This window comes from Oreochromis niloticus, linkage group LG11, assembly GCF_001858045.2.
Source record: "Oreochromis niloticus isolate F11D_XX linkage group LG11, O_niloticus_UMD_NMBU, whole genome shotgun sequence".
NCBI lineage: Eukaryota > Metazoa > Chordata > Actinopteri > Cichliformes > Cichlidae > Oreochromis > Oreochromis niloticus.
The window spans coordinates 29228969-29301057 of NC_031976.2; the positions used below are offsets into that span (position 1 = coordinate 29228969).

At 38.8% G+C, this 72089-nt stretch overlaps 2 protein-coding genes and 1 long non-coding RNA gene across 6 annotated transcripts; 1 reads left to right on the forward strand and 2 right to left on the reverse strand.

Moving 5' to 3' along the window:
* Positions 1-1145: 1145 nt before the first annotated feature.
* Positions 1146-13487, reverse strand: lsr (lipolysis stimulated lipoprotein receptor). 2 transcript variants are annotated; one of them, XM_005472795.4, is made up of 11 exons: positions 13054-13487; positions 11593-11922; positions 10113-10232; positions 9764-9820; positions 8624-8770; positions 7222-7410; positions 6954-7007; positions 5869-5985; positions 4542-4842; positions 2001-2451; positions 1146-1800 (listed from the first exon to the last, which is right to left on the reverse strand). In XM_005472795.4, the coding sequence occupies exons 1-11, from the start codon at positions 13091-13093 to the stop codon at positions 1765-1767; spliced, it is 1842 nt and encodes a 613-aa protein (XP_005472852.1). In that variant the 5' UTR covers positions 13094-13487; the 3' UTR covers positions 1146-1764. The 2 variants fall into 2 exon arrangements, with proteins under 2 accessions (XP_005472852.1, XP_003456473.2); XM_003456425.5 differs by lacking the exon at positions 9764-9820 and having other exon boundaries at positions 13054-13476.
* Positions 13488-14542: 1055 nt separating this feature from the next.
* LOC102078602 (uncharacterized) lies at positions 14543-18665 on the reverse strand. The gene is made up of 4 exons (XR_003222311.1): positions 18280-18665; positions 15155-15184; positions 14948-14987; positions 14543-14557 (listed from the first exon to the last, which is right to left on the reverse strand). It is a non-coding gene; the product is annotated as an uncharacterized LOC102078602 (long non-coding RNA).
* zmp:0000000881 (probable serine/threonine-protein kinase DDB_G0268078) lies at positions 17232-41211 on the forward strand. Of its 3 annotated transcripts, none has more exons than XM_019364603.2 (7): positions 17232-17353; positions 20880-21026; positions 34741-34876; positions 36378-36543; positions 38179-38317; positions 38713-38820; positions 39432-41211. In XM_019364603.2, exons 4-7 carry the CDS (start codon positions 36398-36400, stop codon positions 40359-40361), a joined length of 1323 nt encoding a protein of 440 aa, XP_019220148.1. In that variant the 5' UTR covers positions 17232-17353; positions 20880-21026; positions 34741-34876; positions 36378-36397; the 3' UTR covers positions 40362-41211. The 3 variants fall into 3 exon arrangements, with proteins under 3 accessions (XP_019220148.1, XP_019220149.1, XP_025767636.1); XM_019364604.2 differs by having other exon boundaries at positions 36388-36543; XM_025911851.1 differs by lacking the exon at positions 17232-17353 and adding an exon at positions 18804-18934 and having other exon boundaries at positions 36388-36543; positions 39432-41210.
* The last annotated feature ends 30878 nt before the right edge of the window (positions 41212-72089 follow it).

Sequence of the window (72089 nt, forward strand, 5' to 3'; positions counted from 1 at the left end):
AAACTTGCATCAAAACACTTCTCATTCAGAGTGACGGATTGTTTACTTGTCAGAATTAGATTTTCTCATTAAGTGATAAGAGACCAAATATGGCAACAAAGATTTCAACATGAATTCTTGCCGCAAGCACATAACCACTCTGACATCTGACACTGCGTGATCAAAGGAGGATCATTTGCACAAACCTTGGCCACTGTAAACACCCTTAAGGAACCTCAGTGTGTTGCTGAACAGCTAGGAGGACGTAGTGTGAGGAGGATACATCACCCATGAAGCAGGGACAAACACAAAGTGGCAGAAATCCAGAAACCTGTAGAACAGGGAGATTATTTTATAGAATCTATTCAGGTGATCTGACATAAAAGTTGGTTCGGTCTTCTTACCTTTTACTCGTAGTGAAATTTTTTTTTTTAGGTGAAGGAGACAAAGACTGCGGAGTGGCTTATACAAAAAACTCAGGTTGCGTCACTTTAAGAGCTGACCACTGAAACTTGACACTTTTATTATGTTAAACCTATGCCCCTACAAGTCAGACATTCTTACTTATATTTAGCAACCGTCAGAGGAGCCGCTGGCAACTGAAATAATACCATATCTGAAAGATGACGCAACACCTCTGAAATAAATCCTATCTTTATTAAGTCTACATTTCAATTATGTTGAGACAGTCAAGCAGGCAGTGACTAAACTGAATTATTATTCAACACTGATTTGTGATCTTTGAATAGAATGGTCCCTCACACCGGTATGATCTTAAATCACGTTTTCTATATATCAGAGATTTTTCCTTAAAAAAAGAAAATGATGGTTTGGTTTTCACTGTACCTTTGCTTCTGTTTGTAGCAATATATTGTAACAAATACAATGACAAAGAAGATATTTTTTAACATTTCTTCTTTTAAAAGAGGAAGAAACAAAAATACTTATCCAGTACTTAGTTCACAATGGTACAAATAAATAATAATCTGGATTTGATCATATCTTATTGAACAACAAGCAAGGTTGATCAAAGTCTTAACATTTCTAAATCTAATAGGAACTAATAATTGCTGGACAGAAAATGCTGCATTAAAACAGCACCACTGCTGCAGCATACTAACAAGATGGTGGCATCTAGTGGTGAAACACTTTCAGCTCAAACAATGTGGCCTGGCAAGAAGATCTTTATTGTAAAATTAGATTTCAGCACATCAAAATGAATATTTGCAGTTTCAGGATGTTTTTCCGGATGGCTATGTACAACATACTGAAGGTTACAATTGCAATTTAGTGTTAGAAAGTCTCTGGAGTATTTTGTTCCAAGAGGAATCCAAAACGAGTGAACACAATAATACGACAAATAACAAAAAAGCTAGACAAATTCCTTTAAATGTACATAGATTCATATAAAAAAAGTCATTTTACTTTTCACAAATGCAAAAACAACAGACATCCATAAAACTGCATTAATACCTGCATCAGCTAAATGAAACTATATAAAACTTCTGAATATGTTTAATTGTTGAGATGAGATATTTTTAACTATCTAAAAATAAAATTATGTACACTGTAAGGCACTTGTGGCAGCCAAAATATTTTGTACATGAAAAGGCAAACCTCTTCCATGTTAGAAAAGCATACAATCACATTTAGGAATAATTATGACATTTTTAAATCAACATAACAAATTTGCAGTGTGTTGAATATTTACAGTCGCTCTCGTGTTTTTTTAAAGATCAATGCTGCATCCTTGTTGTACTTGGTTGTTCTCTTTAGGTTTTGATTTCACACAACCAAACTCTCTCGACTTACAGCTCCATTCTGCAAAACAAGAAAACTCATTAACTCACCCGATAAACTAAAACAGACTCTCCTGATCAAAAACAAGCAATGTGTCATTGGCACTGAAGATTTATTAATAGAGTAATTTCAGTATTGGCTTTGGCCTTTTCATAAGAAGTAAGAACACAGATTATCATCAAACCATTACACTTACAGCAACCTCAACTTCTCTGACTCACCTTGCGGAGGTTGCTTTTCTTTTCATCTTCACTGTAAGGCGGTGGTGGTGGAGGCAGGTAGTCATCATGCCGGCCAGGGTTTCCAGAGGGTGGGTTCAAAGGTAGTGGAGGTGGCCCGCGTGCCCCCCTCCCCCGATCTGAGCGGTCGCTCTCGCTGTCCAATCGCTCCCGGCTCCGCGCCCTCTGCTGCTCGCCCATCCTCTTCCTCTCCATGGCTTCTCGTAGAAAACCGTCATCGTAATCCTCGCGCCCGCCCCTTGCACCACCACCATAGCGTCGATCCCTCTCCAGATCCATTATATCATCACGACTGTGGCTGCGCCGTCCTGGAAGATCCCCGTAGGCTCCACCCTCTCCTCTCCGGCGATCGGGGGAGTAGTCACGACGTCTGCGGTCATCATAGTCACGATCGTACCCACTCCGGGCGCTGCTGCTCCACCCATCATCAGAGCTAAAGAAACACAAAACAGCACATTGAATTTGCTGAACTGTTTTCAGCTACTTCGTGTTCCCAGTCTCACTTTAAAGTTCAGGTGGTGTTTACAACCAAACATTGCATCTGTAATTGGTAACAGGTTAACTACTCACGATACTGAGACTCCACATGGGATGGAGGTTATGGTTCCCAAATGTCCGTATGTCTTATCAACATTACATATAAATATCTTCTTTGCTCAAAAAAAAAACTAAAGGAACACTTTAGATCTGTATATGGAACTGGGTATACATACTAGACTGGATAATGTGCTAGGAGTGAAACGATACCAACCACATCGCTTGATTGAAATGACGATTATCAACCCACAGAGGGTTGAATTCAAAGACACCCCAAAAAAGTTTTGTTTGTCCATTTTGTTGAAATTTCATTGCAGCAACATAAAATGGTACTCAGTAGTTTGTATGGTCCCCATGTGCTTGTATGTATGCCTGAGAATTTCAGGGCATACTTCTAGTGAGACTGATCGTGTCCTGGGGGATCTCCTCCCAGATCTGGACCAGGGCATCACTGAGCTCCTGGACAGTCTGGCGTGCAAAATGGTGGCGTCAAATGGATTGAAACATAATGTCACTGAGATGTTGAGGACGATGATGTTTGATTTTAGTCAGGCAAGTGTGGAGCCAGGCAATGGTATCAATTACTTCATTGTAATTGATACCATTGCCTGGCTGGACAATGAAGTAATTGATACCATTGCCTGGCTCCACACTTGCCTGACCTACAGACGTTCACCACATGAGGCCGGTATTGTTATACACCAGGAGGAACCCTGACCAACTGCACAAGTGTAGGGTCTGCCAGTGGGTCCAAGGATTTCATCCCGATACCTAATGGGAGTTGCCTTGCCTGTAAAGCTCTGTGCATTCCTCCATGAATATGCCTCCCCTGACCATCACTGAGCCACCACCATCATACCAAATCATGTTACAGACAGCATAATGTCCTCCATGCCTTCTCCAGACCCCTTCACATCTCTCATATATGAAATGAATTTAGGTGTTTATTTAAATATCAGCTTCAATATGAAATATATGCATTACATCTCAAAGAACAAAGAAGGATGAAGGTACAAGGGCGCAGACCACAGAGCTGTCGGAGTGCTACTACACAATCCCAGCAGAAGAGGTTACATGAAGAAGATGTGGGAATTATGGACTCTTTGATACCCGACATTTAGACTAACTGTGAAACAACTGGAAGCTCAGTGCTGCAACATCTGGAAGAGGCAACTGATATCACAACTAGAGATCGATGAGGTACAACACAAATGCTGGGGGGGGGCAGGACATCAAGTTCGAGATTGGGTACCAAGGCCCAAGAACAATTAGTGCGTTGAAGGTGTTGAGAAAACGACAAAGAAATAAATTTTGAGCTTATGACTAACAGTGATGTCTGAAATCTCTGTGAAACTTTACTAAATGACTTGCTGCACACATCTTCAAACATCAAGCCGATGACGAAAAGTAAATGGTGTGATATGCTAATATGGATCCTTTCTTTAGTGAGCTTGTGTGGAAAGTACATGCATCACCGAAGATGTAAACCGCAAAAAAAAAAAAACTAGGGCAAATTTGTCAGCTGCACTTTGTCATCAGGCTAAATTAGTTTACAATTCCCTTCACTCTGATCAAACACATGTGGAAATTACCTTGAGCCAAGGCTTAACTAGGAAGACATAGTTGGTTGTTTGAACAAAAATGACATAAGACCTGCTAGAATTTCTGTGCCAAGATATCTAATTTATTCTTATATATATGTTTGATAAATTGATAACATTGTGATACTGAAAGGTTGCGGTTGAACTGATACTATGTGTGGGTGAACATTTCAGTTAAACAATTTCCACATGTCTCTCTTTACTTTAAAACGGTAAATAAATGATCCTGTAATGAGAGCTGTATGTACATGGTTCATCTTTGTACTAAGATAATTACTGTGAAACTTCAATGATGCTGCACATGGTACAGATTATGCTGAAACAAAACTCTGCTAAATGATGCGATGATGGTAACAAGGAGGTTACTCGAGAAACTAACACTCACCCTCTTCCACCTCTGGAATCTGGGCGGCGTTGTGGTGGGTAGTCGTCTCTGGGGTATCGCCGTCCAATATCGTCAAGATTGTCCATCGAGCGGGAACGTACGCGGTTCTCCATGTAACCTCCTCTTTGCTCCGGGTAGTCATCACGGCGGCGGCCTTGCTGGGAAACGCTGCTGATGGTGCTCATAGCTTCATCACGGTCATACACTGTGGGGAGATGCGGCGGCTGGGAACGACCTCCACGGCTTCGAGGCTCAGATCCACTACTGTCATGCAAGGAACTGACTTCAGTCATGTTGTCCACTGAGACAGGAAAATTGAAAAAGAAATGCAGGTCAGAGGAAATAAAATTGAGTTTAGTAGAAGGGTCAGAAAAGTAACAACATGAAAGCTCTGCAGCTATCAATGGGCCACAATCAGTAACAATTGTTGTAATTTATGTAATTTTATTTTGTATTACTAAATGCAGTAAATGTTGAAATTTGTTCCTGTAACAGATTTTTGTTCTGGGTAACATTTAACAGCTACAAACCACAAGTGCAGAAAGTGGTAATGACAAATGAAACGTGAAACACATGACATCACATACTGGTTTTTCCCCATCACAACCACAATTCCAGAGTAAGACGATAAGTCTCTCTCTGTCAGTTCTAACGAAGCAAAAATCTTGATGAGTGTTGATGACATATTTTACATACCTATATATATTCCTATATCTTTCTTTGTCTTTGTAACAGGAAGAGAGACAATGGTCTTCTTAAATTATACAACCATTATATATTATCGGTCCACAAAAACCCCCAAAAACTATTAGATAGGCAGCTATGTCAGTTTAGAGCAGAACTATTAGTGTTTTAATTAATTAAAAAACCAAAAAACAAAGAATATTTACCATTTGGCTTAATTCTGTCAGACTCATGTCAGACAGAAAATCTTGGAGTTAATTTAGCGTTTACATTTATCTGACTTTCAGTTGAATCATGTTATCGATTACTGGCTTTAATGATCATCATCTATTGTATTATTTAACAAAATTGTGAGGACGAAAACCAAAGTTAAGAATTTTATCTGCAGCTACTTTTATTTTTATGATTCATGTATTAATATATATCATCCCTGTTATATAAAGATTACTGTACTTAAACCAATCAATGTATATAGGACTTCCAGCCACAGAATCCAATATAGAATCTGATATACAACTTTGAGGAAATGCAAAATAGACACAAGCAGCACTTAAATAATTTTACACCCGTGACGATAAGTTAATTTATTTCTACAAACATTGGTCTGCCACACAGGAATAGCAGGAAGCAATCAGTTACTCACAGCGCTGATAGTTGCCAGGTCTGGATGGATCCATATTGGCAAGCTCCCTCTCCATATAGTAAATGGCACGCGTTGCGTTCCCGTCAGGGTCCACCTGGATTCGAAAACCACTGCGAGCTGAAGTGAGGAGAAGTTCAAATATAGTGAATGACTTCAGCTTCTTTCAATATTTGCGTACTCTTATGAAAACCATCAAAGAAGGCTTTCTTATTTGTGATAAGTTAAAATCCCTTTATTGCACAGGCTTGTCATACATTGCTTTTTTTTCCATATGCGCTGCTTTGTTTATAAGAAGCTGTAAATTATTGAGATTTGATTAAGAGCATAATCAACAAAGATGTTTTGTTTACAAAACTTTTTTTTTTTAAAGTGTAAATAGTTTTTTGATTTTTTTTTTCTGGGTGAAGAAACAACCAGAGTCAGCACGATGCTATTAGGGGAACTAAAAGAACTATAAAATCTTTATAATTTTGTCAGTATTGCAACATTAGAGTAAATCTCAGATTTGACAGCACAATTCTGCTCTTAGCGCATGGGAAAAAAAAAAAATTATTTGCATTAGATAAAATTCACTAATGCAAAAATATCCACCTCTATCAAAAAAAATTTGAATAGACTAAGCAGCTGTATCATAAAATAAGTCACACAAATACAGTTTAATTTCAAATACACACATACATTGTGGGTTGAATCCGACTAGTTATGTAAACATACCACACAAAACCACATCAAAGTAAGATGAGAGTAAGAATGCAAAAAATCGGTTTTAGGTGAGGTGAGGTTAGGTGAGGTTTTAAATGTATCTTCTCATTTTAAATTTGGTTTATATTCATAATTTACCATGTCAAGTGAAGGAATTCCTCAAATCTGAGAGATAATACTGATAAGAAAAAAATACCCCACCCACATAAACAAAAAAACATTCACACCGCAGTGTACTATAGACCTGTTTGGGTGTGGGTGGGTTAATTCCTCCCCTCCAAAACACACACACACACACACACACGCACACACACGCACACACACGCACACACACGCACACACACGCACACACACGCACACACACACACTCTCTCTCTACTCACTGTTGTCCCCTCGGTCTTGCTCACGTAGCAAAGGTACCTGGGAGCCGTGTCCCACTACATAGAGAACAAAAACAAAGCAAATTTGAACAAGGACTCCACAAAGCTCATCTCTGCACTAAGTAAAAACCTCTGCGTTGTTATTATGAAACTCATATTCAACAGTTAACTGACTTTTCCTGCTTATGGCTGCAGAAGTACAACACATTATGAAAACTGCAACAGAAAGTAATCATTGTGAACTTTCAGATTTGTAATTTCTATCACCTACCTGAGCTAGCACCATCATATTCATGACCGTAACCACTCTGAGGCTGCTGGGATCCAACCCCATTAGGTACAGGAAGTAGAGGCATACCAGGCTGGATGTATGGTGGCTGAGCATACATACTCGGAGCATAGAGGGTGGGAGCATATTGATTCCCCATACCCTTCTTTACTGCTTTTCCTGCCTCATACACTGCAAGACAATGGAACAGAGTTGGTTTTAAACATGACGGTGAAAGATGATGTAAATGTATAAACATCAAGTGCTAGAGACTATAAAGTGTAAAATTATTAACAGTTTGAAATTTGTGATTTTTCTGTCACAGTTAAAACAGAACAGATTATAGTTTACTGTCTTTCCATTAAATAAATAGAGGTATTCTGTTAACCCTTTTAGGAAATACCCCAACTTCCCATTGAGTCAGTGTACTCAGTGCTTTAAAAACCATGCCCACTGGAGGGGAAAACAGTCTGTCTTACACACATGCAAATGAGGGCTGAAACAGTAATGCATTGCCTTAAGCTGAAGGAGAAACAGTAAGATGTAACACTGCCCCCTAAAAGGAGGCTCCAAGCATGACTCTTGTCAAAGTTTAAAAAAAAAAATAGAAAAGAAAATGACTTTTCCAGTTGAGTATTTCAGTACCTGAAGTCCAGTTAGCTTTTAGAAAGCTTTTAAAATATGTTAACAAGATGATGCTGTAGTTGGCTGAGCATTACACGCACTCAACTAAAAGAGAAGTTGCCCAATGTCAAAATGCTTCCTCTGTTCGATTTATTAGTATAGCCTCCCACAACAAAACAAGCTCACAGTCATTTTCTTTTCTTCTCTCTTTTTTAATTTTTTTTTCTTTTGCTAACAGGCAAAATTGACAAGGAGGCACCCTCAAAATTTTTCCCCTCCAGTTTGTTCAGGGTTGTCTCCATGGCAAACCAAACTAAAGTTAACTGATTCCTGGCTTTAGGCTCATATTTAAATTTTAAACATTGTTATGGAAATTTAATTAATAAAGCCTCTGGGGGTCAGGCTTCCTGCAATAAAGTTAAAGCTGAATGCTCATCCACCTCCCACCATCTAACTGTGTGTAATAAAGTGTGAAACAGGTGTGCTGAAACCAAGTGACATAAAATCACTGTTGCTAAAACAATGTGACCAATACGTCAATGAAGGAAATTCCAATACCCCCCCCCCAAAAAAGACCCACACACAAATTTGTGCAAGCTGGCATACAAGAACTCTCCCTATATTGAGTGGTACACTGTACAATTAAAATTATGATCTCAAAATGTACTGATACTCAATGGAACAGACACATTTCAGTCTAAAATGAGATTAAACAGTAATAATTAAATGTGGTTAAAGAAAGTTATGCACAATTTTATTGACTTTTCTGTTTGATACTTACATGCTCGTGGACAGCAGCAGCGATCCGGGCAGCAGGGGCAACTGACATAACAGCAGCAGGTGTGTGGACAACACTGGCACCAGCAAATCCCAATCAAGAGGACCAGCAGAAAGAAGCCAAGGACCACCAAAACAACCAGGAGCCAGTCTGCAAAAGACCAACAATTAAATGCATTTATTTCAAGATTTAAGATTTGATATTTCTTCTTCAATTGCTGACATAGTCCAGAAGAAAAAAAAAAAAAAACACATGAAACTCATGTGAGCCCTGAACTACAGCTACAGTGGTCCACATTTCCTGTATTCGTGTATTACATCAAAAACAGAAAACACCTATACTGTATATGTAAATGCATCTTAACAATAACAGTCAAAAAGAAAGCAGTTTATGTGCGTGACTTGAAGCGACAGTTCCACAAGATAAGACTTACATGCCATTTTTGTCATTTACATAAACAACACATGTTGGCTACCATGGTGACTTTTAAAAGGTTTAAACCGGTAAAGCCGGTTCACAAGTCTATGCATGCAGCTCATTAAAAAAAAAACAACAGAGAAGGAAGACACTGTATATTGAAATGAATCAACTAACATGGAAACTGTGTTAGCAGTGTGAAAAACATAGGGCTGTGTACACAGAAAAGGGAATGAGGTTCTGAATGTCCTTTGGTAACAGGCTGCCTGTACTCACACTGAAAGTTAAATATGCAAACATGCAAATTGAGTCACACTAAAGAAAGAAACAAAGGCAGATAACAGCATAATTAAGGATGCCAGTAAAGAGCAAGTAAAGCAGAGCAGTGCATAAACCTATATTTCCACCCACAAAATGGTGCTTGACCCTTACATATACCAGCCTGTTTTCAAACTGAGTCACAGTTCCTTCCTATATGTAATGGTACTTCTGGAGTGTGACCTTAAAAGGAATTTATCAAGTGTCAGATAATTTTTTCTAGCAAAATGAGTCAAGAGTGGTTATGTTTTTAGAAAAGCACACAAGCCAATTGTACTCTTGTAAGGAATTACTCATTACTCCAACCTCACTGTTACCCTCCTGTTCTTTAAGGTTAAACCTGATACTTCATACGCCTCTACTGTGGGACTGAAACGTGACTGAGCTATATCAAGAGGCTTGTACTACCTTCCATAACCAGTAAGTCAATGCCAGGCAGGAGGTCAGTAGAATTTGACTTTCTCTCTGTGAAAGAAAGATAAAGCCACAATTATTTTTATGTGGTCTGCTTTTGTTACCTGCAACCTGTGACTCTAAAAACCCTTTAAGAACTCAGCCTGTGACAAATACCCTCCTATCCTTTCAGCCACTTGAACAATCTGTCATGCCAATGGTTTTATGCATTTGTTCTCAAATATTCTAATGTGTAAGCACAAGATTGTGGATGGGGAAAAAGAAATTTAAAGCAAAAGGAAGAAGTGTCTGCATAGAGTATACCTGTACCTGAATGCGGTGGCTATGAATGGAAGAAACTTACCGAGTACAAGGAGCTCTGTGTAGTCTTCAGTATTTCCTGTAACATCTTGAGAAGAGACGACAGAACAGACGTAGACACCACTGTCTCCCCATGCAGTCTGTGCGATATTCAGATCTGCATCTGTGGGTAACAATTTTTACATTTACTACAAGAGCATAAAATGGAATTGTACTGACAACTCTAATCAAGTTATATTTTCACTTATTCTAGATTTGTATTCATTGCACTGGGTGTCTATGACATATGACTTTATTTTCCAATAAACTGAACAATACTGAAGGTCCTTCAAGTGTTGAGAAACTGACTTTAAAAACAAACAAACAAACAAAAACAGAAAATGTTGTAGAAAACGTAGTACATTTTTAGTATTTTTTTTTCGATAGTTGTTATTCAAAAACTGTGGGTCTCCTAGATGACCCTCAAGTACATGAACTATGCACTACCAATATTCAAGCTGTCCCTCAAGAGGTATGTGGGCTGACTCAGTCAAATCAATTAAAACCATAGAAAAAACATTTCGTCTTGCATTTTTTTAAACCAATGAATAGTTTTAAGACAGACTCCAATGCTCATTTTGAAGGTCCCAGCAAGTCAGGCATCCAGTTATAAGATAAGATAAGATAACCTTTATTAGTCCCACACGTGGGAATCACTAAGTACCTAATTGGTTTTGGCACAGGACTGCCTGCTGGCCAGCTGGTTTGGTTCTGCTCGTGGGCAATATAAATAAACCTGAACTGAACTGAATTCAGTTCTTGTTAATATCCATCACCTTACTGTGAATTTTCACCTAATCATTGCCCATCATCCTTCAGCACACTCTGATCAACGTACAGCAAATAAACAGTATAGCTATGGTTCTATTGTTATTAGAAATTCACTGTCCTGAGATTTATCCAAAAAAAGATCAGCAACCCAGCAGCACTGTTCAACTAATGAAAAAAAATTAGTGAGCCCATCAAAAATACCCATGTTTCAAATCGGTTTAAACAAAAACAAAAAAAACAATACGGCTGAAATATGCCATCCCTTCTTGTACTGAAAATAACAGTGAAATAGATCTTTGAATAGTAAGACTTAAGACTACAGAACAGTAAGATTCTTTACATTAGTATTCTTTCTTTGCTCATACAAATTCAGTTTGAAAAGTACATCTGAACAGAACATATAATAGAAACAAGTCATATATAGCTCTCATGTAATGTGAAACTACTGCAGGGACAGGCAATTTATTTTCCTAAGTGTCTAAATGAGAAACTGGGACTGTTGTGAAGGGCCCCCACCATTAAACTGAACTCAATTCTGCTCAATATTAATTCAGTCTTTTTAAATCTTATCGGTATGGCCTTCCACAACAGACCCAATTTCTCTTGTGGCCCCTTAGGAAAATTAAATGTACACCCTCGCAGTGTACTAACATGTCGTGCCAAGGCTGTTACATATCTTAATAGGATTTCAGTGTATTAATTATCCAACTTACTGCCGATTATGCTGATCTTGCGCCCCTGGTACTCAGGGCCGAGGGTAACTGCAGTGCCTTGCTTGGAGGCCACTATTCGCACTGTCCTCTGGTTGTCTGCACACTCAATGATGGGGTTATAGTTGGGGTTGTTTTGAGACAGAATGTTGTCTGCACTGCTGGGATTGAGTGCAGCCTGAACCGGGTCCCGACAGAAAGACTTATACTTCCACGTTACAATAGGGAGCTGAGTGGCCGTTGTCTGATACTGACAAGTAAGGGTGACAGGCTGGAAGAGAATGACGACATACCTCTTGGTAGGACATTGAACTGATACGCCCATAGTGGATTCTAGAAAGAAAAAAAAAATATAAGTTGAAAGTGAAGATTGACACAGATTATGCATTATTACTGTGATTATCATCATTATGTTTCTGATATTTAAAATTTAAAAAAGGCATCCTACATCCTCTAAGGCGTGGCACAAGCTAAACACCATTTCTTCACTTCTAGTATCACCGAGAGTACATGTAATGAGTCACCTCATCTGTAATGAGTCTGGCTGCATGAGCTCCAACCACTACACTAAGTTCTGATAACACAGAACTACAATTAAAGGAAGTTTTGAACTCTATGTTACAGTTAGTTAAAAAAAAACAAGTACTTTTTTATCCAAGTATTTGACACTTGAAGATGTTGACTAGTTAGTGATACTGACATTATAATTCAACACACACTTAATCAGCAGCTTTACTATATACAGCCCTGGTAAAGCCCGGATGCAGCCCTAAACAAGCCTTAAATCACCACACATGAGTTACAGTGGAAGTTTTTGTTTATAAGTATGCAACAGCATACAAAAACTACTCAATTTCCTCTGCTTTCGTCTGCATTTCTACTGCACTAAATTATGAGTTATGCTTATGCTCTAGCATGTGGCGGCAACATAGAGCATCTCAGTAAAACATTTTATCCAAAGGCTATGCGTTGGATACCAATTCGACTTTAATCAGTTCCAGTTCCCCAATATTTAAAGTTTAAAAATAAAACCAACAACAACCCACAAGGCTTCCAAAAGGTGTATTTAACAACAACAACAACAAAAAAAACTTTTCTACCCGTATTTTTTTCCAACTTTACTTTGAAAATAGAATTCATAAATTGATTTATTCATATTAATCTATTTTTTAATTTTATTTTTGTTTGTCTGCGAGTGCATTGTATAAAAACTACCGAGAAGAAAGAGCCATTTTAATTTTATGTCCCAACTGGTTGTGTCTCAAAATCCTTGTTGTCAATTTAAAAAAAAAAAAAAAACGTTTTCCCCCAAAACACAAACGTTAAAAGACCTCCAGCCATCAGTACAAGAAAAATGCCCACAAAAAGTTATAATTTTGGAAAAGCTAGAGTATTTAGAAAGGCAGATTGAATATCAAAGCTTCCCCGGCCCCCACCCTGTTTGGCAAATACAGGCCAACTTACCTGTCGCCATTAGAGCGACGAAGATTATCGTCCAGAACATGTTTAATTTTGCTTCCTCGCGGTCTCGGTAGACTTAAGTATTTTTAATTCGTAAAATATACAAACAAAAACGTATTCAGGTACATGTAATTTCCCTCAGACAGATAGTAACACCTCCATTTTGCGTCTTTGTGTGTTGTAGACTTGGAGGACCCGAACGCCCCGCAGGTGTGTGCTGAGCAACAGGTTGCGAAAAACAGGGGCGTGTGTAAGTTGTTGTTTTACAGGTGGTTGCTGAATTTTTCGGTTGACGGCGGATTAATTTCGCTACAGAAACCTAGTCGTGAGAAATGGGCAAGTTTTTATTTTCAAAAAAAGGCTTTTTCTTTGTCTTTGTCCATGTTGTGTTCGCTAAAGTGACATTTTAACCAGGAAGTACGCTACGTGTTTTACCTACCCTCTAGATGGTACAGTCTAGAAACTGATAAACGACATGAAAGCACTGTTTGTTAATTTTAAACCCAGGTTGTGGGAGAGAGAGCGTGACCTATTTCGTGGGGACGGGCGATACTGCGCTTTTTTATGTCATTTAGAACATTAAAATGAGCTTAATAGTATGAAAAGAAAAACAAACAAACAAAAATCTAGTTTCTACACTACCATTGTACAGAACTTTAACTTTACTGCTTGGGAATAGACCTATAAATGTCAGAAGTGACTGCTTAGAAGTGACTTCATTTTGAAGGCTAATCAACTCTTATCTTGACTTCATTGTTCCCTGTTTTTCCACACTTCACTTTCACAGTCCAGGTTTTGCTTGTGGATCAGATAGCTTCTATACATATAATAAGACTAAAGTCTTATCAGACCGTGGGAATCTTAAAATTTGGTTTACCAGGTTTAACTGAAAGAGACCATAAATTGAAGATGTTTGTCTTTACGGCGTTCTGACAAAAAATGACATTTCATATAACTGTCCATTAAAAGTTTTTTAAGCAAAAATATAGGTATGGGAACAAAATACACTACACATGTCACAGTGAAATGGCAGCACTGATCCTGCAAGCCCCAGCAGCTGAGGGATTTCCCATGATGTAAACTCTTCTGATTATTAACTGAGCACATTATATTATGTTCCAGTGTCTGTTATGAAAAAGAACACGAACCATATGCAGCTTGATATGCAGATGTGTTTTTAATTAAGGCCAGATATGTAGATGTGTTTCAAACATAATTATTTGCTGTCAAGTAAAGCTGAAGTTTAATAAGCCAAATAAGTATGAAGCTGATTTACAGAAAAATAACCAGTTATTATGGAAATTGTTTTTCTAAAAAAAAAGGCTGACTTCTTTGGGCTTAAGCATATGCAATAAAACAGATCCTATTTAGCCATTTTGCTGTGGCAAATCTAATACAGTTAAAATCGAATACATTTTAAGACAGAAAGTAAGTAGCTATGAGTAAAAAAAATGATGTTTCAGCACGATGTTTCATGCTGAGTGATAAATGTTGAAGATCCAAAGTCCTGTTTGAAAAAAGAGAGAAGTGTGTTAAGTACAAAAAAAAAAAAAAAAAACGAACCAAAAACAGTCTGCTAGTAGCCCCTTTCCATTTTTTTCAATATTTGAACTAAAAATGTTCTCCAATTCAAGACTTACTGGGACTGAGAATTAGAATTTTTTTTTTTTGTAAAATATTTCACAAAGCTTTTCTTACAGCACTAAAAGGAAAGAATAAAATCATCTATTTTAAGTGTGGGGAACTATATTAAAATGTATAATGGATTAAATGGTGTGAAATATTTTTTGGGGGGTTGATCTATAGCTTTAGTCATTCATGAACCGATTCAAGGGACCTGATATAAGGAAGTTGTGTTTCTAAGATGAAAGTTTTGTTAAAATAAAATCACACTTACTCTGAAGATCACAGTGCTCCAATCGCAATCAGAAAAAGAACTGTGAAATGAAAGAAGAAAAAAAACCCTACAGACTGCTGTTGTTCAGTCAAGGTCAGCAAAACCTGGCTCTTGGCAATTTAACTTCAATGTTAAGTGACTATTGTATATGTCATAGGTTAGTATCATATTCATTAATACATGATAATTAGTACAAACCAGCCATACAAATCAATCCAGTAAGTCCACGGCCAAGATCTGAAAAGACAAATTAAGATTGAATCAGGAATTTAAGTGTCTTATCTTGTTCTTTTTTTTAAATGTACCTTCATCTTTAAAGTATTAATACATTTACATCATTACAGAAATTTACTATTACACATATGTACAGTACTCAACTAATTTATTGGATCAGTGTAAGGTTTATGCTGCAATAAATTAACAGTATTGGTTATTATTAAATACATTACATAAATATATTTAATGCTAAAATATAATTATTGTTGTTATCCATTATGTCAAAGAAGTATAACAGGAATGACTATTTGGCCATCGGGTCCCCAGCTGTTCATGTCGACATTGGAGTGTAAGGTAGCTTTTATACCCAGTGCATGGCAGTGTGCGACAAATATGTCGTCACATCTGCTGGCATGCACCTCTCGATTTTTGTAACCTGACATGAGCGCACTATCGTGTTTGCTTTTAACACCACATTAATGATATACACTATACTCCCCACAGTATTCACTCACCGATCCAAATCATTGAATTCAGGTGCTCCAATCACTTCCGTGGCCACCAGTGTAAAAGAAAAAACAACTAGTCATGCAGACTGAATGACAGGATCCCACCTGTGAAAGTCCAGTCATGAAATTTCCTTGCTACTAAATATTACACAGTCAACTACTGGTGGTATTATAACAAAGTGGAAGTGAAGGCAGATGAGCGAATACTTTTGGCGATATAGTCTATTAGTACAGAAGTTTAGAGATTTGCAGATTATACAGAGGGAGAAGTTACGACAGTCTGAAAACATGAGACTTTGTGGGTCGAAAAATACTTTGAAAAAAAAAACACCCTGCAATGTCTTTGCCTATGGTTTTGACTCTTTATATATCAGCTCTGTGTGTTAAGTGACCAATTTAGAGAGTATACTGGCACCTTTTTCTTGGCTTATGTTTTCTCCAGAAAGGCTGATCTATTCAAGCTGTTGCAGCATCTAATTCTGTATAATCTAGGAATTAAGTTTCTGTATTGATATATAATTGAAATTGAAAAAATGACACAATAATACATTCATGTTCTCTGCCAAGTTGCAGCAAGGTTAGAAAACTGAGAGGTGAAGGACCAGCAGAAAGGACACCAAAGCGTGACTTGGGTCAGCAGATATAACCTCACTCTGAGAGTGTGTCACTGTATGCGAGGGTATATCGAGCCCTTTATACCCAGAGCGCAGGATTGCAACAAACTGTTTCACCATATAAACCTGAAACATATCATCATATAACTAAGCCTCTGTCATAATTAAGATACTCTTAGTGTGCCAAGTGTATAAAAGCGCGCATTGGCGTATTTTTTTTCTTCCCCAGCTGTTATATATTGTTACATTCATAATCTTACCCACTGACGCAGTTTAATTAATAGCTGTATTTTGACAAACATTTAACTTCGGTTTTAAATCACAGATTCAACAAACAGAGGTTGCTTGTTTGTGCTCAATGTGTACACATTTCCGGGGGGAACTCCGTTCGGACCATTTCTGATGTTTATTCAAAATACCAGTTTTGCTAGAAATAAGTGGGGCTTGGCTATAACATGGGTTAACCGCGACTGCGCTCACAGACTTAAGCTTTCCAGTTTGTCAGTGACGCGTTCCTTTCTGATTATCTGCCCTCTCTTTCTGAATAAAAAGACACTCCTAGAAGCATCTAACACAACTACAAACTACTCCAAACTTTGGAAATCACGGTAGCGTAAATATTTCCCCCTTGAAAGGGAAAGTCCTATAAGTACGTGCTTTTTGGACTACTGGAACGCCCCCTCAAAACAAAACTTCGCTGTTTCTTTACTTCCGGTTATGACTTCTTCTACCAATCGTGTTGATGTGGAGGTTTTGTCTAGCGACATCTATCATTCTATCAAAGAAATACTGCAGCGAGGACTCTTGCTCTCGCTGTGCCAAAAAAAGATTTCTGATATTTGCCCAAATGATTGCCGGTATTTAAATAGTTGTATGCATGTATGTATGGCTTATGTAGCGATTAACAAAGGGTGGCAGGACAGATTACAAGTTTTACAGACTCACTATTATTTATGTGCACTGCTGCCCTCTTACATTCACTGCCTGGATCGGTAGCGCTGCTGCTCTCCGACTTGATGGGACGTGGGGCCTGGGCTCTCAGGGAGGAACAGCTGGGATGTCGGACGGTGGGTTTATGTGGTTGACGCAAAGTTCGAGGATCCGGTGGGATAGTGGCAACCTAATAAAAATCTGTTAATCGCGCTGACAGGCTGGTAAACGCGTGCACCGGGTGGCCACTTCCTTAAATGCGAGTGAGTGCGCGCCTTTTCTTTTTGAAGTTTGCGATTATGGGATTGGGGCGATCTCGGGGTACGTAACGTCGGCGTAATTCTTCTCTCGCCCTGTCTCTCACTTTAAAATATATTTGTATTACAAAAATATTAATTATCGCAAAAAGACGGATCGCCAAAAAATGGCGTTACATTTTTGCAGTACGCAGAGCAAAACTGACCTTTAACTACCCGCTGCAAAACTGCGCAGTTATGAATTTGTCGAATGTTGTTGACTCGCTTCGTTGTTCACGCGAAAAATCTATGATTTGAGACCAGGAGGAGACAAACCCAGTCTCAGTGAACTACGATTGCAGCACGGAAAAATCGGAGGGTTGCCTCACCAAGAATGTTAAATCTGTAGATCAATAATCAAATATGAGGATCCATCGGCTTTGGCAGCCCCACTGGGAATAAATGGATTATGTGAAATGATATTAATACGCAATATAATGTGCTAAATCATCCGAAATTATAAGGCTTTACCACTAGGAATAAGCCCACATCCGCTAATACTGATTTAACATGCCGTTATCTGCTTTAACTCCTACTCTAACCTCACCAAAAGAAGAGTCACTGTGGCTCAACGCCATATAATATTACACGCTTTTACATCCCAACCTGTAGTGGATACCGCCACTATAGTTTCAGTTCCATCAGAATGTTGTGATGTTCTCAGTAGTCCTTGATGTATTATCCAGCTCCAGTTCATAAATGGTTATCTAAAACTTTTTTTTCTCTCTATAATATTCCCTGAACACATGTGAAAATAAAGTACATACTGTAATGGGAAGTCCCTCTGCTGGGCACCGGGTCAGAAGTCTTATACTCCATGCCTAAAGAGGAAGAAATAAATTTAAGTAGCATAATTCTGTATGAATAACTAATTACATTTAAATAATTCATATATTTTGATTAGAAATAGAACGACTCGTCACTGTGAATTCATGATGGCACAGAATATATGCCTTTTAACCAGTTTGATACACAGCACAGTAGAAATTCAACAGCAATAAAATCTACAGACTCCAAAATAATATTTCGCATGTACAGAGTGTATCCAGACTGTTTTAGACTGCACTGATCTAAACAGGTGCATTTAATGTAAGTCTGTGCCATATCATATTGACCATAATGCCCTCCCCCACAATATTGCCCTCCCACAAAGAGACAAGTCCGGGCATGTCTGAGAGTAGAGTTAGAGCTGGGCGTCCGACTTCGATGATGAGTTACACAGAAAAGGGACAGTAGACAGTAGAGCACAGTTCCCAGCAAAGTATGCAAGAAAACAAGAGGAGGAACTTGCAGCTGGTGATGTGCGACCCAATTAAACAAAGAGCCTGGAGTATTCGCCAGTTGCGGTCCTTCTGATAATAGAGGCAAATGGTGGATTTAAACAACCAATTAAAATATTCCATCTAAGATACAACACCCCAGGTAGAAAATATTTTTGAGCTTTATTATGTGACTATATTGTGCAGGCTCCTGCAGAGTCACATGGTTATTTAGTTTTTCTAAAATTAGTGTTATGTTATACTTAAAAATTCCAGAGGAGCAACACCCAGACTCCTCATTGGAAAAGAAGGATCGAAAATTCAGTTTCTTACATTTATAAATGCTGCTCTCTGCAAGCTAGATGCATAATATATAATTTTCTATATCGTCAGAAATACCGTTATCGTAGTTTATTTTGAAATATTGTGGTATCATTTTGAGGCTTTTTCGCCCAACCCTAATTTAATACTGGTTGCTGAGTTTAAACCACCGGAACATGCAGCCACCCTAACGACAGTGACAACAGTGAATGGCGCTATTGTGTTGATCGTCGTTTCCCATTCTGATTTCTTTTAACCTCATCTACACAGTTGTCTTAACAGTTCACAGTGATTTTAGTTGTATAATGTATTAGATGTATGTTATTTAAATATTTTTAAACAGCAGTCTTATGCACATTCTATTTCAATTTTATTTTGAAACTTGATGTCCGGGTATATTTTAACCAGCATTTTAACAAAGCCAGCGCAGAATGGCACCTTAATGGCCTACATACATGTTTTATGGATGTCTTGAATGAATGATCCCTTTGCTTCTGGTTGGATTTCATTAGTGTCGTTTGAGCAGCTAATGAAGACAAAATTGGACTGGCATACTGTGCAGTTTTTAGGAGTCTTAGGCACAGGCGGTGGTATTTGAGAGCATTCTGGGAAAGCTTTCTCTCCATCGTCTCTCTGGTACAGTTTATGGTCATTATGGTCATATATTGTCTTGAGGTTGGAGCACTTGTCCTGATCCTTGCAGACCACACAGTTTGGCCCATCTGCATTTAGAGAAACAGGGAAAATATAAATATAAACATGATTTCAGGTGTAAATGCATGCAAGTTAAAATTACATGCTAATGGGGTCTAAAAGAATTCTTAGTATTGCATTTTATAACATTGTTGTAAGTCACCCCACAATGCACACCCTAAAAAGTAAGGCATACCTACGATGTAAAATGCAAAAATATTTGTTTTTCTGGTAATTACCATACAATTACAGTGTACTTAAAAATAAATTATAGTATAATTAAATTACTTTCACGGTAACTGAAATACTTGAAAATATAGTGTATATTCACTTTCCGGTACAATAAGATTTCAAATAAAGTGGCTAGAAATCACATTTAATTACAGGGTAATTGCGTCCTCAGGTGGGGCATTGTATTACAAAGTGTTACCAATTTTTGAATAAAAACTTACTACAGCTTAGCTCCACTCACTTTTTTGACACTGTAGATGTGCTGCAGACTAAGTATATATATAAACTGTGTGATCAAAAATATAAAAATATAAGTAGTAGTTAAAAAGAACTGCACATGTATATAAAGTATATATTAATAAACTTTTAAATAGATATGAAGTACAACATACCATAAGATCCATTACAGACAGGAAAGTTTATGATTAGAACTGCCACCACACAGAGATTGTAAACTGGAAAAAAAAAAAGTACGGGGCAGACTTACTCATGGAAAGAGTCACTATGAATTACTCCACATGGAAATTTACAGAAAGTTATACACTTATTTAGGTACAGCAGTTACACTGATTGCATCACATAAGAGTTTCCTGTATTCTGTCTAATCATGCATGTAAATGTAACATTCCTCAGCAGAACTGCAATAAAATACAACAACAACTTTAACTATGTCCTCAGTGTTAAACATGCTACCACATGTATTTATTACCTAAATAAAAATGTAAATATGAATATAACATATATGGTATTTAATATATCGATCTTTATGATTTAAAATGTAATATTTGCAAGAAATGTATTTATGACGATTTTCAACAGATACATATTGGAAATTTAATTACCTTTCCATTTTTTCCCAACAGCTCTTTTCTTGTAGCGGTGTTGGTTTGTCACTTCTTCCACTGGTGTGGCGCTTCCTGGGTTTTCTTTGGCGTCCCTGTTGGCATCCATGATGTTACCCTTATTTCCTACATCTTCCATGAGTGCCTCTGTAATGGCTGATGTTCCGGGTAAAGGCTTGACTACTTCCTCTCCCTTGCTATTATCTTCATGATCTGTGTATGGCTGGCAATTGAAGTTATTATGCGGCCCACTTTGCATCCCAGCCAAACTGGACTTGATTAAGAATCCCTCTGTCATAGGTGTAGGTCTTGACTCAGGCGGGTATGGGTGTGGCTTGCTTTTTGTCATCATGGGGAACTGCTTCATGTGAGGAATTGGCCTCACACAACTCCCCATGTCAGTTACAGGCAGGCCACTTTCCTCATACTTGTAACAGAACTTGTGCACCATGTCAGAGGAAAGACCTGCATCACTGTAATTTAGAGGGGAAAAATTATTCCTTTTTTCCTTCCTTTTTACAATAAGAGTAAAAAACATATATATTTTTAAAGAACTGTATGTGAAAACATACGGATTTGCTGGATAAATAAATAATGTACATCTAACATCTAAATGACGTTAGCAATCACTGGGGTCAATGGTAAAAAAATAATCAATTGATCAAAAGTAAAAACAATGACAAAAGCATACCCGCTCTCCTGAGTGTGTAGGTTTTCACCATCTTTAAGTGAAAACATAACATAGTTAGTCGATTGAAAATCGTTTTCATTTACAGTCTTTAGATGTTTAACTACCAAAATACTAGAATAATTTATTTTTATTTCTTTTAAAATGTGCATAATTCTTTTAATGAGTCAGCATAACGTGCAGCACTTGGTAATATGGTAAAACAGGAACACTGCACATTGTTTTTCTGGATTGCCATTGCAGCACATTAGCAGCACATGTTGTTCTCACTTTGTAATTTCTTACAAAATAACTTCAGCTGCAAAAAGTTAACAAAACAAATTTCGATGCCGTAACAATGAATAAAAGTGGTGATCTGAGTAAAAGTATCGGATGGAGCTTGCAAATTGCAACCTCAGAGAGCCCAGAATGAAATGTTACTACAGCCATTTTGCTTGTCTAAAATGAATGAAGAGCCTCAAAAATGAGCACACTAAGAGGAAAAACAACTGTCTTGCCGCCATTTTAAAAATATTAAATGATGCAGTGTCAATAAACAAACTAACCTCGTGGTTGAAAGTGGGGAAAATAATCCGACGGATACACCATTTTCTCACGATGAGCAATAGTTCCACAGATAACCCCGTACAGGTTTTGTCCTCAAAGTGAGAGCTGCAGGAAATGAAAGAGCTTATGGCTTCTAATGTACGTCATAGTAGCAATAATAAGTAATTATTTTGCCACTAGATGGTGGTATTCTATCATAAAGACCGAGGTTGAGAAGAAAGAGGTTGATAAGATTGCATAGTGAACCTTTACTGAACCATATAATAATAATAATGATATTATTTACCGCTTTTAAAAATTGAGTTAAAAAGTGCTTTACAAAACACAGAAGAAAAGTTAATTATAAAGAAATATATAGATTATAGTTTTAATAAGTCTGTAATTCTCTGAAGTCCATTAAAATGGATAGGACATAGTGACCAGAAAGGTGTAAATGTTCTGTTTTTAAATTTAAATATGATATTACTCACAATGATACAACTAATTAAATAAAACCTTGAAGGACGTCTGGTTTTCACTTTTTTAATGCAACCAAGCGGTCATCCTTGGAATTCTTCAGACAGCAGCCGTCAGCATGTGGACTATGGGCTCATGGCTTGAGAACTGTTGTATATGAATAGATAGCCCGTCTCCTAGTTTCCCAGTGGCTTTTAGTTTTTGGTTAGTTGTTGGGGGTGGTGGGGGGGTGGAGGCAACAGAATTTGATGCAGTCATATGCCTCTCAAAAATTATTTTTTTTCTTTTCTCTTTTCTTTTTCTTCCCACCCCGCCCTGATCTAGTTTTAGTCATTGCTTTCAGTTTTGGTTAGTTTTCATTCCTGTGTGGTATCGTAAACCAAAAGCAAGAGTGGTGGGAGATAAATTGAAAATATCTATATTAGTGTTGGTACATAACAACAGTGCCAAGATAAAATGTGCCACTTCTGGTATAGACTTACATTAATATAGATGATTAAATAACAGCATGAGAGACCAGTTTATAATTTGATAATGGAACCAAAAACAAAGCTGTTTTTTTTTTCTTTTTTCTTCGTGGCTCAACAGTTGGCAGTTCGTCTTGTAATCGGAAGGTTGCCGGTTCGAGCCCGGCTCCGACAGTCTCGGTCGTTGTGTCCTTGGGCAAGACACTTCACCCGTTGCCTACTGGTGGTGGTCAGAGGGCCCGGTGGCGCCAGTGTCCAGCAGCCTCGCCTTGTCAGTGCGCCCCAGGGTGGCTGTGGCTACAGTGTAGCTTGCCATCACCAGTGTGTGAATGTGTGGATGACTGAATGTGTAAAGCGCTTTGGGGTCCTTAAAGACTAGTAAAGCACTATACAAATACAGGCCATTTACCATTTCTTCAAAGGTTGTCCCAGGATTTCAGCACAGCAGTATGTTGTCTTTGTGCTCCATTGTTACAGAACGTATGTAATGGTGATTATTTGATTTAAAGTAATACTTTTTTAAGATATAAAAATAAAAGCTTCTTTCTTATTCATAAGGAGTCGCTACAGGAAGTCAGTCTGCATGAACAAGATGTCCTTCCTGATGCAGCCGTCTCCTTTTTTCCCTGGTCTGAAGCAGGGGATTTTTTAAATGTTAGGTAGTTGTGTTAATCATTACACTATGGAGCCACTAGTTTAAAGCTGTACAATTTACCTAAACAAAAACCAACGAACCCAAAAGTTTCATTTCTTGTTTGTTGCTTTCCGATTTGCTCACTTTTTCCTCTGTATCACAGATTACAAATTCAACCAAAAGGTAAAGTGCAAGGAAACATCCTGTAAAAATGATTCCTTCGAGATTTATTTGAGATCACTTTGAAACAGAACAAAGGAAATACTGACAAGAAATGCCGTAAACCTTCTAGTGTGGTAACTAAAACTACAGGCAATGCTACAAGCAGGATTTTAAATGTATAGAGGTGAAATAAAAATCCATATAAACTTAAATATTATTCAGTGAAAATGGCACACTGGTGCAGTGGCTAACACTATTGTCTCACAGCAAGACGTTCCTGGTTTGAATTTGCAAGCCAGCTGAGGCCTTTGGGCGTGGTTTGCAGTGGCTCTCTCAGGGTACTGTAGCTTCCTCCCAGAGTTCAAAGAAATTCATAACAGATTAGCTGGTAATGCTAAAATGGCAATGGGTGTGAGTGTGACTAGTTACCTGTCTCTGTCTTAGCCCAATGATAGATTGAGGGTAATGCATATGGATCTGTCCAGGACGTGTGTCTTCTCTTCCAATTACCCTGAATTGGACATGTGGTTAACCCCAGTAAGTTTCAAATTATATAACAATCTTTTATTCAGTTAATATTGTTTTCCCCTTCTCAAAGGCAATGGATTAAATTCTGTTGAGGTCCAAATAGTTCTTACACATTTTTTTGTTATCCTAAAAACAATTAAATATGAATAGAATGTAGTATAGAAATCGTGCTTTATAAACAACAAAGGGTTATTCTTCTTAATCAAATTATTTATTAATTTGTGATACACCTTGCTAAAACCCAAAAGTTTCAGAAACCCACCACATATTTATGATTTTCAGTAGTATCAGCAAGGAAATCGTCAAACACATTAAATACAGTCATTCCAGTATAATCAGTGTGTTTTACTTTTATAATGACAGCGCATACTAGAGAGCTTGTACATCATTTGCTTGTACATAATTTTGTAACGGTGTGATGTATAAATATATACTAGGGGAATTTTTGCTACCACATATTTATGATTTGACTCGATAGGAGTTGTATACCTGGTGGGTCACCACATTAGTAAGAAAACCACAACATTTTCATGGTTTTACATTTGAAAGAAATACGTTTAATAAGTCTTAAGTTGGCTCCATGAATATGAAATGAAGAAAAGTAATAAGAGAACTGCAGCAAGAAAGTGAAACGCTCGAGTAACCATGTTTTGAATCTGCTACAACATTTTTACAAAACTCTCTAAGCTGCCCCTTTGTGAAATATGACATCAAGAGAACAGTAGGATGAAGTGTGAACCCAGAAATGTTGTAGTCTTTACAATAGACTGCTTATACATACAGTCATATATACAGTATATACATGTCAATATGTATACATGTAAACATGCAAATGGTAACCATAGCATTCATTTATAGAATAATTTTACAAAGAAATATCTCAAATGAGGAATTGGTTGTAATAGAATTAAAAATATGGAGAACAAATTAAATGGCTTTATTATTACTGTTACACAGGTCAACTAGATACAAGATCAAGAACAGAGCCTTTAAAATTCAGAGTAAGCATCAACGCAACACAAGTTTTCTTATGTTGTTGTGTTTTTTCTGGAATTTGTATTTAGAGCTTGTTTCTGTGCTGCCATGATTAGTGTCTCTGTGCTCTCAGTCCAGCTTTGTCCAGCCACTGGTAGGATTTCTGGATGTCAGCCATTTCCTCTATCTACCAGTGGTACTTACCGTTCAGGGGCCTGTCCTTCCATGATGGCTCCTCCACTTGCTCCTCTTCTTTACTGGGTTTCTGTTGCCTGAGGTATTCACTGAGCACGTGGATGAGAAAACTCTTCATTGTCTCATCCTGGACAGTGGTTTTGACACTCACCTGTACCAGGCCTCATTCCTTACACTTAGCGTACAGTCTCAGAGTGCTGGACTTGGGGTGAAACCTTCCGTGCATAGTCAGGAGCTTCTTTGTGTTGATGTCACTGGCTTCCATCTCCTCCTTTGGGCAGCTTATTATCCCAGCAGGGTACCTGATCACTGGCAGGGCGTAGCTGTTGATAGCCCAGATCTTGTTCTTACCATTCAGCTGACTCCTTAGGACTTGCCTGACCCTCTGCAGGTACTTGGGGGTTGCAGCTTTCTTAGTGGCCTCTTCATGGTTCCTATTCGCCTGGGTTCAGGCCTATGCAGAACAGCAGTGGGGAAAGCTCATCTCCTTGGTAGATCCTGCACTTGATGGTGTCTTGTGCTGTAGACTTGAAGTTGGCCTCCAGTGTTGTTCGCCACATCCCCATCAAATTCCTGATGAAGGCTCTCAGGGTCCTGTTGATCTTGTATTGTTCTAGGCATTCCAAGACCCATATGTGGTGCGTTGAGTTATAGGCCTTCTCAGTCCAGGCAGTGCACAGGTTGGTCAGTCTGGTCTTGCAGTCTTGGGTGACTGCTCTGTCTACCAGGAACTGGTGTTTCGCTCCTCTGGTATTCCTGCCAACTCCTTTCTGTGCCCCACTCGTGTATTGAGCCATGTGCCTATTCATCTTAGCGCTATGATGCCCGATAGGGACTTCCATGTGGTACTGAGGCAGGTTATAGGCCGGTAGTTGGATGGAACCAATCCCTTCTGGGGGTTCTTGGGGATCTTGAGCCATGTGGAGAAAAGAAATGAGGATCCAAGTGCAGGCATTCGCTGAGATGTGAAGGTGGTTTATTGTAAAATAAAGCACAAGGTGAAAAATGGCAAAACGGAACTAAAGATAATCTAAGATGGGGAAAAAGGGGTGGCTGTGACTCAGGTGGTAGAGTAGATCAGCTACTGATTGAAAGGTCAGTGGTTCGATCCTTGGCTTCCCCAGTCTGCATGCCAAATAAGACTTGGGCAAAATACTAACCCTAAGTTGCCCTCCGTTCATCAGAGTGTGAATGTAGGTTAGTTTGCACTTGTGTCTAGAAGTGCTTGTATGAATGGGTGAATGAGGCATTTTGTATACAGCTTTGAGTACTCTGGGAGAGTAGAAAAGCGTTATATAAGAATCGGTCCATTTACCAACAGCAACCACGAACATGAAGGAGGGTGAGCAGAGGCATACAAAGGTGGATGGCAGGGAAAACACACGGAGAATACATAGTTGATTCACAGACAGACCCGCTACTAGTACACGAGTAGACACAACTTAAATACACACAGAAGAACACAGCTGGAAGTAATTGACAAGACGAGACAGGGGAAGCAAAACTGAATACATGTCACAAATGGTGCAGGGACTCAAGCGCAGAGCGGGTAGTCAGTTCCAACACAGAGTTTATTTACAACACCAAGTGCAGAATATGTACAGTGGGGGAAATCCGGGTAGGAGAAGGGTCCCAGGGAAGATCCAGGGAAAAACGCTTGCGCACTCGTCCCCTCCTCTTACTCCAACTCACACACAACCACACAGCGGGGAGGTCACAGGTCCAGGGAGGAAAACTAACACACAGGGAAAAGGCAAGTTACTCCAAGTCACTAATCTCACACAAGCTAACGTCACAAGAGCTGAGAGGGTCACTAATGTGTTACAGTTTTTCTCAGTTGCTTTGGTGCATTTCCCACAACAGAATTACACTTTGCACAACAGTTAGTTCAACCTCCACAACATGTAGTCGTTTTGGCACAACCTTGTGGCGGTTTCAACTGAGAAAAACTGAGCAACTGAGAAAAACTGTAAGCACAATCATCCAGCGATGAGAAGATCTGTGTCCCAGCCTCAAGTAGTGCTCCTGGTGATGACTGGTGATTGATGACAGGTGTGTGGGCCAAGGGCGGGAGCCCGCAGTGAGCTCCGCCCAGGCAGAGAGGGAGAGAGAGAGAGAGAGAGAGAGAGAGAGAGAACCAAAACACAACATGTAGCCTTGTGGGGCCGGCCGGGCAGGCACGGAGACCATGACAATACACTCACATGAGACACAGACCTTCACAATACAATTTTTCTCAGTTGCTTTGGTGCATTTCTCACAACAGAATTGATCTCTGCACCACTACTAAGGCTCTTCTCAAAACAATTAGTACAAACTGCAAAACATGGTGGATAACTTGCAAAAGTGAGTCACTTCATCAAAAAGAAAAGTCAGTTGTTCAAAAGCAAGTCAGTTGCTCAAAATAAGTAGTCAATGCTTCAAAAGCAAGTCCCTTAATCAAAACAGATAATATATTCATCAAAAGCAAGTACTTATATCAATCAAAGTGTCTGGGCTGTCACAATTACAAGTCAGTACACCAGCACCTTTGGTCACAAAATCAAATGGTTTGAACATGTTCTCATTGTGACGGATTTCTTTGTAGGTGCTTCCCAATGACATGTCAAGTCTGAAAACCATAAATTGTAAAGGAAACTCAAGACACTTCATATGCACTCTTGATAATATTCAAATGAAACTGTGCACAGCATTGTGCAACTGGGGAAATACAGTAAATCAAACATTTCAAGGTTCAAGGTTCAAGGTTCTTTATTTGTCACATGCATAGTTATACAAGTATAACACACAGTGAAATGTATCCTGACACGATCCTCGACATGTGCAAAAACATGGGGGGGGGGGGGGGGGGTAGAGGGATAACATTATAAATATATATATAGTATATACATTGGGTGAATGTGCAGTAGAAGCAGCAGCAGGTGAATTCTGTACATTACAGTTTTTCTCAGTTGCTTTGGTACATTTCTCACAACAGAATTAAACTTTGCACAATAGTTAGTTCAACCTCCACAACATGTAGTTGTTTTGGCACAACCTTGTGGCGGTTTCATGTTCATTTTGTCCAAAGGCAAATGCCTTTGGACATGAAGCAGTTGAGTAAGTACAAATATCTAAAGAATGGTCACTTTTGACTTGCTATTCATCACTATCTCCTTGCTTCTATCATGAATGTCACAATTATTTATACTTGTACCGGCTGAATAGTCATTGTCCATACAACTAATAGTCTTCATTTCATTGCTTGTGTCAGTGCACTCAAAATTGTTGAACATCTTGTCAAACAATTTGTACACCCATTTTGAAAACCCCATTTTTAAGGAGTTTCCATGAAAATCTCCATAAATTACTTTTCTCAGGTGAACCTGATCTCACACTAATGAAAATTGGTGTGTGTTACTCTTACTTGCAACCAATGAAAAGCCTCTTCTACCCAGTCATAGGTGAATCGCGTTACAGTATCCCCTACTCTACAAGTATATATATAATGTAAACCAACAGACAGGATTGGCATGAGGTGCATACTGAATCTACAAAAGCTTGTGATGACATCACAGCAGAGTCCTGCAGAGGATGGATTCGCCACTCCAGGAGATACTTTCCTCGCTGCATTGCGAGGGATAACATCTGTTGTGATGTAGATGAAAATATGTGGCCAGACAGACAGGAACGTCTGGATGTGCCAGAATGATTTACTGTACTGTTACATGTGCTGTTTATTGTTCACATTAGTGCACAGCTCTACCAAATGGGTGATTTTATGTTTACATGTATTCTACAGTGAACAAGTGACTGTAGCATATTTTTCTTTTGCACAATTCTGTAGGATTACAAACACTTCTACACAATGGAAATGTGAAACGTACGTATTCAGTGTCTCAGTTACTCCCAAGACTCCCATAACATCTACAGTGACTTCACTGCACATTTCAGATGGCTGTACAGGTAGGCCATAGTGCTGTCGTCAGCATTTTCAGGTGTCACCAATTGTTTTTGCAATGGGAAACACTGAAATTATAAACTGTCATAGTGGAAACATGACAATGCCATTTGACTATCTTGTTCATACAGATGGTGTCAAGACTTTTCATTTTGATGGCACTGGCAGTTTCATTGACATGGATACTTGCTTTTGCGGTATGGATAATCAATTCTGTGCATGTGACGTGCTTTTGCAGGCTATCCACTAGGTTTTGCAGTTTGCACTAATTGTTTTGGGAAATGCACTAACTGCTGTGCAAATGTTGATGGTGTTCTGAGAAACGCACCAAAGCGACTGAGAAAAACTGTAATATGAATAGACATCTGACTATTTTACAGAATGGACAATATAAGCATATTTAAAGTTAAAGGAAGTTAAAGGAATTGAGTGTCTGGAGGAGAGTCTCAGTCAATTATAGATGATGTGAGATGGCGTGTGTGTGTGTGTGTGTGTGTGTGTGTGGGGGGGGGGGTTGGTTTAGGGCCCGGATGGCTTGAGGATAAAAGCTCCTCTTGAGTCTCTCTGTCCTTGCCCGGATGATGCGGAACCTTCTACCAGATTGTAGAAGTTGGAACAGTTTGTTGCCAGGATGGGACGGGTCCTTCAGTATCTGCATTGCTCTAGTCCGGCATCTCCTGGTGTAGGTGTCCTGAAGTGGGGGGAGAGCAATCCTGCAGCAGCGTTCTGCTGTACGGATCACTCTCTGGAGAGCTTTTTGGTCCTTCACACAGCTGTTCCCGAACCACGCTGTCATGTTCTGTGTGAGGATACTCTCCACAGCGCCTGTATAGAAGATCCTGAGGATCTTTGGAGAGACCCTGAACTTCCTTAGTTGTCGGAGGTGATACAGGCGCTGCCTAGCCTTCTTGGTCTGGACCTGAATGTGGGCAGCCCATTTTACAGCAAACATAAACTCACTTAGACAGTAAACCTTACTGTAGTAGTTATGAAACAAAAAAAAAACTGAAAAACAGACACTGCTGCATATCAATCATTGATATCTAGACGCTCCCGTCTGTCTGCCCACATATTTGCATCAACATCACAGCGAATGTCAGCTCTATCGATGCATCGGGGAAAGTATCTTCTGGAGTGTCGAATCCACCCTCTGCAGGACTCTGCTGTGATGTCATCACAAGCTTTTGTAGATTCAGTATGCACCTCATGCCAATCCTGTCTGTTGGTTTACATTATATATATACTTGTAGAGTAGGGGATACTGTAACGCGATTCACCTATGACTGGGTAGAAGAGGCTTTTCATTGGTTGCAAGTAAGAGTAACACACACCAGTTTTCATTAGTGTGAGATAAAGTTCACCTGAGAAAAGTAATTTATGGAGATTTTCATGGAAACTCCTTAAAAATAGGGTTTTCAAAATGGGTGTACAAATTGTTTGACAAGATGTTCAACAATTTTGAGTGCACTGACACAAGCAATGAAATGAGGACTATTAGTTGTATGGACAATGACTATTCAGCCGGTACAAGTATAAATAATTGTGACATTCATGATAAAAACAAGGAGATAGTGATGAATAGCAAGTCAAAAGTGACCATTCTTTAGATATTTGTACTTACTCAACTGCTTCATGTCCAAAGGCATTTGCCTTTGGACGAAATGAACATGAAACTGCCACAAGGTTGTGCCAAAACGACTACATGTTGTGGAGGTTGAACTAACTGTTGTGCAAAGTGTAATTCTGTTGTGGGAAATGCACCAAAGCAACTGAGAAAAACTGTAAAACAGGAAACAACAAACAAAAACAAGGACGCTGACTTGACGCTGAACTAAACCCTTAACCAGAATAAACTGAAACATAGAAAATAATATTCAAAACAGGATAACAAAAGAATCAGAACATAAATCATAATACAGAAGAATACCAAAACATAAGAAACTGAAAATGAACCAGAACTGTGAGAAGTTCATACTCAAGTTTTAAAAAACAAAACACTACAGATATTCTGGTATACCTGTGTGCTAAAAATGCACTGCACACAAAATATTTCATAGTTCAGCAATACTGATCAATCTAATAAACTTAAACCTACACCATCCTCCCTATTCTGATATTTTAAAGAGTACTTAGAGGAAATATTAAATAACCTAACAACTAACAGAGTTGCCAACTCCCAGCAAACCACCCCCCACTCTCCGCCTCATGATGCTTAATCGACATAATCGACTTTAATTTAATGCATGTGTAAAACAAATGCACAGAAATCAATTATTTTTCTATAATAATTAAATAGATTCAGCATCTTTCTTCAACAGAATGGCAGACTGCACAGATAGTACCTTCCCAAAGGAAAAAGTACTACAGCTTACTAGGGTATATATTAGGCTTAACCCTGTGGGGTCCAGGGTATAATTGGCCCTTTTTGACCACTTTTGATTTTACCTCTATTTTTCACCTTTAAAAACTGTTTATCTTGCCTTATTTGGTATCATTATTTTCAGCACAACCTCTAATATCTGAAATTGGAGTTATTTTTTCATTTTGACATACTATATTAGCACAATTGATCTAAATTTAGACAAAAAATTTAAAATCCAAGTAGAAAAAAGTTATATGTTTTACAGTAAAAACCACAAACATGCTTAACAAATCATTTTCATAACTTGAAATGCAAATAGAAATTGTACATTTCTAAAAATTATGCACAAGTTTTGCAAACACCAAAGTTATATGGTACTATTTACCTAAAATTGCAGCCAAGGCCTCAGGCATGTATAACCATTTAAAACTATTTACAGAAAAATCAGGTGTTCTGCATCAAATATTCCATTCCCCCCCCCAAAAAAATGTTTCTGTCCACTATAAGACAGAGGAGAATACCACAGGCCTAAACCCTGCAGGTCTGACAACAGAAGGTGTATCGGTCCCGTTTTTCATGTGGAGAGAGCGTTTACACTGGAATTTGCCTTTGGTGGCTCTTTTGTAGCAAATGTGACATTCATCAGTATAACTGACACACAAAACAAAACAATAACTACACCACACACTAACTATAGCCTCCAAACAAGCTAAACGTCACTAATGTCTCACATATGAAAACTCGCTCTCTCTCTTTCTTTCTTTCGCTCGCCTGCTTTCTCTCGCGGCATCACTCCTAAAACTTCCCCCTCTTCCTAAACATCCAAATGCCACATGTTGCCATATCATTTTTTGATTGGTTGACATGGTACACTTTAACGGCAATAGGGAAGGGGTGTTTTTTCTTTTTCCACTCGCAAGTGGAGAGTTTTTGCTAGCGCTGTCCTTAGAAAATGCCATTTTTACCATTTCTTCCCGCTGTAAACACCACAGTTTTGTTCAGAAAAAAACATTGCGTGTATTTTTTATCATAACTCGGGTTTTACGTGGCCTATCAACCCCAGAGGGTTAATAGTTACTATATACAATAATGGACTTCTATACATTTTACATGAGATGAAAACTTTGGTTGTAAGATTCAGATAATTATTTATTAAAAGCTAGACATTTTAAATGAGAATAAGAAAGAAAATTATGTCTTTGTGCCCCCCTTTTCCCTGTTACTGCCCTACCTGCCCCCCTGGGAAAACTTTGCTAGAAACGCCTGTGTACAGTTACCAGTCGTCAGCTGCGTAGAAAAGGATCCTGGTGTAGAAAGTAATATTAAATCAATTCTAACAACAGCTTATCAAGCTTAAACGTGCTGCTGTCATTTAGCCGCTGGTTTCCTCTTTGTGGTGCAAAGTGGGTGATAAACAAACAAGAGAGACAGGAGTTGCAACAGAAAAGCCGATCAGCCGATCATTGATCGTTTTCATGACTGAAGTAGCAGCAGGAGAGGGAGAGAATGAGAGGCAGTCACTCTATATATTGGTTGTTAAGCTTAACACGGAAATGCTTTACAAACATTCAGAGATGAACTTATACACTTGCTTTACTTCTCAGGGATAGCTCTCTCGGAGATGAAATGCCGGTTTGGAAGCACGTAGCGAGGCTCCAAGTGCTCAACCAGACCGCTGACAGGTCTCGCACGCCACAGCCGCTCTATCACGTGACACATACTGCTCCGACGTTCTAAGGTTATGAGCTGAGTTACGCCATGTCGCAAGTTTTGTGAGGTGCTTTCCTGATATTTAATTGATCGATTACATTTTTTATTTCTCTCCGATATCCGATCCAGTAATTTAGGTCAGTATCGGACTGATGCGTAATATCTGATAGGTCCATCCCTACTTTCTACATTGTAGATGCATACTAAAGACATCAAATACATGAAGCAAGATATAGGGAATTATAGAAAAGATATCCATCCATCCATCCATCCATGCATACATTCTCTTCTGCTTATCCTTGTTAGGATTGTGGGGGGGTTGGAGCCCATCTCAGCTACCATAGGGTAAGAGGCAGGGTACACCCTGGACAGGTTGCCAGTCTGTCAAAGGGCTAACACATAGAGACAGACAACCATTTGAAGGCACACTGAACCAGTATGTCTACCACGACAATGACCCCAAACACATCTCCAGCCTGTGTAAGGGCTATTTGACCAAGAAGGAGAGTGATGGAATGCTGTGCCAGATGGCCTGGCCTCCACAGTCACCTGATCTAAACCCAATCGAAATGGTTTGGAGTGAGATGTATGGCAGAGTGAAGGCAAAAGAGCCTACAAGTGCTCAGCATCTCTGGGAACTGCTTCAAGACTTTTGGAAAACCATTTTCTGTTTTATTAGCTACCTCATGAAGCTTATCGAGAGAATGCCAAGAGTGTGCAAAGCACACTCTTGTTTACTAGATAATTCCATATGTGTTCATTCATAGTTTTGTTAAAAACCTAATAATAGTTAAAAACCTGCTAACACTAGCATGCTTTTGTGCTCACATTGGCTCAGCTTGTATTTAGCAGTTTCAGTGTAAAGCACAAGACAGCTAAGGCTGATGGTAATTGAAGTATTTTGGTAGGTAATTGTACCAGTTAATAATCCGCATAAGGACGTATCTGCATATTTCATCATCCCTTCATTTTATCATTTTCATTCTAGCGTTTTTTAGATCTACACATGTATATGTATACATATAACCACTAGCACTGCTGTTATTGTTATTATGGATGTTGCTGCTATTTTGTTTTCCACACGGTCATCCAACTGTTAAAACCCTGGTCTCTGGCTCTATCTTCTCTCCCACTGTGACAGCACGTGTCCTGTTTATCAAACATTATCTCATGCCTGCGTTTGTATTTACGCTGCGCTTCTTTCTTCACTTGTAATGAGTCTGCTACAGGATAGGACTGGCTTTGCTTGGGGCCATGAATCAGATTCAGGAAGGTGTGGAACAGGTTTCAAGAGAGATAACTATGTTAGCTCGTGTTCAGACCTGACACAGCTGCGTTCCCTCAACAGCATAAAGGTAAGAAGAGAATCTTTTTGGTTTAACATAAGGCACATTAGATTTAAGAACAAAAAGGATTGAGGATTATATAGATTTTAGCTCTGAGTGGATTTAAATTTTAGTACAATTAAGTAATTGAAAAGTGTATTTCCTGAGGAGATTCTCATTTATTCACAGTATGTTTGTAAAACCTTGGGTTTGTCTTAAGTGAAAATGATTTACTATATTGTGATCAATTTTAGTCTTTCAGATACTGTGACTGCAAATTTTCTTGATAATAAACCCTAATTTAAAAGTTAAAAACTGCCTTCTTCAATCTCTTCTCTTGTGGACTGACCAGTCTGTCAACATTTTCTTCCTGTTTTTGCCTCTTTGAAAACCTGTTGTATAATGCTGACATCAAGTCACTCTAGTGTCAAAATATTTGAAATGATAAGCTTGGTTGTAGATCAGGGTCCTGGAGTCTTTATTTACACAACAGCTTCAGTTACAGCTGAGTTACTGAGAACAGCCTGCCTGAACTTTACTTTTCAGCTGCTCACTGCCGAAACTGAATTATCTCTGAGTGAAACAAAATGGTAGTTCAGTAAGATTATCAGTCTGTGGAACAGTTTCATTCTTCTTAAGAATCTCCAGTAAGGAATCTACGGTATTACTCAAGAGTGGCAACGCCCTTCCAGGGAATACTTTTTTTAACTGATGTTTATGTTACTCTGACAGTCTGCTGACACCAATGAATGTTAGGTTGAAAGATGGAGTGGGAGCACTTTTTCAGTCTCAGTTTGTTTGTGATTAAGTTCAAGTTCTCAGTGAGATGTGAAAAAAGTAAACACATTGTATTTACTGTAAGTTAAAATGGCAATACCCTAAACATAAATATAGTCAGTGCTGTTTAAATGACCTGAGTTTATTTGCTTTTTACTTTTACTTTTATTTATCAAGCTGGATGGAGAGAAGGATTGATGTTTTTCTATTTACCTACCTATATATCTCAAGATAGTTACTGCTATGTTAGCTACTAATATTTTATATTTAATCTTGATCATTAAGGATACTCACAATGTGTTTTAAGAAGCATAATGTTAAACCCTGAAATCCAGAAACATAAATCTAAGTGAAGCAAAAGTAACTTTAAACTGTCATGTTTTATATATTATAGTCATATTTTATAGCCCTTAAAATAACCTTGCTGTCCTGAATTGCTTTGCTGAATTGTTGTTTTATCAATGTCTAAAGTGGAAAGTACCAAAAGTCACAGCAGCTAGTACCAGAAACAGAACACAGTGATTTCAAGATCATCAAAAGCACTAAAAGTACACGGTATTACTCACAATCGTTCTCCACCAAACATAAATATTTACAGGCTTGTATTGCAATTACTCACGCTTATATCATAACTAAACACTGTAGTTGTCAACAAACTTGAATGTACTGCAGAAACTCTATTTCTTTTATGTCCTTGTTATCAATTCTATCATTGTTTGTTTTGTGAGTAAAATGACCCTCCCCTCACTCTAAGGCTCTCATAGCGTCTCCTAGATGGCGTACTCCACCAGTACCCTTGCAGAGGGCTGTTTTGGGAAAGTGTACAAGGAGAAGTACAATGATACCTGGGCTGCTATTAAGAAAGTTCCTCAACATCTCATCAGCTGGAAGGATCTGGAGAGAGAGAGTGAAGTATACAAGTAAGGATATTAAGCATGGTTAATATTTTCAAAGGCAAAAACAGCAATATGACATTATTACAGAACACAGTTGTATAAAATGTATGGCAGACCGTGTAATTGCTGACAGACACTTGATCATTTTTTGCTTGCTTTTAACTAAATGTAACTATTTATGATTGCTCAATAGAGAAAACTACTATTCTGCATGTTTCTATAGGCAAAAAGCATGTTCGTTATGCATTAACAGTCACATCACTGATAATTGATTAAAAACTGGTTGCATGGGTCCTCAGTAAGTATTTATTTCATACCTTCTATTTACTACATATTAGCATTGTCATTTTTGGGCTATAACCAAAGAGCATCATGGTGTAAACCATAATATTAAAAAATGTGAATTACACAAACACCTACTGGCCAAGACTTATCGGTCTTCTACTCTCAGAACTGCCTTAAACTCTCTCCACAAAGTGCTTGAAACATTGCTCAGAGATTTTTGTTGATATTGACATCATAGCGTCATGTGCTGCAGATCTGTACTTCCATGATCAAAATCTCCTTTTGCACCACAGCCTTGAGTTGCTTTGCACTCTTTAGATAATTTTAGTACATTGTTATGTTCTTCACTCAGGCAGTATTATGAGGTTTCTTCTTGTTAAAAGGGAGTTTTCCCTTCCCACGCTTGCCAAGTGCTTATTCAAAGCAAGCTCATTATTTGAATTTCTGTTGCCTACCTGCCAGTTTGAACCAGTCTAACCGTTTTCCTTAGGCCTCTGATATCAACAAGGCATTTAGAGAAGGGGTAGATCAGCAGTTTCTGAAACACTGCCATCAACCAACCACACCATTTTCAAATGTACTTAAATCAACTTTCTTCTCTATTCTGATGCTCTGTTTTATCTTCATCAGGTGGTCTTGACTATGTGTTAACTGCTAAAAAAAAAAAGTAATACTATTTAATAAGAGTAGAGCATAAAGTCAATTAAACTTCTGGGGTATTGATATAGCCATTTAAGTAGCAGAGGTTGTTGTTAATCAGGTTCAGCTGCTTTAGTATTAATGAAATTAACAACAGTTTACTAGAAAAGCAACAATGAGACAACACCTAAATCAGGAATGGTTTTACAGGTGGAGGCCACTGACATCTTTTTCCTCTTTAGCTTTTCTGACCATTTTTTCTTTCACAAGTTTTGCATTTAGTTAGGGTCAGTGTCACTACTGGTAGCATGAGGCGATACCTCGACCCTACAGAGGTTGTACAGGTTGGCACATCAATACCTAGAAGAGGTATATCTAGAAGAGCTGGACATGGCCGTAGAAGGTCCTTAACCCATTTCTTGTGCTAGGAGAAACAGGATCAGCACTGTCAGAGTCCTACGAAATGATCTCCAGCGGGCCACTGATGTGAATGTCTCTGATTAATCAATCTGATCAATACAACCAGAAACAGACCTCATGAGAGTGGCCTGAAGGCCTGACTTATCTGGTGGCCAAACCTGATCAAAACCTGAATGTTTGCACAGAATCCCCTCACCTGATCCTAGATGATCCAGGTGGTTTTGAATGTTTTAGAGAAAGAAAACCACCAGTTTATTTTGTTTTGATTTTGTTAAAATCTTCTTTTCTCCATGACTTGTTACCACTGATCTGCAGCAAGTCAAAACATCCCAACATAGTGAGGCTTCTGGGCAAAATAACTCTTAAAGATGGAAAATGGATCATTCCACTAGAGTTTGTCTTCGGAGAGGACCTGGAGACCACCATCTTCAAGGCGTCAAAGTCTAAAATATCGGTGAGGTTACTAGAAAAAAGACAAAAGAAATGAAAGTTGAAATTAAGAAAATTGTTTGCATGGTTTGCAGGTCACCACTGCCCTTTGACTCACTCCATTGCTTTGCTGTAGGTTTATATCCTACACATGTATTTGTGTAGGATATAAACCAAATTTTTAAAGAACAATTGCTGTTGTAATATTACCTAATGTTTTAGTTTTGCAATTGGGCAATATCCTGCAGTTTTCTTGTTTAGTCTTCTGTTGTGTAACATTTTATGTATTTTAGCATGCACTTGCCTAAATTATTTCACACTTTAATAAGTAGTTTAAAGATTTCCAACTCAGCTAAGCATAAAAGTCAATGTGACCCTGGTCGTCCTAAAATTGGTTTCATATTTATTTTCACCACACAGTTGACTCCAGCTAATAAAGGCACAATCATTGTCGGCATGTGTGAAGGGCTGCTTCATCTACACTCCAGAGACATTGTCCATCAAGACCTCAAGCCTGAAAACATTATGGTGAGTGGAAATTGAGATTTTTTATGACAATGTTTCTTTTTAACATGTGGGTCAGATTTGAGCATATAGCGACTCTGAATGAGTCTTAACTCTCTGGTAGATAAAGAAGTTTTTGTCATTTATTTGTTTTTTCTTTTTTATTTGCAATGTCACAGTCAACTTACGCAAGCTTTGGTTGTCTCAGAGATTAAGTAATGTAGGGCAAAGCACATGCATCTGGTACAGTGAAACTATGAATGGCTCGTTAAATCAGTTATGCATATACTTGTCCTAAAACTTTAAAGACATACGTGTGGCTGATATCAGAAAACTGATAATGGCAAAAAAACCACCATCCCATATTCTTTATCGCTTTTCAGAATCACAAGATTATAAAATGTTTTAACAACAAAACAAGCATCTGAAAAGACAGTCAGCTAAAGATCAACAGAACCAGACAAAAATAATTTTAAAAAATCAATAAATAGAAAAGCTGGTAATTCTGTGCAGACTCTTCAGAGAAACTATCTCTGAGCAGAAGCTGGTTGTACATTATCCATCTTATAAAGCTGTATGAGGTGTAATTTTTTCAGTCAATATTTAATGTTTGCTGAACAATGTTTGTTCTTTAGGTGGAGCATAACACAAACAGAGCAGTAATTATTGATCTGGGACTGGCCAAGTTCTTCAGACGTGGTCTAAACTCTGCAGTGGACATGGGGAACGAGGCTTACTCGGCTCCTGAGGTGCTGCAGAGGGGAAGCCAGAGAGATCAGCGTTCAGACGTCTGGGCCATGGGAAAAATCATAGCTGAGCTCTGTGCCCGGATTCGTCTGTACACACCCAGCGTCTGTCCTGACAAAATCAAGGATGTTTTAAAGGACCAGCCATACTGCACTGTTGTGTGTAGGATGGTGGAGCAGAACCCATCTCTGAGGGCCTCCATGGGAGGGGTCATTAGTGATATTCGAAGAGCTGCAGGAACGGGCATTGTCACCAACATACCCATTCAAAAAGAGCATCTTAAACCACCTACACCTCACATTAATGCCAGAAACCACTCTCCATCACCACCGAACAGAGATGCACATCCACCAATCAGGGACCCATCACCAATCAATCGAGTTGTTTCTCCACTTAACAAGGATCCATCACCGTTAAACATTGTCCATCAAGACCTCAGACATCAGTTTGACAGACATCCGTCACCTATGAATAAGCCTACAGGGCGGATATTTGAACGTTCTCCCAGACCAGAGATAAAACCTTTGCCTCGAACTGTAGTGCACCTTCCTCCTTCCCCCCAGAGGCTAGAGGAGAAGAACAAAAATCACGATCTGGCGCCGAAAGGTGGATCGGATGTCGCACAGGACCTCGTGAAAATGAAGTTGTTACAAGAAGCTGCCAAGGATCTTCCCTGCAACCTGCCAACGACAGGGAGGGTGGTGGTGCGGCGTTTTGTGGAGAAAAACGGGGAAATGGGTTCATGGGAGCAGACCGAGGTGGTGACTCGTGATGGAAAGATAGTCAAGTTTGATGATGTCAAGTTTAACAGCAAATGAGAGTATCTGGGAGAGTTAAAAAATAATTGCATGTTCACTCAGCTGAAAGAGTCGACTGAGTTTAGGTGCAGTAGACATTGCATGGAATGTAACAGGATATTAGTTTATTATTAAGGAATTGATTAGTTTTGAGTTATTTCCAAATTAAAACTTTCCATTAGCGTATGCTTAGTTCCAAATTTATTTATAAAAATATCAGTTTCATTTGCAAACCTAAATGTTGTGGATTTTGGTATGCATTATGCTCACTGTGAGCTCTGTGAGTGAGACTTGTAATGAGATTATCTCCAGTTGAAAAACTGACATTTATATATATTTTCTGTTGGCTAAAATGTGCAGTGGTGTTTACATTTGAAATGTGTTTTGGTAGTTTTGATTAAATAAATGACTGTGAGAAATTTGAGCAGGGAATTTGGGTGCGGTATACAGAATGGGTCAGTGATGTATTGAAACTGTCTGATTAGTATTTCTGCTATTTTTTTTAACAAGTTAGTGATCTAATCTTTAAGCTTTACTGTGCATCAGAGTCTCCTGTGTCTGATAATCTTTTTTTTTAAATGACTGTAAAGTAAGACAAATAAATCCAGCAAACTTTATCTATGAGTTGCTGGAACCAACAAGTGATTTGTTGCTGGGTTGATTTGATGCTGTTGTGTTGCAGAAGTTCTTGCTACACTGTTCTTTACAGGTCAGAGTGAACAAAGGTGATGCGCTATTCCACACCCATTTACAAGAACAAGAAGAACCTGTCTTATGATTTTTTGTAATTACTCTTGCAGTAATAAAATGCGTCTTCCAATCTCATGTAGTTGTACACATCAGCATTAAAGTTGCTTTTTAGTGTTTCTATGTGCTCTTAGCAGTCTGTGTGGATTTTTTTTTCACAGCTTGAAGGAGAAAGCTCTGAGTTGTTGAGGCTGATTTACTGTCACTGGTGGGACCATTTCACATTTAGCTTCCTCCTTGAAACCGTGGCACTGTTTAGATGACCACCTGTAAAGGATCAGTGATTTGAGGTTTCTACATAAAGATAAACTTAGGTCAACAACTGCCGTTTGGTTTCAGTTGTTTCTACATCTGTTAACACTGCAGTCCATCTTAGCCACATGGATCAAGGAAGTGGGTTGTGTGGTTTCCTTGTAGAGCTGAGCAGCTGACAACTTTTATTTATGTAGAATGGCATGTGAATTTGCAATGCTTCGTGAAGAATTACATAAGTTGTATCAAGTCCTGGTTCTGTAAGTCGTGTGTTTTTAAATATGGCATTAAATGCATATTTGTATTGTTGCTTCTTAGCTCAATTTGAGATAATGATGTGGTGCAAGATGTGGGTGAGTTAAACAAAGTTAGTTTTGGTATTAGCATTTTTATTATTATTTTTAAGATTTTCTGTTATCTCACTTCAAATGTACATTTTTTTCACAAGCACACCAGAGACTGGATTAGTGTGGACATGCACTCTGTATCATTGACTGCTTTGGCAGCCACATGAGGTTATAGTATGCCCTCTTTTGGATATTTGGATAAGTGCATTTGTCTGATTGAGTTATAACCGATGGGAGGCAGAGACAAATAATGATTTTTGACTATAAGATGATTGTGTCTTACTATTTTCAATTAAAATAATCATCACATCTTAAAGTACATAATACTACCTATAAAATACTTTCAGGTAGAATTCTGATGCAAAGACAATCCACTCTAGCGACACATTTGTTCAAACGTGGAAGGCTTTGGATGGCTTTTCCAGTCTCATTATTATTTCAGGTAAGCCGTGTTCAGTGATGGATTCCTTTTAGGTACACGTTACAAAGCTGCACCAGTTTAGTTTTCTAAAGTTTCTGTAACAAATTAATGGTCAACTTGAAGTGTTATCATCTGCATTTTCTCCATTATTATTAGCTATATTCCTGCTTAATTTTTTTTTTATTCAGCTGTTTCCAATTTTGCAATCATCTAGGTAAACTTGTGTGACTTGAATTAACATTCAGAATATACTTCTAAAATTCTTTTAAAATTATTTTGGGTTACCAGAAACAGGCTTTTGGTAGTTTATTGCACTTTATATTTAAATTCGACCATTTACATTACGCATTGTCAGCACAATATTGTCTGTATTTTGTCCGTGAGGATAGATCACAAATCCCCTCACAGTGCTTTCTTTAACATAACAGTGAGTCAAATGACCTCTGCAGTCACCAGATCTCAATCAAATAGAGCATCTTTGAGATGTGATGGAATGGAACAAGCTACAAATTTGCAACAACTCTTATATGCTATCATGTCAATATAGATAAAAATCTCTACAAAAGGGTTCCAGCACATTGTTTAATCTATGGCATGAAAAATTAAGGCGGTTCTGAAGGTAAAAGGGGATCCAATACAGGTACTAGTAAGGTGTACCTAATAAAGTGGCCCATTCAATTTAGTTCAGTTTTATTTATTTAATGCCAAATCACAACAACAATCAACTTAAAGCCCCAACAATCAGGTGACCCCCTATGAGCAAGCAGTTGGAGACAGTGAGAAGGAAAAACTCTTTGTTTTGTTATGTTTTGTGTCTTTTCAGCCAAGAGAGCTGAAGTAAAACAACAGAAACAGCTAAACTAGGTGTAGCTAAGAAAGCTAATCATTCTTGTCTGCCTCTTGTCTGAACCTCATTCAAGCTAGGAGACTTTCCCCACAAAGAGTAAATTGGTGCAATGCTCGAAATGGTTTAGAAATACAGGAGAAACTTAGGAAATTTGTTAGTGGCAAATTAAGCCATAATAGAATAGAATAGAATAGAATAGAATAGAATAGCTCTCAATGTAGCTGCCTTTAGGTGCTTGAGTTATACAAGTTCCTTAAACGTGCTGTTGCAATTTAAAATAATTTATACATTTACATTGATTTGATTCGTCAGCCTGAAGTTGTTTACATGTTTAAATGTCTATAATACTAAACATAAACATTAAAGAAAGGTGTGATGCGTGCTCATTTACACTTCACAGTCTCTTTCCTTTGTAAAACGCCAGGATCAACTGCTGTACCGCCACTATATTGAAGTCGTGTTCAGGTGATTTTATCCTGTCTTTTATCGTGTTTCTCAAGACTTCCATCCCCCGGCTGGATTTTTTCACGCTGCATGGCAAGCAGTGAGCTCTTTAATAAAACAGCAGATTCATTTCTTTTAAAGCAAAAGCTTGCTTGTCCATCGTGTTGCATCATCTTCAAAAGCAGCGCTCAACAAGGCCGCTCCACTCACTCAGTCAGCTGTGTAACCATTGCTGGGTCGGCTGTGTGATAGGGCTGATGGGTAACGAGGGGGAGAATCATAGGTCTTGGTGTGACAGATAAATAACTTTATGCTTGGGTTCATGCATTTTGAAAAATTTCCCCTGGGGAATTCGCACACACATCCACATCCAAACTTCCCACATGGACATAGGAACAAAGCCAATTACCTAACTTCACATGCACACATTGTTAAAAATAGCCTTTAGCACGCAGACACACATACAGTATATACAAATCCAGTACCCAAGACAGAGTTTCCTTGTTTTCAGGTTTTAATAGTTCTTACAAAGAAAGAAGCATAAAAATTTTATTAAAATGTTTCATTTGGATGGCATGGTAGCAAGTTTCCATTCTTCCACAGCTCAACACAGTTCACAGTGAACACACTCCTCTGGTGCCACTGACATCAGATGACAAGAAAGTGCAGAGAAAATGGGGAGAAAAGATGGTTTATCAGCTAAAGTTGCTCCAAGTTGCTGAATTCATAAAAAAAACATATAACCACACTTGCATGCAAGTATATCAGGAACTGGATTTGCATGCTGAATTACATTTCATCTGAAGAAAGTTTTGGTCAATATTATCATTTGACATTAAGAAGCATTATTTAAATGAGTACAACATACAAAGTACTCATTGATACACTGAACATACACATCCAGTGTGTTGTGTTATGCAACACCTGAAAAAGAGCTGTTTCAGATGACACTGTACAAGCAAAGGTCATGTAGCTAGCATACAAAATATATTATTACATAATTTTGATTTGGCAGTTTTACATCATTTGAAATTATTATTATTCTTTTTTTCCTTTATAACTTTGACCTTTGCTTCTATAGAGACAAAATCTACTTAAATCTTGCCCATAGAGGGAAACAATCGAATGCTCTACACCGAATTTGTGCTGTTAATGCCTTTTTGTTACCTCTCAGTGCTAGTTAAACACTGCAGTGTGGTGAAATGCAAAATTATTATAGCTTACTAAAACTGAACTACAAAATAAACTAGATTTTTAGTTTAGTGTCAGTGAACCATAATTACTTTAATTTACTAAAATAAAAATAAAAACTAGAGTCTTGGAAAAATATAATTAACTTATAATGATGCCTGCCTGTCTCCAGTAGTGCTGTGTGAAGTGCCTCAGGTAGAGGATGTGAAGACAGGCACTGTTGGTATTGATACTGTTACAAATGAGTATCTAAATTGCTGCATAAATTAGCATCTGAGTATCAATCTTTTTATTTCTTTTTTTGTTTGGGGTTCTTTTTTGTACATCCCTACTCCAATCTGCACCCACGCATTATCTACATCAGGGGTCCCCAATCCCAGTCCACGAGGGCCGGTGTCCCTGCAGGTTTTAGATGTGTCTGTGATCCATCACAGCTGATTTAAATGGAAAAATTACCTCCTCAACATGTCTTGGAGTTTTCCAGAGGCCTGGTAATGAACTAATCATGTGATTCAGGTGTGTTGACCCAGGGTGAGATCTAAAACCTGCAGGGACACCGGCCCTCGTGGACTGGGATTGGGGACCCCTGATCTACATGAACATGATGTTGCTCTGTTTCATAGCTCTTTGAGACCTACACAGTTGCTCTAAATGCAAAACTAGATGGGAGCTGTGGAATACAGAAAATACTGAGAAGGAGCAAGACCCAGTACCATCAGAGTTTTTCATCTTCATTTAACCAACAGAAGACAACAGCAACAACAGATTTTTTTAAGCAAGCAAAAAGAAACACAAGAGTCAATTCACAGGGTTGCATGAGCCATCAGCTGATAACATGGGTCATGGTGTGAGTAGATGTTGAATCGCATTGGAAGGAATTTCAAAACTGGCCACGTACAGTATAGTCCTGAATTTGCCATTTTAAGATCTCTTCCAAAGCAATTCACTCATACTTGACCCATGTGACCTTAATGATTCACATGATGACAGGCTGGGTCAATGACTCTCTGCACTACCTCCAAGGTGACAGTCCCACAAGGCATTAAATACCTGGGATTTCCCACCAGCAGTCTTTCAGATGATAGGTGAAACTGTCATTAACCCTAAGGAAAAAAAAAAAGAAGGCCACTAGCGTTTAACAAGGAGTGTGATTGGTGCAAAACCAAGCTTTCATCTACTGCAGAGAGCTATAAACAGCTGACGAAGACCGTTTATCCATCCACCCATCCATCTTCTGCTTATCCCACTTAGGGTGAAAGGTGGGCTACACCTTGGACAGGCTGCCAATCTATCATAGGGCCAACACAGAGAGAGACTACAGAAAGACAGACCTACAACTAAATTAATATTTAATATAATTTTAATTATTTTTTGTGAGGAAGAGAACTTGGAGAGAACCCACAGAGACACAAGGAGATCATGCAAACTCCAGGCAGAAATGCTCGGTTGACAAAATGCAGATGGTCTTACCTGCACATGACTGTTCAGCTGCAATGTCCAGGGCTATTTGAAGAAATGACCATATTGTAGAACTCAAGCCTGGCTCATGTTTGCCTTTAAACTCATGAGAGAGTCAAATAAAATAATTGAAAGAATAGGTAAAAAATACAAGCTATGCACAGCTTGCACACACACACACACACACACACACACACACACACAACACAAACACATATGCATATGCATACACGGAGGATGAGGTTCACAGCTGATTTGACACGTTTGTTTCTGATTTGGCTGCGTCTGCTTGAAAGTGTCACATCGGCGTCCATCTAACATGCACTCGCATCCACGCACAGTTAAGCGATCATGCGTGTAGTTCACTTACCTGATGTGACAAACGTGTGTAAGTTAGGGATGCATGACGCGTTGTGTGTGTGTGTGTGCTTTTGCGTCACATCAGTATGCGTCACTGTGAGCCGCTCGCCAACCGTCTGTCTCTTCTCATCGCACAGATATGGCGTTTCTGCTCATAGATTCTTTTCTGTCTGTTTCTAACATCTGATGTAAGGTGACACTTGTGTGGATGAGCTGAGTGAGTGTGCTTGTGTGTAACTACTCTTCATGTTTTGTGTGGAAGTGTGTCTATGTAGGTTTTTTCATAACTGAATGTTTGTAAGGGTGCACTGTTAGTCAGCCCATATTTTACTAGAATTGACTTATGATTTTAACACTATCCAGGTCATAGGGAATCCTAATTTTTCAGTTGCTTTTTGGACACAACTTAAATAGCATTATATGATAGTAAAATATCACATTTATATCAGTTCTACTGAAATATCTGTCAGAAATAACAAGTTCAATCGGTATGAGTCTAATGGCATCATGAGACATATTCATTACCATAGACTCATCATAACAACCTCTGCTATCAGATAAAAGAGAATGACATGAAAGTCTTCACTCAGAAACAGCATAAACAAGATTTAATATTCATGTAAACAAATAAAATGACAGCTTTCCTTAATCACTTTTGCATATTTCTGGAAACATTTCTGAAGTTCTCACCACTGTCGATGCGCTTCTCAAAACAGCTTATGCGTAGAAAAAGACTAAAGTTATTCTGCAAACGCGTGCAATATTTCCCAACACATTAAATTTCTGTCCAAATGAAGTTTTAGTGTAAATGAGCAGTAACTGCGATCCAAATCAGACGTTCTTTGACATGGTGTAACACTAAGGTGGTCAAAATGTTTAGATATTCTAAATGTCTAAATGAAAATGGACAGGTTTAAAATGACAGTGAATATCTGACAATCAGACTATTAGAGTACTATTGGGCCTAAAAACTGAATAGCCTTCAGATGGTGATTTTAAAAGCACCAGTTTTTATATTTTTCAATATAAAACAAAAAAAGAGGAACATGTATGAGAGAAAAAAATCTGCAATGCTCAGACACAAAAGAAAGAACATATTTTGACAATTCAGATGACTGTTTTGCATGGAGTAGCTTACCTAATCAGATAATTGTAATATGTTCTGGTTAGTAGAACTATCAGATTCAAAATACACCATCTGCTTGGATTGCAGAGACATTAACAAACAGTAATTACATTCAGTGTTAAAGAATCGTGTCTATATGAAAGAAGAGATGTTATATACCAAGAACATATCTTTCTCTCATGGTGAAAGCAATTCACTGGAGACTGACTAACATAAAATAAAATAAAATAGAAAATAAAACAAAAAATAATTTTTTTGTTATATATCAGTTTATTCCCATATCCCCGCTTTTACTGTGCAACATGTCCCCCTTTTCAAGTACAATTCAAGCTATCTCCATTTCTCACTTTTTGTCTCTAGGGGGAGCTGTAGTACCTACTGTCAGTCTGCCTCCTCCTATGGTTCTTCCTTCTGCATCCTAGGATAACAATAAAACTAAATCACGGTGAAACAAAAGCAGTACACAGACCCAGACACACATTATCACTGAAGCTGATGTCAACACACTGCGTAAAAATCTAACCGTTTGTAACCTGAATGAAGCCATAAGTTGCTAAAAAATGCTAACACAAACATTTGCACATCAGTCTTTGTGAGGACTCTCACTGAGGTAATGCATTACCTAAATTAAACAAATTATTTTTATATTTTAACCCCTAACTCTAACCCAAAACCTACTTTTAAGCTGAGCACTAAAACTAAGTATCAACCTTCAAACGGCCCTTTGAAGTTGTGAAAACTTGCCAAATATCGAAATGTCTTCACTCCCAAGGTCTAAAACTCAGATTGGTCCACACACACACACACACACACACACACACACACACACACACACACATGGTTGACACCAGCAGTCTGTTTGTGATTATAGCAGCTGAAGGTCAGTATGGCTCCTGTTACCAAGGTGACAGGAGATGACTGACGGGTGTGAGCTCAGACTGATCAGAGGTCAGTTGTGTGATTGATTCTCCTGGTCACATTTGGCACACACACACTCCTACTGACTTAAATTTGTGTGATCTGCATATGACATTGAAAATAACGTTGAAAGAACTGATCTACTATCAGATCATGTGGTCTGTTTTGTGTCAGCTTCAGACAACCAAACAGTTAATGATGATCGAAAAAATCACATAAGCAAAACCAAATTACACAACTTTGAACTGCTGCAGTTAGCAATCGGCCAGACGAGCTGAGAACACCTGGGCAGGAGGTTTAACACTTCACTAGCTTAAATTTAAAACACCTGGATGATTTTTTTTAAAATAATGATAAAGACTGCACATCTGTTTAGAGGGAGCGCTGAGGCTTTGAATCTTTAAGGCAACAAACTGAAGCTATAAATCATAGACAGAAGAGAGAGAGAAGAGAGTAGAAGGAAGGAGAGGAAGCTCATCTCTCTGACTCAGGTATTTTTCTAAAAGAGTCTCTGTGGTGTGTCCAGCCATGCATATCAGAGTGTGTGTGTTTGGTCTTTCTGGTTCTCAGTCGACAGCTCCTGTGATCATTAAATTCAGTTCACTTCACTTCACTTCGTTCAGACATGAATTCTCTGTACCCATTTATTCTGTTCAGGGTCACAGGAAGTGGAAGCCTATCCTACAATGGGTGGCATTGCAGGTTTCCAGCCTATCAAAAGGCTACATTCACATCTCTCCTGCAGGCTCTTAAAGATGTCCTTTCATTGAGGAGACTGGGAGTCGAGCGCTGATATTTACTTCTGTACAACTTAACCAGCTGCACATGAATTTATTTATTTATTTTTGGTTATGTGTAGCTGCTGGAGATTTATGAGTGTAATTTTTTGTTTGTTTTTTTGCAAAGCGCTGCTAAGAAATTATATTTTTTCTTCTTTTTTTCTTCCAAAATGTCTGTTGGATAAACTATAAGAGTAATCTGCTTCAGTACTTCATACTCTCTCTGCTTTGGCCAAAAATGCCTTGTTGACACCAAAGGTCAAGGAAGCCAACAGTACCTCAAATAAGTTCTTGTTACAATCAATGTAATTAAAAAATCATCTCCCAATGCGCAATACATGAAACCTTGAGGTAGATGGGCTACAATGGCTACAGATCACAGAGGCTCACCATAATCAGAAAATAGATCTTTAGAAAAATGTCTCCTGGTTTGATGAGGCTCTTAGGGTCAGATATTTGGAATAAACAACATGAAAGCTTGAATTTATTCTGCCTTGTATCAACAGTTCCGGATGCCTCTGACTGGGAGTGTGCCTCCCTTATTATCCTCTGAGCACTGTTAACATGCCACAGTCTCTCTTCACTCTTCATGACGACAGTGCACCATATTCTGATGACTGCTTCCTGCACAAAGCTCAGATAATCTCAAACTTGTTTCTCGAACATAAAAATGAGTTCACTGTACTCAAATGGTCTCCACAGTCACCAGATATTAATTCATTAGAGAACCTTTGAGAAACACAAGATTCATATCATGGATGCAGCTGACAAATCTGCAGCAACTGTGCAATGCTATCATGTCAGCATGGATCTCAGAGGAATGTTTCCAGCACCTTGTTAAATGTATGACACAAAGACAGTTCTGAAGGCAAAAGGGGGTCCAGCTCAGTTCTAGCAATGTACATCTCACTGGTGATGGCAATTCTATATGTTACCATAATTTAACATAATTTTCAATATAAATAAAGGCCAGTCATGAAAGTGTCCCTTGGGGAAATTTGCATACAGCATCTGCATTTCATAGGGATTAAGCACATATAGGACAGGGTCCAAATATTTGCTGTACTGCTGCCATTGGCTGACCTTTAATAAGACAAGGTTCAGGAACACAGAAAATGGCCTCCTCTGGTCCTTCTCTGCTCTCAGTCACATTTAGGTGGAAGAAAAATGAACAAATTTGACCTTGCTCCGTGGCTTGCAGAAGATCTCACAATTATAGAGCCACTGGCATACTGAAGAACAGACTTGATACATGATTACTATAACACCGGTTGGCATGCAAACGAATTATAGTGGTAAAAGCACGCAGCCCTGAGGGAATCATGTGGAAGATGAGAGCTTACTGGACACGGTTATATTAACCTAGACCCTCTGGGATCTGTTGGTTAAGAAGTCATTGAAACCAACAGACTGTGCTAAAATCCATATTAAAATGAGATAAGAGCCTGTGTGCAGGGACACGTGGCTGAATACAATTAAAATATGAAGAAAAGTGGATTAAAACTGACACTATGGTACAATGAAACAGAAATTAGTTTGTCAGTTAAATCTGAGAGCTTACCGAAGATTTCAGAGAAACAAGGTTTGTTATTTAAGTTAAATGAAGTAAAATAAGATTAAATAACTGAAACTTTCTATTTCTTTTCTTTTCACTGGCAGGAAGTATGAAGTGGGTCCTTGTTATTTGCGTAAAAGCTCTTTGTATTATATAACTTCAGAAAAGACACAGGGACCCAATTTCCCCATAGGGATCATTAAAGTTTGATCAAATCTTGAGTCATTGTAGCAGCAGTAAAGGAGAGGATAGAGATAAAAATACAATAAATGGAAAACAATTAAGATTTTAGCAGCATGCAATGTCATTTTTACTCAGAAGTTGAAGTTTCAAAATTTTAATGGAAAAAACTATTTTAAGCACCTCTTGATCCAGAAATAAAGGTTTGTTTCTTGGACAACGTTGAAGATAAGTGACAGTTGGAGCTCCTCAGGTATTTGGATGATTGAGATGATACTTTTTGGATTTGCTTTATCATTTCCAGAGGGGACAGTAATTATTAAGCAAAGGAGACCAAACTGTGAGTGGTTTTGACCTGAGGTATTACAAAGTAAGTGAAGACCATCCTTGGTGGACTTGCAGATATCTAAACAAAATTCATGATTAGTTTTTAGTCTTACAGTTAAGAGCAGTACGGTTGCCTCACAGCACGAAGGTCCTGGGTTTAAATCCACCATCAACTGTTTTAGCCTGCATCTGGCCTTTCTGTGTGGGGTTTGCATGTTCTCCCCTTGTCTGCATTGGTTCTTTCCAGGTACTCCTCTGGGTACTCTGGCCTTCTCCCACCATCCAAAGACATGCATGGGGTTGGGTTAATCAGAGATTCTAAATTAGCTGTAGGTGTAAAAGACAGTGTGAATGTCTCTGTGTTGGAGTAACAACCTGTCCACGGTGTACCCTGCCTTTCACCCTCTGCAAGCTGGAATAGCCCCCACTGTCCCACCAACCCTGATTTGGATAACTGGAAGAAAAATTAAAAATGGATTAATGGATAGTTTTACAGATATTTGAGTCTGTACACATTAAGTGGCAAAGTGTCATTGGTGGAATAGAACAGTAGAAGGTATAAGCCAGTATAGATTCAAAAGAATTCTAACCAAAGATGTTTCCTTTTGGAGCATAAACTTTGGCTGGGGGCGATATCATTAAACCCTTAAAACAAATGCAGAATTGTCCCAAGGAAGTTGTAGGTTTTTGGAAATTAGATCAAATACTGTTTTTGATTAGCATGAATATGACCACACCAAGGTTATCCACAGAGTGTGCAGCATTCGAAGCAATTTTTTGTCTTGTTTTTTCCAAAAATGTGTTTATTGATTTTCAAATGTTTAAAAGTGAAGTACACAGAAGAATAACACGTATAGTAGGCATGCACACACACACACACACACACACACACACACACACATTGGGTATGCTGTATTTTGCTTGTAAGTTTTTGGTGAACTTTGCTTAATTATCTTTCAATGTGGAAAATCCCTAATATACATAGTTTGGGACATCGATTGAGCTTAACACTTGTAATATGTGAAAATATAAAGAAAATTCTTTCCAAAAACTTTGAATTTCTGAACATTCCCATAAGCAATGCATCAGTGTGCCTTTGGCCTTATATTTAATACATATGTCTAAGATATTAAAATCAAATTTGTTTAGCAATGTTTCAGTGACATATGTTCTCATTAGCCATTTGTATTGGACTCGTTTAAATTGGGCATTGGGCAGATTGTGATTGGGCTTTCAATAAGGCTTGCTGTCATTCCTCCACAGATATTCTGCATTTTAAATCTTGACACCATGCAAGTCTTTTGTTTTCTGAGGATGTTTGAGAGCCATCTCTGACGTTACTATAAAAGCGGGATATTAAGCCCTTCTTCAAGTAGTGGTTTATTGGTTTATTGAGTAATTCAGCTTTTAAAGTATTTAGTAATCCCAGTATTGGGATAAGTAAACTGGGAGTTGCTGTGTCATGTGATGTGTCATGGCATGATTAATGTTGCTAGATTTTTCAAACATTTTTAAAAAAGCAGTATGTTTAATTACATAAGAGTTCACTGTTAAAAATTTAAATCAGCTAAAATGCTAAATGAATAACACATATGTACCACATCTGCAGTAACTGCTGCAGCTTTTGGTTACCGCTCGGTGTAATATGTCGCACTGCATCTCAAAAGTCTTGAATTCGCAGTCGATTCGTCATTTTTAAGGTCTGTTCTGTCCTCACTGTACTGTCAAGTGCTGCTAAACCACACAAGCGTCAGCCTTGAACGTTATAAGCAATATCTTGTCTGATTCTGGGTGCACCAATATTTGTTTTGAGGAGAAATTTAATAGTTTAAGGCAGTCCTCATACCTACAGTTCATTTGCCCTGGTCTGAATCAGTAGATGTGCTATAGCTTTTTCCTATGGTTTCACAAGACCACATCCTCCGAAGAGTCTCAGAGGAGTTATTTTGGTCCACACCTGAATACGATTATCATGTTCACATCTGCACAAACGAACTGCACCAAGGGGGGAAATGAACCGGAGTTCATTTGAATGGACTAAATAGCAAAGGTGTAAAAACACCTTTAAATTGATTCACTCCAGAATACCTGACATTTTCTAGCCCAGAAGGACCGTAATTCAGACGTACATGGAAGCCAGATTTATTTCACTGCTGAATAAACCTAGTCTGCTGACACGTGTGTAAGTATGTCAGTGTACGCGTGTGTGTGTGTGTGTGTGTGTGTGTATGCTGTGAGAAAGGTGGTTGAGGACGAAGATGCTGTAAATCCACATTAGCTGCTGCTGCTTTAGCTTCACAGCCTGCTTCCCTTTCCCTGAGATTAGACAATGCAGGAGACATGTGTGTGTGTGTGTGTGTGTGTGTGTGTGGGTGTGTGTGTGTGTGTGTGTGTCTGTGTTTGTGTGGCATGATACCTGACTGTGAGTAAAAAAACAGTTTTAAGCTTCCTACATGTGTGTCTGTGTGCGTATGTGATATTAATAATAATCCTTGTGTTTGTGTGTATGTGCATGTACAGTATACATGTTGTGAATTTATGCATGTGTGTGTGCGCACCCATGTGGGTGTGTGTGTGTGTGTGTGTGTGTGTGTGTGTATTAGCAAGATATTTGCAGCCCTCTTACAGGCATTTTTGAGGAGAAAAATCCCTGGTATCATATTACCCCTCCGTGTGTGAATATCCGCACATTTACATTTTCATACACAGTGTGTGATGAAGGCACTTTATCGTGTGTATGTTTTCAGTTGATAAACATATCCCACGTCTTCCTCGGTGGGAATCTGAGCTGGAAAATCCCAGTCCTCTGACACAGAAATCCAGTTTTTATAATGACGAGAGGCAGCAGACACACCACAGACTAGAATAATCAGATCAAGACAAAGAGGAGGAGGACGGTGAACTGAAACACGTTGGAGGTCTGATTGCACTAATATTAATAAAATACATTTTGCTCGTTGATACTGAGTAGCAGTGGAGGAGTTTTTTGTATTATTAATGTTTGCTTTGCAGGTCTGATTTCAAGCATATCAGAATGACAGCAATTGTGCCACCATTTCTTGAATTGTGGTTGGAAAAAGCAAAAACAATCCAGAAACATCATTTTTTTCTGCACCCAGGTAGTTATTTGAAAGTGTCTGACAATCCCGTGGTGGCATCCAGAAGTTATTACTTTGTAGAAAAGAAAATCTCTCAAATCCATCCATTTTGATGTGAGTTTTTAGTGACTGGAATCATTGTTGTTGGACGTTCTGTGGTAAAGCCTCAGGGTTGGATTACATGGAACCTAGGGAGCTCCGGCTTGATAGAAAGGAAGAATATAAGGCACGATGGCAATGCAATGAGCTTGACTTTGAACTAAACTTAAGTCCATAACTTTTCTGGTGCAGTAAACAGCCTCTCTATAAACTCAGGTCACTCTATGGTTTCATAAGCGTATCATTCTAGGATGCAGGTTTGACAGCATTTTTCTAAAGCTGAATTCCATTTAAAGGCATTTATGAGAATTTTCAACATTTCCAATGAGACAAAGCAACAATTAGTGCCAGCTAAATGAGAAGCTGTTAACATTACCTGCAAGTTATCAGCATTGGGCTGTGCTAATAAAAATAACAATGGGAGGTAAAATAATAAGCATTTCATTTGGGTTTGATCTTAATGAATCTGAGTATTTTGCCAGTTGGAAGCCCGTTTCATTATAGTCTCCATGTTCCACAAAATTCACAGCATCCAAAGTCTTTTTTTTTTAAGAAGCCGTGGCAACTTGGATTGAGTAGTAGAGGTGTAGTGGACATATTGAGATTTGGTTTTTATTTATAGGTTAAAGAACATGTTTGATGTTTAATTTAATTCAGTTTTATTTATATAGCTAAAAACCCTTTATATGTAAAACCCTGCAATATTACAGAGAAAACAGAAAACTCCAACTATCAAATGGCCCCCTATGAGCAAGCATTTAGACTTGTATATGTATATATATATATATATTTGGATGAAGAACGAGACTTTCTACAAATTTCCACAAATCAGTTGGTCACTTGATGGAGAAAATGATCTTTTATGTATCTATCTTCTTTATCTTTTAGATTTGATTGAAGCACACTTTCAGCTTTAATTCAAAGAGATTTAACTGTTTAAAGTGTCCCTATAGGGAACTTGGATGCTGTAATTGTAGGAGAATATCAATTTATAGGTTTCTGTCTAGGTCCAGTATATAGTCTCCTTTTATCTCAGCTCAGCACGTATTATTTAAAACAAATATTTGGCTGTTGCACTTTCCATTCCATTTAGTTTCTGTGTCTGTCTCCTGTTTAGCGCAGAGTAGGTAAAGTGCAGTTAAGGCCAGAATCTGCAGAGTGATAATCCTCAACTAGTTTAAAAACCAACACTTTTCACATAAGTACTCATGATCCTCTGTTAAACTAGAATAACTGATTTTAAACAAATTAATTGGCAAAAACTCTTTGTAAACATTTTCAACGCCTCCAACTTGATTCTAATTGAACGAGCCGCTGTTGCAGCATTGAAGCAGATGTTTGGTGTGTTATTATGGCCCATATGGAGGATTGGTTGAGGTCTGACAAACTCCTGTGGAGAGAGGCAGGGTGGAGGGTGGATGGTGGGGAGAGGCAGAGCTTGTAGAATAAAAAGCGCGGCGACAGTTTCTGACAGAGATCTGACAGCTGCTGCAGGTTCACATCAACCATCTGCAAAACCACAGTTCTGCCGAGTCTGCACACCTCCCGTCACATCAAGTCAGCTTTTTACCCACAGATCCCAAAAGTTCAGGACAGGTCTGTGTGTGTGCGTGTCTGTATGTGTGTGTAGGAAAACTAGAGAGAGCTTGTGTATGCACATTTGCAAAGTGATGGTACAAGAGCAGCAGTATGTGTGCGAGTGCACACCAGAGAGTTAAAGACAGATTGAGAGCTTGTGTGTGTGCTTGAGATATTACTTTATTCAGTGTGTGTGTGTGAGAGATTGAGCAAGAAATCAAGCGTTTGTGTGTGTGTGTGTGTGTGTAAGGTATTACATTGCTTTTGCGTGCGCGTGTGTGAGCTGTCGTCCAGGATTTACCCTCAGTGAGAGTTAATCTGAGTGTCGGCAGGATTCTCTAAAGGTTAGACAGAGACAGAGAGGAGTGTGTTGGAACCAGTGCAGCTGACCTCGTTTTCAAAACACACACCTCCTTCAATTTAATACTGAGTGTGATGGTGTGGTTGATGTTTAGGTAAGTCTGTATGCCAAAAAAAGAGAAATCAATGCTTTTGTTGATGTTACTCTGTGAAATGTGAATTGAAACTCATCTGGGCTTATCTTAGGATAATGAAAATAAAAAATACGATAACATTAGGTAAAATTACAGGATCTGGTTGAGTAAGTCATTTTTAAATTGTTACCAAGTATCATACTGTTATTATGGATATGTAATTAACTGTATAAATTCACAGAGACATCAAGGCAGCGAGATGGTGCAGGATAGCTTGAGCCTTTTGTATGAGGGGTTTGCAAGTTCTCCTTGTGCTGTGTGGGTTCTCTCCAGGCACCCAGGCTTACTTCCACAGTCCAAAGACATGCATGTTGAGCTAGATGATTCTGACTTGGCTGTAGGTATAAATACAAAATACAGTACCCTGTCCCCCTGCCCATCGATAGACTCTAACCCATTTGTGGATGTGGAAAAGAATGCAGAAACAACCAGAACCACTGGTTTTGGATTGCTGTGGTAAAGAGGTAAAGTGGGCCGTCCATCAACTTGAAGGTTGCTGTATGACTGTGTGTAGCTTATAGTAAAAAAGCACTTTGAGTGCTCTGAATAGAGCAGTGTATAAGTACCAGTCCATCTACCATTCCCTACAAGAACAGGAAAAATTACCTAAAGCCTTCAGCATAGGTCTAATGGCAGTTTAAGACTCTGGTTTGTTGTTCAAATAAGACTCCAAATAAGTGATTTCTTACCAGATCAAACATTACATTTGGAATAAGTCTAAAGTTAATGCCATCAGATTAAAGTCAAGGCTGCAGCAGCTCAGCGTGAGCTAAATAGAGAGTTAATGGTGCATCTGGTTTTCCTTATTAAGACCGGTAATTGAATCTCTTCATTTTTCATTTTTCTTATGCACAACAATTAAAATTATTTTTGAAAAACATTAAGTCAAAGCCTTGTCATTCCCTGCTGGTGCAATGGTAGAGTACAGGTTATAAAACAGCCTTTGTGCTTGAAAAGTGCAGAGTCTTGTTTGCTAGTGAATCAGCTATTGGTACTGAGACTAGGCAGCAGTTCACTAACAGTTAACCAGGAAAAGTGCAGAGGAGCACAAGAGCAAGGGGGGGGATATGTTTATGGATGCAGTGAAACTCTGTGATCACCTCTTAGCATTACAGGTGCTTTAATACAGACAAAATAAACTAAATGTATCACCGGAGGGCAGCTTGGTTGACACTCTACATTTGCTAGTTAATTGGCTTAAAGTACTAATCCCGTGAGTTATGTTTATGAAACCTAATTTATGAATCCTCTCTAATAAGTAAAAAAAAACACTGAATTAAGTAATGACCTGGCTTTAATGACTTAGTTTAACTTTAGCTTTTAGTTTAACAAATAGCCTGAAACCCTTTGTCAGCTTAACAATTACTGAGTGACGACCTTCAGGTGAGGATTCATCTGGAACCGGAAAAACAACTCTGTTTGAACCTGAGCAGGTCGGCACCCTTCATGCGTCCGTTGCTTTGAAGGGAAGCCAAATGGCTCTGCTCCACAGCACTGATCTCATCCACTCTCCAAACTCTGAATATTAAAACACATAATGCATGCAGTTTCCCCACTCTTGCATTTTTTCCCCGTAATTCTTTGTCGTGCACCGGTGCTTAACATGCTGATTTAGATGTGGGGTGTCAGCCAACCTGCCCTCCGGCAGTTTTACCCTCTGCGACCCACTTTATGGAGGCTCCCGCTTCCCCTCTGTCAGACTGATGCCGAGCCGACCACGGAGCAGTCAGGTGGCTTCATGTGCTGAACTGCCAAGCTGAGCCCCCAAATTATTCTCCTCCAAAGTGCTTTTCTGCTCCATTAAAAGAGAAGCACAGAGTCTTAACTTGGAGAATGTCAACTTAAAATTAAAAAAACCTGAACTATGAAGGCTATGGTGTTGCCTCGCTTAGTCAATAAATGGTTCATGAGTTATAACACAAGTGTTTACAAGAAGTGAGGAGGTTTTCACTGCTGAGCACAGCAGTCAGCAATCAATACCAATCAGCAGCAGTACAGCAGTTAGGCAAGTTCAGTAAGTTTAATGTACTTTCATAAGTAGCAGTTGTCACACTTTTTACATGCCCAGCTTTCTAAAAGAAGTGCCTCGAGATTATTGTGTTTTCTTACTTCTAATTCCAGTTTTGTAGCAATGATGTTAATTTTTTGCCCTGCTTTATTAGCAATAAACAAGTAGCACTGTGAACAATAATGAAGTGTACCGAGATTTTAAAGGTATCAGGAAGATAGCACTCCAGTGTCATCGCTACATAGGCCAGAATATAATTTTATTGCTGATATGTTAGACTAGGCAGCCACATAAAAATATATTAAAAATCAAATCAGTATGCAGAAATGTATGATGACTGAATCTGAAGTGATGAAACTGGGTGCGACATCTGCGATGGATTCATCTGTACAAATGAAAGTGAGTGTGTGTTTTTATGCGTGTGTGTTTTTCTGAGTGCGTGTGTGTGAAAGTCATGTTGGTATCCAGAGATTTCAGGTTTTTTTGGCTGAATTATAGAGGACGGGAGTTGATGGGACCCCTTGGTGTCAGCGTCACCCAGTCTGTCTTCTGCATTCAGCTCTGCTGCAGAGATGAAAGTCTGAGCTTTGATAAAACAGACTGGCTGAGTGTCAGAGCGAGCACACATACACACGCACACACACACACACACACACACACACACACACACACACACACAGAGAGACATTTAAATACTATACTTCTTAGGATATACCATTTTCACTTAACTCACTCTTTCCCATTCTGTAAATTTGTCGTGTGCATGTTTTTGTTATGATTCTTCTAAGTGCTCATTATTGGCTTCTGATTATCTGGCTTCAGGTGTTGTGCCTACATTTTGCTTCTTAGATTATAAAGGTTTCCTGCTCCAAGTCTCCTTAGTAAAAGAGATCTCAAACTTCACACCACTATGTCAAACGCTGCCTTCATTTTAATTTAATATATTGTATGAATGCATCTTGAATCATTGTGATGTTATTGTGCTGACAATATCTGTAAACAGACATATAAATGCCTGTGGGTTAGCTCCCACTGCTGTAGGAGTTTCAAGGATAACATTTTGCCGTGATGAACTGTGTACAAACACACGTACACACAGACAAAAGTACACACACTCTAAGAGTGAAAACAATACCAAGATCGCTGTCATGGCTGGTAATGAGACTACCTGATTAAATAAAGTTCGTAATAAATTACAGGAGGAGCAGCAAGGTAGCTGAAAAACAGGAGGTAATTTCAGCTGTCATCTTTTATGGGGAGAGAGTGAAAAATTACTCACATAAACTCTCTGGACTGAATTAAAATCACTGACCAGGGCAGGTAATTTTAAAATCGCCCCACCGCTGTTAGAGAAATAAATCCCACTCTAATGGAGCTTAACATGTGAGAATAGACAGCACAGGAAGTTGTGTATATTCTAGCTCTTTGGGTATCTTACCCTGATTTTAAAGGTGGAGCATGAGATTAATTTTTAGACATCTTTGTTAAATAGCTTTGCTTGTGGTATTAAAACTAAACAAACCAACAAAAAACAGCGCCGTTTTGCAATCCAGAACATGCCTTTCCCTTCACAACAAGCCTCTGCATGTCAACCTTCACTACATCCATAAACTTTCTATGTGGCATTTCTCTTTTCCTCCTACCTGTGAGCTCCATTGCTTCCCTTTTCTGAACATGTCCAAACATCTCAGCTCAACCTGAGCCGTCACCCTGATGTCCTCATTTCTGTCCATACTGGTCATTCCCAATGGAAATCTTAACATTTTCAGCTCTGCCACCTCCAGCTCTGTATCCTGTCTTTTTCTTGGTGCCATCCCCAAACCATACATCATAGCAGATCTCACTAGTTTGTTGTAAATCTTCCATTTGACTTACTCATATTCTTCTGACACTCATCTCCACCCATTCCACAGTGCCTTCACCTTTCCTCACCCCCTAATGCACTATTCTTATCCACTGCTTTGCATGCTGACCTCACATATTTAAACTCATCTACCTTCACTACCTCTATTCCTTGTATTTTCACCTTTCCACCTGTTTCCTTCTCACTCAGACACACACACGTTCTGTCCTGCTACTGGATTTCATTTCTCCACCTCTCGATTCCTTCCTCTCTCCAGAGCATACCTCCACTTCTCCAGGCTTTCTTTCACCTGTTCCCTGTTCTCATTACTGTCCACAATGTCATCTGCAAACATCAAACGCCACAGAGACTCCTGTCTGGCCTGATCTGTCAACCTCTTCATCACCACTGCAAACAAGAAGGGGCTCAGAGAAGACCTCTGATGTAATCCCACTGCCATCTTGAACCCATTTGTAACTCCTACCACACTTCTCACCATGCCCACATGTTTTGCGCCACTCTCATATTCTTCTCTGCCACTCCTGACTTCCTCATGCAAAACCACAATTCTTCTCTTGGCACCCTATCATATGCTTTCTCTACAAAGACATGGTGCAACTCTGTACTTCTCCATCAACACTCTCAAAGCAAACATTACATCTGTGGTGCTGTTTCTGTGGATGAAGCCATAGTGCTGCTCACTGATTGTGACCTCTCTCTCTTAAACTAGTCTCAGCAACTCTTTGCCAAAGCTCATAAGCTTTATTGATCTATAGTTGCTAGAAGTCTAACACAATGATAAAAGACAGCTGTACAACAAAAAATACAACAACAGCAGTGTGATGGATACTTGAAGTCCAAGAAAAAGGTAAGACACACTGAAATCGCCATTGCAATCTCATTATGTACTGGTGAAAGATATGTGTCCAATGGTCATCTTAACCAGTCATCCACAGTCATTGTTCCAAAGTGCCAAAACCTGCATTGTATGCAAAGCGTCACAGGAAAAATGTAGAAGGATCTCACAATTAGGAGTTTTATTCACATCCATCATGCAGCTGCATTGAATGACTGATTGAATGAAGACTTTATACTTTGCTTCTTGGAGACCCGCTAAGATGCAGTAAATACAAAAACCTTCTTTGTCATCATTTGTAAAAATTTATTTATAGTATACTACCACACCATAAAATTGAAAGCAGTGCCCTATTGATTTAATTTTGTGTAAAATTTTGGTAGAATTTTGGTTTATTTATATTTTTCTCAGCAATTTAGACAATAAAGGAGGACCAATTTTATTTTGATGCAATTTGAACTTTTATTGGACCGTTGCAAGACCTTGACTCTTGTCTTCAACCATTCTCTTACAGATTTGCAGCTTGACCAAATTTGGGTCAAGTTTTAGCTGTCGGACAGATGGACTCAGATTTGACTCAGTACTTTGGTATTCAGAGGATGTTCATGTTGGCTCAGGTGCCCACGCCCCGTGGTTGCGAAACAAGTCCAAATCATTATCCCTCCACCAAAGTGCTTGGCAGGTGGCAATGGAAGTTTGTGCTGATATGCTGTGGCTGGTTTTGTGTATGTGTTTGACACATTATGCCCAAACACTCTACTTTTGTCTTGTCTGTCCAAGGAACATTGTCCCAGAAGTCTTGGTTTATTCAACTTCTCCAAACAAGAAAACATTATTCAGTCATTACGTAATTGGACTGTCATGAACTTTAGCATTTAACATGCTACTTAAAACCTTTAAAGCCTTGGGTTTTCTGAGTTTCTCTGAGCACTGCATAGCCTAACCTTGAATTTGCTGGAACATCCACTCATGGGAAGATTGTAGCACTATGTTAATATACATCTCAGTGCTCCAGACTGCCAATCTGCCAAAACTTGTGATTTTCTAGAGGTGGTCACATGTGCTGATATTCAATTACCCTCTTAATACCTATGGAAACTCCAAGCGTTTACTTAGTTTTTCATTGAACGCCACACAGTATTTAGAAAACTTTCTTTTTCACGTGACTGTAGTTCTGACCTGTTGTGACCTTCAATGAAAAATGAGCATAACCTATATGAAGATGAGGCAAACATGTTAAATTGCTGTCAGATTAATGGAAAGGGGTGCAAGTCTCAAAGGGTGTTTTGGATAATGTGTTAATGATAATGTATTTAAGTTTGTGTGTGCTTTCAGAGCAGCCTGTGTGTGTTTGTGAGACCTGCAGGGTGTAACATAGATGAAATGTTTCAGGCAACTGTTTGAGGCAGCAAGCCTGAAACATTTGCAAGTGTATTTGTGTACTCTGTGCCAACAGTGATGTACGCGTGGGCGGTTTTTAGCCCCTGTGGCCCGGATAAACGCTTGCAGTCCAGTGCATCACCGTGACAACAGGTATTAGGGTATAATTTAAGCATGAAGCTTAATGGAGCTTGAGTAACTAGGCCCAGAGCTGGTGTCCTGCCTGTCTCTCCCATCATGTCAGCTAGGTCGGTGTACTACGTGGCTCCATCACCCACAAACACCCACAGCATCGTCTTAATGTGAAAGAAACGCCCCTGCTCTTCCACCTGGCTGCCTCAGAACAATAGGGCACATTTAACTCATGCACATTATGGAAATAACACCAGCGAGGGCAATTTTTAATGTGATTATGGTTGTATGATGGTGATGAAGCAGTAAAGTCGCTATAATCTCAGACAAGGACATCCGTGTGGGTTTATGGTTTCATATAAAAAAGACACCAGCTGAAAAAACAATCTGCAAAGTGCTACTTTTTTTTAATTCTCTAAATGCATGCTTTTATTAAAAAGACTGGAAAACCTTAAAGCTGTAAGCTAAAACTGATTTTTCAAACAGTGCAAAAAAAAAAAAAAACATGAACAAAAACAGAGACAGCTTTTTTTTTTTGCAGTTAAGGATTCATATAAACTTCACAGAACCATGATTTTTGGATGCGTTTGAAGAAAAAAAGCCAGAAGTAATCGTATCAGCTAAATTATCAGCAGAGCTAGCAGCCTTAGATAGTGTGGTACAGTCATAGCTTGTATAGGTACTTTATGTGGATAAAGAGTTGTAAAAAACATTTCACAGTATTTCAAAAATATAATCAAAGAAATTTTACTATTAGACAAAGATAACCTGAGTAAATGCAAAATGTAGTTTTTAAATTATCCATCTATCCATTGTCTTATGCTTATCCAATTCAGGGTTGCGTGGGTGCTGGATCCTATCTCAGCTGCTATTGTGCAAGAGGCAGGACAGGTCGCCGATCTTCGCAGGACTAACATGGCCTATTTTTTATTGTACTTTAAAAAAAAAATCTTGTCCTTAAAAATCACTGCAGCACTGAAGTATTTCTACAAAAAATTAAGTTCTGCAAATACAGAGTACCTTTGAAAAACATGTTAATTTCATATAATATTCTCCTCAGCTTTCTTTTTCTATCTGGAGTGATTTTCTGCCAGAGAGCATTTAAAAGAAAATCTGAATTCACCCATTTGAAAAGTGTCTCAGTTGTCCATCGTGTTGCATCATCTTCAAAGCTGAGTTTAACAAGGCCGTGTCTTGTTCAACATATTACGGCGTATTAACACATGCGGTGCATTCACTGGTATAAGCTGCGGAGACGGTGAAGGAAGATCAGATGGTGTGATTTTATATTTATAGGCGAATGAGTGTGAATTATTTCTTCTGTTTGATGTGAGAGCTGTGGATGCTGAACAAGAAGTGAACTGTTAAAACATTTAGTTTTCGAGATTAAACACTTTACTTTCTGTCTGCTTGGTGCATCTATTTTCAGGCAGGATACAGAGGAGAGAAGTGAGAAGGAAGGGAAGAAGGGACGGAGGAATGAGACAATGAGACAATGAGACAAAAGGAAAGGTGCAGTAATAGGAAGCCTGATAAAAAGCACCAAGGAATGAAAAAACTTCAGAAGGAAAAGAGAAGATAAAGGAGGAGAAGAGAATAAGAAAAGGATGGAAGAGAGATCGAAGACAGGCCAGATGGATTGGGAAGGTTAGATTACAAAAGAGGTGATGACTGGAAGAAGGAGGTGAAAGGGAAAAGCTGGGAGGGGAGAGAAAAAAAAGGCATGGAAATTGAAAGATGGGGAGAGGAGGGTGAGAGGGGAAGAGAAGGAAGAAGGAGGGAGGAGGTGAAGGATTAACAGCCTGTCAGTTGCTCAGCTCTCACATATGTTGGTGATTCACTTTCATACAAAGCACACACTGAAGGGCAGCAGGAAACAGACTGACAGGCTTAAACTCCGTGTGTGTGTGTTTATTTGTGGGTGTAGTGGGGGTGGAGCGCTGGGACAGACAATAGACGGAGTTTATGGCTTGACTATATGACCGTTGGAAAAAGTGACAGAGGGATTAAGAGGCTGATGGCTTTGCCCCCAAAACACTGAGACACACACTGTCTGTTGGTTTTTCACACATATGCCCATATATTCACCTCAGCTTCTTTCCCCCCCTCTATTTCCCCTTATTGTTCTTACTTTTTGATGATGACCTTAATAATTAATTAGTAAATATTTGCGTGTGTTTTTAAGTAATTTAAGGCATTCAGTAATTTTCCCTAATGGCATGGCTAATTATTACAAAATTCCTGCAAAAAACTGAATTCATACATACAGTACATTCACTGTTTGTTTGTGGATATTGCTTCAGAATCAGAATTCTTCATTAATCCCCAAAGAAAAGATGTAATTATGTTCTTATTATGTTATGTAATTCTTGTTAGTTTTCAGGTTAAAACTTATGCTAATGCCATTGGCTAGCGACATGGTTAATGCTAACAGCATTCATACTGTAGCCTAGAAACATTTCAAAATCCTAAGAATGCCCTTCTCCTAGGACGTGGCATCCACATATGTGGACATCACATTTTGGGATGTCTAGACCAAAATACAAAAATTTGCTTTACAAGGGTCTGATTTCCACTTACGAGGACGTTATACTGCCTCTTTTCTATCGAAATTTAAAGCAAATATCCTCATACGTGGATCTCATTTCTCTTAGAAACAAAAATCAGGTAAAAAAAAAAATCTGGTAATTCTTTGTTTTTACATTAATCAGGGCCCAAACAGCCCAAATAGCAAAGACAAATTAAAAATGCATGCCATGAAAGAGTTCGGGTCTTAGGAGGTTAAATCTAATGACACATTTCAGTAGAATGGTACACTCAAATAAAAATACTAAGCTGGTTAACAGGCTGGCTGGTGTTGTTATTTAGTCATAGAGTTTAAATAATACCAGATGGCTGTCTGTTTTGATTGGCGTCAACTCTTGGTTTCTCCTGTCTTCTGTCGCTCTCCCTCCAATCTTCTTTGCTTCATCTGATAAAGAAGTCCTTTTTCTTTTGGACGGCTGCGTTTCCACTAAGGTTCATATATCTGCATCCTGGCTAACCAAAGCTATCCACTGATATCTCCACTTCCAGGTGTGTTTGCACAAATCCTCATGTACTTCCTCTTTGCCACAAAGCAAATCTAAAGATTTTATTTAAATGCTAATTTTGTAATTTTTCTGTGGTTATCACAAACAACAAACACCATAGACTTTATAGTAGAAAGAAATGCTATGTTCTTGCTAATGCTATGCTCTTTAAAGTTTGTTTCCTTTGTGGCACATGAGTACTGAGAGGCACTGCTTTTTAACATTGTCTGTTTCGACTATATAGACAAAAATCTCTTAAAGAGAACCTTGTTAATGGGTTATATATCCAGCAGGATGATGTATATGTGAAGTAGCCTATAACTTGTGTCCTGCCACCACTAGACCACCATTGTAAAAACTGTTACTTCTAGATATCTTCTGAACACGTCATTTGAAAATATAACTGAGAATGCCATACATTCCCTGTGTTGCATACCTACTCACTCCACAAGAACTCTACAGTAGTCCGATGCTAAATTCTGACAGCAAAAAAATGGTGGAAGTGACAAAACTGCTCTTTGCATAAGGCACATTAAAAGCTAGAGAGGACAGCTACGCAGGCACACATATGTAAAGTCTCTTATAACATAAGCATACACCATTAATTTCACACTATAGATGTGTGAAGCTATGAAAAAGTGAAGCTAACAGCTCTCCATTTAATCCCTTTATGTTATGTGATTGAAGTTCCTATTTTAACAGCCTTGGGTTGGGAACATCAAACACATTTATCGCTAAACTCACAACAACCAATTTCCACTAAACTCAAAGCATAATTGTGTGATCACTCTTATTGTCCACAGGCACACGAGGTGCTTTTAAATTCAGCCCCCTAATACCCACCCACCTCTCTGTAATGGCAAAACTAAACACTCCAAACACAGCAGCCATAAAGCAGGAACATTAATCCTTCTCCGGTTTGTTGGGAGTTATTGACGGAAAAGCGCTCGCGTTTGATTGTTCAAGCTTTTAACGTGAATGTCTGAGGTTCTTTCGGACATAACAGGCTATCATTTTTATTACAGGGGATAATAAAAACCCTCCGCAGCTGCACTGTTCAGTGACAGAGTGGAAACATAATAAGCTACAAGAGAGTGGAAAGAGTGAAGCTGCAATTTCTGTATTTTTCTTTTTCATTCAGCCATTTAACCCATTGAGGATTTAATGATCCCCGAGTCCCAGAAAGGTGTTAAAACCTGCATTTTGTATCCCATCAAAAGACACTGCTGTAATAGCCACATTCCTTTTCCGCACTGCATCACATTTTTTGCAGATTTTTCTGTTTGACCACAGTAATTTGTAAAAGTGTTGTAAAGAAGACTTAAGGGCACACAAAGCCAACATTTGTAACTTAAGAGTGAAGGTAACTCTATCCAGATCTGTATGTGAGTGTTAGTGTGGGAGCTATGTGCTTTTTTAAAGCCAGCCATACAAAAGTCGATGTTTAAGTGTAAGCTGAGGAAAGCCAAGACAAACAGCAGAGTGTCACAGATGGATTATCTCCTGGGTGGGCCCACATTTATTGGTTGTGCGGTGTTCATGCTGTCCTGCATTTAAAGCTTCATTAATCAATATTTTTTCACATTAACATTGGATCAAATAACTCTACACTGATGGGCAAAAACAAGGGATGGAATTTAGGTTACCAGCAAATCTTCAAATGTATTACAATATACAGTACTTTGAAACAATCAGCACAAATTCATCAGTGTGTTTTTATGTAAGAATGAGAATAAAAAAGCACAACTAAAATGTAACTAGTTGCCTGTAATAAAATGCGCTTGATTAACTGATCATCGGCAGGTGTGAGCACCTCTATTAAAGCAGAGGTTTGGGCACTTTGCTGGTTTTGATCATTCATTTGTGTCATCTCAGACTCTATAGGCCTCAGTTACCAGGTTAAATGTTAAAGTTCATGACAGATCAATTAGAAAAATGCTGAATATGTACGGCTTGTTTGGAAGGGTTGTCATTAGTTTTCAGCGTTTCTGTTACAATGTCCTTTGGCTAAACTAAACCAAAGTAGAGATGGGTCGACATAATGTACTGTACTACATTTGGCCCCGGCCAAACACAGCATATCAGCACAAGTATCTCATACCAAATGTCAAGCAAAGTGTTGGATGGGGTGAGGATTCTTGCTTGTTCTACAGCCATGGGACCTAAGCACCTCGCAGTCTTTGAGTCGGCCATGAACTCCTCTGTGTACCAAAATATTCTAGTGTTAAATGTTAGGACATCTGTCTGACAGCTCAAGATTTGCCAAAATTTGGTATTGCAAGAGGGCAATGTTACAACGTCCCAGTCGAGAAAGCTGTGTATATACAAAGGTCTGCAAAACTCAAATAACTGCAGCAACTTCGTAAAGAAGAATGGGCCGAAATTCCTCTACAATGATGAGAGAGACTGATAAAAATGATTATTTCAAGTTATTGCTGCTGTTTGTGGCTCTGCTATATGTGGATCTATACTGAATCACGGCACTGGTTTAGTTCTTTTCCAAATAAATGATATTGTGTAATATGTCAGCTGTTATGCTTAGTCTGAGCTTGTATTTAAATAGTTTTAGAACCTTTGTAAGGACCAGATGACTTTTATGGTCCTGCTACCAAAAACCTTATAATTGAAGGAGAGTGTGCTTTCCTTCTCACATGACTGTATATAAAAGGAAGGCTCATGTTGACACCTTCATCTTAGCAACCCTGGATCTTGTCCAGCCTATGCAATTATAAGGATGTATACCTCCTCTGTGGCTTAGCAAGCAAATACAATCTATTCACCATGAAGTTTTTTTTTTTCACAGCTTATATGGAGAGGAAGAATGATTGGAGTGAGTGAGTACTGTATCAAGATAAACTCAATAAATCTGAATCTGCTCTCTGAGTATCAGTCCTGAAGGAGATTAGATGAGGAGGCAGAAAGACAGAAAGAAAAAGTTGGTGTTTTGCATCCGCTCATGTGGAGTTTTAATAGTTTGACTTCCTTCTCAGAGGTCACAGACTTCTGCATCTGAGCTGATCAAGGGCAGATGGTGAAGAATTGATGGTCTGACTAGTGACACTATACGTCGACAACAGAAATGTTTTATAGCTCAGCAGTCCTCAAGGATGAAAATATTTCATGCCAGGACTGTAGGACTACTGTGGCTAATGGCTGAGGTCTGCAGATGTCCTTACATCAAGAAAAAGAGGAATACACATCAATACAGAGCATTCAACATCCATAAATACATTTATGAAGTGTTAGGAGTGTGAAGTGCACATTCAGTCTTTTGGATGGAATTGACTGGATTTTTAGCTAATTTGTTCCCTCAACCAGTTGAAAACAGTGTATAGTTAACCTCTAGTACTACACCCTACATACCTTTGCTTTTTGGGTATATACTAGCTTGTCTTAATATCCAAGCCAGTATATTAAGTCTATTACCTCTTCATATGGAAAGATGGATGTGGTCAGTTCCAAAGACTTGTAATGTAAATGGGTTGATATTATGGAGGTCCAGGTGTCTAAAAATAAGATATCTAACATGGCCTGAGCTTATGATTGATAGCTTGTGAACAATATTTGTTGTATGAGTTGGTAAACCCTTTTTAATTTGGTCATTTCAGTTTTTCCATTAGTGCATGCTCTGCTTTTTCTGTCTGCACGGGTGGTTACCATTTCCCCAACACACAATAAAATGTTTTAACTGTATTGATCTGTTTAAAATTGTAACGTAAAGAATAGTTAATGGCTCATTTGGTGAAACATACAACAAACTAGTTCATTTGACTTCGTTCGTTTCTGAATTCTTTGCAGTTTTGCTTGCTCCTTGTAATTCTTTTTCAAGAAACTCTGTGTAATTAGTTGATATATCAGAAACACTGAAAGCAGCTCTAGTGTATGAATATAAAGCAGGAGAAGACAGATGGAGCTAAACTAGTTTCCGTGGCCAAAGGTTAGAAAGAGAAACCTGGAGAAATTAGCTTTTCTCCTGACAGCAGTGACATGCCCCTTTCCCTCATTTCCTCACCAGTTCTGCTGCTTGCGCTCCATCACGTTGTCACGCTCGGCCCTCATCTCTTGGCCTCGGCCCCCTTGGCCCTCCACTGAACCGAGCGGCAGGCTCATTACAGTGGCAGGGCCTCAGAGGATGGAGAGTTGATGTTTAGCAGCTGAATCACCTCCACCGCCTGCCGTTGGTTTCAGTCTGTCGAGGCGGAGAACATCATTCATCAAGAGCCGTCAGGCCGTCAGTCACAGCGGCCGCCGGGAGCAGGAGGCCACGGTCATTAAGCTTCCTGCGGGCTCTGCAGCTCCACATGGTGCTGAGCACTGCTGAAAACTGGGTCTGAGGGTAAAAAGCTGATTATTGAGAGAAATCTGACAAATAGCAGAGCGGAACTGTACAAGCATAAATACACAGAGTTTACCATCAAAACACTCCACATTGTACTGATTCATTCTCACCGGGTGTTCTTTCTGAGGTAAGTATTCACAGCTTTTACCTAAATACAATGCCGCACTGCAAAAACTAATTGCTTATCACTAAAAATACATATATCAAATAAAAGAATTGTATTTAAAGTCTCACTTGTATAACACATTTCAAGATAAAAAACTTAAAAGTGGTCACCTCCTTTACAGATGTTGTTGTTATTCATGCGTAAGCATAGACAAGGTTAGTTTTGCACATTTTAACAGCTCTGTTGAAGAGGATCTGTTATTTTCCTGATTAACTGATGTTTTTGTAAAACATGAGAAATTTGTGTTACAGCTACAGTGGCTTGCAAAAGTATTCGGCCCCCTTGAACTTTTCCACATTTTGTCACATTACAGCCACAAACATGAATCAATTTTATTGGAATTCCACCTGAAAGACCAACACAAAGTGGTGTACACGTGAGAAGTGGAGCGAAAATCATACATGATTCCAAACATTTTTTACAAATAAATAACTGAAAAGTGGGGTGTGCGTAATTATTCAGCCCCCTGAGTCAATACTTTGTAGAACCACCTTTTGCTGCAATTACAACTGCCAGTCTTTTAGGGTATGTCTCTACCAGCTTTGCACATCTAGAGACTGAAATTCTTGCCAATTCTTCTTTGCAAAACAGCTCCACAACTGCCCTGTGACGGCCTCAGAGGTTGTCTAAGTGGATATTGGGAGCAACAACACCATGAAGTCCAAAGAACACACCAGACAGGTCAGGGATAAAGTTACTGAGAAATTTAAAGCAGGCTTAGGCTACAAAAAGATTTCCCAAGCCTTGAACATCCCACGGAGCACTGTTCAAGCCATCATTCAGAAATGGAAGGAGTATGGCACAACTGTAAACCTACCAAGACAAGGCCGCCCACCTAAACTCACAGGCCGAACAAGGAGAGCGCTGATCAGAAATGCTGCCAAGACGCCCATGGTGACTCTGGACGAGCTGCAGAGATCTACAGCTCAGGTGGGGGAATCTGTCCATAGGACAACTATTAGTCGTCCACTGCACAAAGTTGGCCTTTATGGAAGAGTGGCAAGAAGAAAGCCATTGTTAACAGAAAACCATAAGAAGTCCCGTTTGCAGTTTGCCACAAGCCATGTGGGGGACACAGCAAACATGTGGAAGAAGGTGCTCTGGTCAGATGAGACCAAAATGGAACTTTTTGGCCAAAATGCAAAACGCTATGTGTGGCGGAAAACTAACACTGCACATCACTCTGAACACACCATCCCCACTGTCATTTATGGTGATGGCAGCATCATGCTCTGGGGGTGCTTCTCTTCAGCAGGGACAGGGAAGCTGGTCAGAGTTGATGGGAAGATGGATGGAGCCAAATACAGGGCAATCTTGGAAGAAAACCTCTTGCAGTCTGCAAAAGACTTGAGACTGGGGCGGAGGTTCATCTTCCAGCAGGACAACGACCCTAAACATAAAGCCAGGGCAACAATGGAATGGTTTAAAACAAAACATATCCATGTGTTAGAATGTCCCAGTCAAAGTCCAGATCTAAATCCAATCGAGAATCTGTGGCAAGATCTGAAAACTGCTGTTCACAAACGCTGTCCATCTAATCTGACTGAGCTGGAGCTGTTTTGCAAAGAAGAATGGGCAAGGATTTCAGTCTCTAGATGTGCAAAGCTGGTAGAGACATACCCTAAAAGACTGGCAGTTGTAATTGCAGCAAAAGGTGGTTCTACAAAGTATTGACTCAGGGGGCTGAATAATTACGCACACCCCACTTTTCAGTTATTTATTTGTAAAAAATA

Coding starts and splice junctions, on each gene's coding strand:
- lsr (XM_005472795.4), bottom strand. CDS start 13,093: ATGTTCTGGACGATAATCTTCGTCGCTCTAATGGCGACAG. Junction 5,986..6,953: donor GCAAGACCGAGGGGACAACA/GTGAGTAGAGAG, acceptor TCCTCACTTCAG/CTCGCAGTGGTTTTCGAATC. Junction 1,801..2,000: donor AGAAAAGCAACCTCCGCAAG/GTGAGTCAGAGA, acceptor CTTGTTTTGCAG/AATGGAGCTGTAAGTCGAGA.
- zmp:0000000881 (XM_019364603.2), top strand. CDS start 36,398: ATGGCGTACTCCACCAGTACCCTTGCAGAGGGCTGTTTTGGGAAAGTG. Junction 38,318..38,712: donor CGTCAAAGTCTAAAATATCG/GTGAGGTTACTA, acceptor TTCACCACACAG/TTGACTCCAGCTAATAAAGG. Junction 38,821..39,431: donor TCAAGCCTGAAAACATTATG/GTGAGTGGAAAT, acceptor TTTGTTCTTTAG/GTGGAGCATAACACAAACAG.